The 72,089-nt window shown below is 40.5% G+C and overlaps 1 long non-coding RNA gene and 1 pseudogene across 2 annotated transcripts; both read right to left on the bottom strand.

Moving 5' to 3' along the window:
- Positions 1 to 21,666: 21,666 nt before the first annotated feature.
- LOC139193816 (uncharacterized) lies at positions 21,667 to 22,881 on the bottom strand. 2 transcript variants are annotated; one of them, XR_011578312.1, is made up of 4 exons: positions 22,609 to 22,881; positions 22,428 to 22,525; positions 22,247 to 22,344; positions 21,667 to 22,071 (listed from the first exon to the last, which is right to left on the bottom strand). It is a non-coding gene; the product is annotated as an uncharacterized lncRNA (long non-coding RNA). The 2 variants fall into 2 exon arrangements; XR_011578313.1 differs by having other exon boundaries at positions 22,428 to 22,520; positions 22,609 to 22,870.
- A 24,249-nt stretch (positions 22,882 to 47,130) lies between these two features.
- LOC103438789 (1-aminocyclopropane-1-carboxylate synthase 1-like) lies at positions 47,131 to 51,682 on the bottom strand (annotated as a pseudogene).
- Between the last annotated feature and the right edge of the window lie 20,407 nt (positions 51,683 to 72,089).

Consider the following 72,089-nt stretch of genomic DNA (forward strand, 5'->3'; position numbering starts at 1 on the left):
GAAGGCACATTTGTTGGGGTTTAACCTCATTCGATACCTCTTCAAAATAGTGAAAGTTTCAGATAGGTTGGTGATGTGTTGGTCAGCATGTTTGCTCTTGACTAACATATCATCAACGTAAACTTCCATGCTCTTCCCAATCTGCTCGGCGAACATTGAGTTAACTAGTCTCTGATAAGTCGCTCCTGCATTCTTTAGGCCGAAAGGCATGACTTTATAGCAGTATAGTCCTCTGTCGGTAGTGAAGGCTGTGTGTTCTTGATCCGAAGGGTTCATGAGGATTTGGTTGTATCCTGAGTAAGCATCCATGAAGCTCAGGAGTTCACACCCGGCCGTAGAGTCTATAAGTTTGTCAATAAGAGGAAGAGGGAAGCTATCTTTCGGACACCCTTTGTTTAGGTCGGTGTAGTCAACACACATTCTCCACAAGACCTTTTGAAGCAAAAGACTTTCTTTGGTCGGATTTTTCTTAACAAGGACCACATTTGCTACCCATGTCGGGTAATTGACTTCGCGGACAAAGCCTATGCCTTTGAGTTTTTCAACTTCTGCTTTCATTGCCTCGTATCGTTCAGCGTCATAAGATCTTCGCTTCTGTCTCACCGGCTTGATCTTGGGGTCAATACTCAAACGATGACAGATGACATCGGGAGAGATGCCTGGCATGTCCTCGTATGACCAGGCGAAGACTTCAGTGTTCTCTTTAAAAAAAGATATCAATGCTAACCGAAGGGGTGGTGACAATGTGGTGCCAATCTTCACCATGCGATCTGGATAATCTCTTGAGATAGGTACATTCTCCAACTCTTCAGCAGGTTGGGCTTGCTGGGTGAAAGAGTCATCTCGAGGATCATCGGGTTGATTGTTGCTATCAGGAAGATCCAAGTTCGCTTCATCTAGGCTGGTCTTTGTGACTTGGTCATGTACAGACAGGGTTTCCTTGGGTCCGGGCAAGTGTTGTTGCTTAACTGAAGTGTTGTAACATGATCGTGCAATAAGCTGATCTCCTCTGATGTAGCCGTTGCCATGGGGGGTTGGAAATTTCATCAACAGCATATGCGTGGATACCATAGCCTTGAGATCATTGATGCCTGTGCGCCCAAAGATGACATTGTATGCCGTTGGGCAGTCAACCACTAGGAAGTTAGTGGTAATGGTAGCCGTGTAAGGGCCTGTACCAATAGTAAAGGGTAAATGTATGCTCCCTAAGGGTTGCACGATATCACCGGAGAAGCTTATCAGAGGAGAAATCGAGCGATCGAGCAAGTGTTCAGCTACACTGAGTGCCCTGAAAGCTTCGGCAAACATGATATTGACCGAAGCCCCTGTGTCTACGAGGATTCGTCGAACATCAAAGTTGGCTATGTGAGCCTCCACGATCAATGGGTCGTTATGAGGGTAGATGATGCCTCTTTCTTCCTCAGGGTAGAAACATATCGGATCCCAGTTAGGTTTTTGATACTTCCCTCCCCTGATGTCTTCCACGTGAAACACTTGGTGACCAGGCCTCATACTTCGTTCACTGTTTTTCATGGCCCTATTGGAAGATTCAGATATGGGTGTGCCGCCGCTTATGGAATATATGACATTCACCTGGCGTTGGTTACGGTTATCCCTTTGAGGGTGAAGAAGGAATTGATCAATATTTCCTTCTCGTGCCAAAACTTCAATACGATCACGGAGGATGATACATTTCTCGCTATCATGGCCGTTATGCTCATGGTAGCAACAAAACATGCCCGCGTTATTCGGGGGCGTGTAATCTGGGTGCCTCGGCTTTGGCTTTGGTATCAGGTAAGCTATGCTGGGGTAAATGGCCGCGCATGTGGCATTCAAGGGCATGTATGTCTCATATCTTGGGGTAGGGGGTATCTTGACGCGGGTTTGACCCACTGCATTGACTGCCTGGGGGCGAGCGTTATTGTGGCGATACCCTTGGTTATCGGGATAGTGTCCCTTACTCTTTTTACTGAAATGAGAGTGGTGAGGATGGAAATCCTTCCTCTTGCCTTGAAATTGATATGTCTGTTGATTCGGCGAAGCATTATGCAAGGCATGGGGAGGTGCCACTGCTGTTTGGAAAGTCGAGGTCTTCTCATTTAGGTGAGTCTGGCTTCCATCTCCCACTTGTTGATAAAGGATGGTTGTAGGAGGTTTCTCCTGATATGTCTTTGCCTCGGCGGAGGCATGGTTATAGGCCTGCGCCATCACCTCAGAGTAAGTCTTCCAAGTATTGGCATTGATCATGTATTTAAAGAAACAATCACGTAGGCCTGCCGTGAAGGCTTTGAGGGCAGTCTTGTCGTCTGCCTCGGCACACCGGGAGTATTCATGGCTGAAGCGGCCAGCATACATACGTAATGACTCGTCTGGCTTCTGGCGGATAGTGTACAAGTCATCTGCAGAGTGCAAGCGATCGGTTTGGAAAATGTGTTGGGAAACAAATAGTTTCCTCAATTCCTCAAATGAGTCTACCGTCTCAGGTGTAAGACGACAATACCAATTTAGAGCTCCACCAGAGAGGGTGGAGGGGAAGAGAAGACATCGCTCTTCGTCGGTGTGCATCCGGTATGCCATGGTGGACTCAAAGAGGTTAAGGTGCTCAATCGGGTCCTCTTTTCCAGTATAAAGTTGCAAGCCAAGCTTTTGCTTTGTCTTTGCTTGAAGGGGGGTGTTGAGGATCCTCCTTGTAAGAGGGCCAGGCCTGGGTTGGTTCCAGTCAGGTATTTCAGCCTGACGTTCAGCCTTCAACTTGTTTACTTCCTCAAGAAGTTGTAGGACAAGGGGGTCCTGAGCGGAGTTATGTGTCACTGGAGCTTTTTTTCGTAAATCTCCATCTCCTATTGGAATTAGGAAGGTTTGATCAAGGGCATGTGATTTTTCCCTGGACTCGCTGTACTGGCTTCCAGGGTATGTCTATCGGAACACCTCTGAGTCCCCTGTACCCTCATGTCTCTCTAGGACTTGTTGCCCCTTCCCCAAATTGGTGGCCGGCTTGGGCCGTGGCAGGGGACCGAGTCTCTCAGAAATCCTTGGGTCATTAATCTTTGAGCTTATATGGATGGAATTCTCTCGACGTTGCTTCAGGAAATCCCGACAATCGCGAAAGACGGCTTTCGATCCTTCTGCCCCTTCAGCAAAGAGGTGTCTCCCTCCACTTCTCATGGTTCGGGTCGAAGCAACTGGGTTAAGAGAAGCCTCATGTTGATTATCAAGTCGAGGGGTAATCTGTTCCCTATCAGGGATATCTATGTCGAATGCATGTGACCCTCCATGTTGGAGGGCACCCAGTTGATGGTTGACTTCCACGGGGGCAACAAGCTCGCGTGTCTGAGCTTGCCTAGCTTCGTGGAGTGTCTCGAAGAGCTTCTCATATTGCTCCTGGAGGACCTCATTCCTCATTGCTATCTTGTTGTTCTGAGCTTCCAACTCATCGACTTTAGCTTGAAGAAGAACTCGTTTTCCTTCCTTCTTTCGTTGTTTCGCACTATGTGCAAGGGGGGTGTCATTCTGTGTGCTGTGGCTTCCTTCGCTTCCCATGTTGGAGAGGGATGCCTGATCAAAAGAAAGTGTACGAATGATAGAAACCAGCTTGACACAGCTGAAGAGAGTAGGAATAAGTGTCGTTTCCCACAGACGGCGCCAAATGTTGATGCACAAAATCAGCGAAGACTTTGGTACAACAGAAAGTATCAGGTTTTGTGACCTTCGCTTGGTTGCTTCGGTCACTAGTGAGGATAAGTACGTAAATGAATAGAGACAGAGAAGCAAACACATGATGTACGTGGTTCACCCAGATTGGCTACGTCCACGGAGTAGAGGAGTTCTTATTAGTAGTGAAGGGCTTACATAAGTACAAAGGATCAAGCTCTCAATTTAGTGAGTTCTTGTGAATGATTTAACACAAATGGCATTAGGCAATATTGTGGGGGAATGACCCCTATTTATAGAAAAACTTGTAGCTTTGTCACATTGACATGTGTCATGTTATGATTGGTTCTTGATGTCGACACGTGCTGCGCTCTGATTGGCTTCTAATCTTGACACGTGTCGAGTAGTGATTGGTCTCCTGGTCGGAGGGGAACTCTTCTGGGTCCTTGACAGTATAGCGTTGGCCGGTGCTCGGTAGTTTCGGGATTGGTCAAGTATGGTACAAACAACATTTATTTTAACCTTGCACATGAGAAATTTTTGAGATCCCTGTACATCAGCAAGTTCGATGGAAAGGTTCATATATACCGGCATATGAAGGAATTGATGTATGGAATGAAAACATACAGTGTAAAAGACATGAAGGCATTAATATATGGATGTGAAGGTTCATATATATACATTGGCATATGAAATCTTGGTATAACCCTTCCTTTTGGTCTTCTCATTTAATTAAGTGTTTTACAGTTCTTTTAACTAGCAGCAGATCGTTAAGTAACTTTGCTCCAAATGTTAAAGTTTTAGATGGGGGGGGCTCCTTGATGAATAGCCTAAATCTGTGGAAATTAGTGTGTTTGGGAAAAGTTGAATTTTTAAGGCATACCTAGAAGCATACATATAAATGTGCATATTGGCTGGCCTCATCAGCTATTTTGGGAAAAGTTGAATTTTTAAGGCTCACTTCTCAATACATAAGTGGTGGGTTAAGAGTCTCTCTCTAATAAAGGTGAGGGAGTCCCTTTTATAGAATAAGGGTTTGTTCCTCAGTACATAAATAATGGGCTAGAGTTGATGCTCGCGGTGAGGTGGTTGCTCAGCAGGCGGTAATGCTCTCTAATGATGGTGAGGGAGTCCCTTTTATAAAATAAGGGTTCGCTCATGGATAATGGGTGCTCTTTAATGAAAGTGAGGGAGTCCCTTTTATAGAATAAGGTTTCAGTCCTCAATACATAAATAATGGGCTAAGTCCTTCAAGTATTTTTCATAAGGCCCAGTTGCGGAAGCCCAATATATGGTACATAGTGTAGTCCCCCAAATCTTTAGTCAATAGAGTCTGTTGGCTGGAGACGTCAAATTTAATTCATGTATGGGTCAAAGTGGCGGTTGTTCGGAGGTGGTGTTTTGTATACCATGCACTGAAGCTTTGTAGGTGAAGCTTTGAAAGTGAAGCTTTGAAGCTGGAGCTTTTGTAAATGAAGCTTTGAAGTCGGAGCTTTGCAAATGAAGTTTTCGAAGCTGGAGCTTTTGTGAATAAAGCTTTCGAAGCTGGAGCTCTGTAAATGAAGCTTTTGAATCTAATTGACATGAGTGATGCTCATGAATGTTTATGTTGATTGACATGAGTGATGCTCACGGATGTTTATGTATGATTGACATGAGTGATGCTCCTTAGTGTTTATGTATGATTGACATGAGTGATGCTTATGTATGTTTTGGAGTACTGGACGTACTTTTGATCACCTAGTTGGTGATAATAGCGGCAGGATGCTGAATAATTTTGGAGTACTGGACGTACTTTTGATCACTTGGTTGGTGATAATAGCGGCAGACTGCCGAATAATTTATAGTACTGAGCGTACTTTTGATCACCTGGTTGGTGATAATAGCGGCAGACTGCCGAATAATTTTGGAGTACTGGACGTACTTTTGATCACCTCGTTGGTGATAATAGCGGCAGGCTGCCGAATAATTTTGGAGTACTGGGTGTACTTTTGATCACCTGGTTGGTGATAAGCAAGTGGGTGTCCGGTCAGACAAGAGATCACCATGAGCAGCTGGCTCATCAGCCTTTAAGTTGGTAGACTTATTTAATTAGTAACAATGTTGATCAGTGGATCTAGTTGCTCAATAATTCCTGACAATAAATGACAGTATAAGTATGACCGTATAATGAATAAATCAAGTTGGCAAAGTTTGTCGAGGCAAAAATATTGTAATGTGTCCCTTCTGTGAATAAATGATCTATTTTGTTGTGTGATAAATGACATATTGCATAAATCAACAATATATTAGGTATTGCCTAAATGTGTGTGTGTGTATATATATATATATAATCATGAATAAATGATTTATTCAGTTGTTTGATAAATTACATGTTGTATAAATCAATAACGTGGTAGTAATCATGTGATATCAGAAATAATAATTATATTATTTAATCATAAGTCATCATGACATAAAAATAATAAAATTATTATTTTATAATTAGTCATTATGACATAAATAAAATAATAAGATATTAAATAAACAATGATATTAAGAAAACATAATGATGTATGCTAAAAAGTAAAAGTAAAACTTTTTTTATTTTATTATATTTTATTTTTCTTTTGGCAGATGGCAGACAAAATGAATAATAATAAGATTGTTAATAGAAACTTATCTTTTGCTTTCCTCGTGGCTTTCTCAGAAAAGTAATTTCCCATGTTTTCGAGCTTCTCGAAAGCAAGCTCCGGATGCTCCTTTTGTTGCTGATTAAATTTCAGTTTTTTTTTTTTTTTTTTTGCTTTTGCTTCTTCTTTTCTCTTTTCCACTGCACCTATTTGTCTCTGCACTGATGTCATGCATGTGCACCCTGCACTAAAGTAGGTATTGGAAAAGAACACCAACATCCATGGGGAACGTCGGACTGAGACGCTGTTATCACGCTGTCACGCATGTCACGCTACTGTCATGCTTGGCGTGATTGGTGCCGGACTGAGACAAAGAGACGATGAGGTCGATCCCGGTGCTAGAAAAGAACACCGACATCCATGGGGAATGCCGACATCCAACCGTCTGCAACGATGTGAGTCACAGGAGCATCGCCATCCGTGTGGTTAAGTTTAGCTATGAGGTCGCGAAAAGGAGCCAAGAAATTCTTTCGGATGGCCTCAGCAAGCAACATGATGTCTTGTTGGGTGTCTTCATCTCAAGGAATGTGCCGGTAATTATGAGGACCCCGACCATGCAGACTGCAGAAACAAGGTTTTCAATTTGCCGATAGCTTGTGAAAACTGTGATCGGGTTAAACTTTATCATGGCCTGCTTCAAGTGCACTATAGACTGCGAAATAATTTGAAAACCAGGAAACTGTCCAGTGTAGTAAAAATATTGAAGACTCGGGGCATATACCGTCACAGTTTCAATGCTTGAGCCGCTGTTGGCAATCTTCAACACCTGAAATCTCTTTAGGTACGGTGTGCCACCACCAGATCTCGAAACCCTTCACACCATGTCATGTCCAGGGTTTCCGAGGAGGAGGCAGTGATTGAATATAGTTTGGAGGTATTGTTCAATGATTTAACTCTGGTGAGAATAAGAGTTGTGATAAGGGACAGACATTTGCCAAGATGTGGGAACGTGAAGACACAGAAAGTGAGCTTCAACACTTTGAGGGTCTTCACATCCAAAACCCTCGATGGGATGAAGTAATCAGGAAAACGTTCGATTGCGAAAACCTCCAAATCGAGCTCTTCAATGCCCTTCTCTTTGCACTTGGAAACCCATTTCTTCAAGGCGATTCGCACGACATAGTCATGGTCGGGATCGACGTAGATGTGGAAGCTCTGGATTTTGGGTCCCTTGTAGAACCTAAAAACATGGTCCGCTGTGTCGACAAACTCCATTGGTTCAAGTTTAAACTCCTTGACGAACTCCCTCCCGAAGTGTTCCGAGCAAAGCGCCATGAGTCTTTGAATCTCGTCGCCAAGCTTCGGGCCTTGATACACTTATCGATGGGGAAGAGAGTAAGAATGTGATGAACAATGTCGTGGTTCAGTTCTACAGAACCAACAAGCCCGACGGCATTTTTGTTGCTGCTAGAGCCAGAGTTGGAGAGGATTTGAGAGTAGGGTTTGTGGGTGATAGGTCAATTCCCATCTTAGAAAGCTTCTTTTTGAGCTTGGTGTTCCAGTAGTTTTTGACATCATTGTTTGTTCTTCCTGGTAGTCATTTTGCAATGAGAGACCACCTGCACTACATAAGCATGGAGTAAGAGAGAGAGAGAGAGAGAGGCTGTGATTGTGTTTCCATCGCTGCTGTCGTGACCAGGAGTTGGAGCGGGAAACATGGGTGTTGTAGTGACTGTGCAGATGTTTGGTTCTTCAGTTTCTGTAGATTCATGGTGGAGTGTGGTGAGATCTCACGGTGGTGAGGTAAAAAAATGAAAGAGAACCGACATAGCTTTTCGTGTCGATTCCCATAGACGGCACCAAATGTTGATGCACAAAATTGGATAGGTCTTGGTACAACGTAAATCCGACCGTGAATCTGCAAGAAAGTAAAGAACACAAGATGTATCGTGGTTCACCCCAATGTTTGGGCTACGTCAAAACTGATGTTGATATTGTTTCACTCTGAACGATGAATATACAAGAAGGCTAGATGCAGTGTGCTCTCTAATGAGGAGAGTGATGAGTCCTTTTATAGAATAAGGGCTTCTCACTTATTACATATTTACCCCTTCATTTATTACATAATTACATTTGAGTCCCCCGAGTATTTATACGAGGTCTAAATACGGAAGCCCTAAGTATGGTACAAACACCATGCACTGAAGCTTTGTAGGTGAAGCTTTGAAGTTGGAGCTTTGTAAATGAAGCTTTCGAAGCTAGAGCTTTTGTAAATAAAGCTTTTGAAGCTAGAGCTCTGTAAATGAAACTTTCGAAGCTAGAACTCTATAAATGAAGCTTTCGAAGCTATAGCGCTGTAAATGAAGCTTTCGAAGCTGATTGACATGAGTGATGCTCATGAATGTTTATGTTGATTGACATGGGTGATGCTCATGGATGTTGATATGAGTGATGCTTATGAATGTTGTGAAGAGGGATGCTCATGAATGTTTATGTATGATTGACATGAGTGATGCTCATGAATGTTTATGTATGATTAACATGAGTGATGCTCATGTATGATTTTTTGGAGTACTGGACGTACTTTTGATCACCTGGTTGGTGATAGTAGCAGTAGGCTGTCGAATAATTTTGGAGTACTGGACGTACTTTTGATCACCTGGTTGGTGATAATAGTGGCAAGCTGCCGAATAATTTTTTGAGTACTGGACGTACTTTTGATCACCTGGTTGGTGATAATAGAGGGTAAACTTAAGTGGAGGGATGGAGGTTGGAGTTTGAAGCCATAAGGCCTGGCTCTTTTGGGCATATGGGCATTCACCCTCCACATAACATTCTAGCCCATTATATTGGGCTTGTCGTTTTTTTTTTTGGCATGCTGCCTTCTTTCTTATTTATGATTACCCTTTGGTGGGGTTATACAGATGTCTCCAAAAGATAAGAAAAATAAATCACATCATTAAAAAAAAAAACTGCTGGGACTCGGCAACACCGAGACTTCTCCCTTCACATCAACCTCAACGGTCCATCTGTTGGAGGAAACCTTCACGTGGAGGCAGGTTTGGACTAGTGGATCCCTCTCTTCTGTTTTTCTTTTTCTTTTGGCAGATAGCAATTGAGAAAACTTATCTTCTTCTTCGTTGCTTTTCCTCTTCCGCTTGTTGGTTGTAAAGGTCAGTATACTCCAGTTGTAAAAAGGCAATATTCCTTTCTCTAAAGTGACAACTGCTTGGACAACCTTTCCGACACCACCCATTTTCTTTTCTTGTAGCTTTCTCAAAAAATGGGAACATGCATGATGAAAGTGTGGGCATCTTCTTTGGTGGTCGACAAAAGCAAAAGTAGCTTTAAGTGGTTGAACGGCAGCAGGAGCTTCATTGCAAGGTCCATGAGCTCCGTGGAAACAGTCTGACCAGCAGCAACCAAGCTATTAACCAACTCACCAGCAAAAAGTGCCTCTTTTTGTGTAATAAGAGTGTATGCAGTGCCATCCTTATCACCACTACGACCTGTTCTACCAATTCGATGGACATGCATGTCCATGTCTTTTGCAATATCAAAGTTCATAACTGACTTAATTGACTTGATGTCACGACCACGGGCAGCAACATCAATCGCAACAAGAACATGGTAAATGCCAGATCTAAATTTTTGCAAAATATCCATCCGAGATGCCTGGTCTTTCTCACCATGCAGAGCTCTGACTTTAAAATCTTTCTGAGCAAGTTGTGCCTCGATCTCATCTACTATAGCTTTTTTTGAAACTACCCTTCCTCCAGCTGAATAGCAACTTAAGGCAGTTGGACTTGTAAGGGTTTAGGTTAGCTGCAATTACCCTTACTTTCCGAAACTACCCTTTCTCCAGCTGAATTATTACCAGTACCGTCATTAACTCTCTGGCCGTGCTTTGACACCGACCTTCCACGCCTCTACGAGGCACTGCCAGTAGGAATAGCTTCAAAGCTCCGCGCAACCGAGTGGCTCCGGTCAGCAGAGGAGTCAAATAGATCAACAATGAGGTCGTCGAGGCTGATCTCTGGGAATCCCGAGCATCTAACCTTGTTGACGAACCTTCCTCTACTGGGAACCGGATTATCATCGTAATCGTCAGCCGTCAGCGTCCGTTCCGGCGACCCGCGAGAGAAGCAGCTCAGGTTGTGAGAGCATTGGTGAGACGACTTCTGATTAAACGTAGCCGAGTCTTCCGGCGGAGCCTTGGATGCTCCGATCGTCATCCGTTTCGTCGTTGATTTGAACGTCGAGGTCGCCATTCGAGGTAGCTGAGAAAGTGATAAGAACAGAGAGGAACGGAAGAGCACATGTGTTGGAATCAGATTAGTTGTGATTTTATCAGCTTCGCCGATCAACGAGACAAAGTGAAGAACTCGATTCGGTAATTGCAATTTGGATGTTGCTTTTGTCTCTGTCATTTTCTTTTTCTTCAAAACAGAGAGATGGGCTTTTCTGGGTATTTAGAGAGAGAATCTTAAGATTTTTTAGAGAGAGAGATTGGTGTTCTTGGTTTTTGTGATTTTTTGTAAGAGGATAACAGAGTGAGAGATATAGTATGATTCACGGTGGATGAGATGAAAAATTGAGAAAGAACCAACATAATTTTTCGTGACGATTCCCACAGACAGCGCCAAATGTTAATGCACAAAACCGGAGAGGTCTTGGAACAACGTAAATCCGACCGTGAATCTGCAAGAATTTAAAGAACACAAGATGTATCGTGGTTCACTCCAATGTTTGGGCTACGTCCACACTGATGTTGATATTGTTTCACTCTGAATGGTGAATATACAAGAAAGCTAGGGGCAGTGTGCTCTCTAGGCTATTTTCTCTCTTCCCATGGCCTGAATCTTCACCTCTTCTAATGAGGAGAGTGAGGAGTCCTTTTATAGAATAAGGGATCCTCACTTATTACATAATTACACTTGAGTCCCCTGAGTATTTATACGAGGTCTAAATACGGAGGCCTTAAGTATGGTACAAACAACCTCAAATCCTTATTGCCTCTTATTTCCATGGGTAAAATAAATTCATGCAAATCAATTTTTTTTTAATTAGTTGTCTTATATGATAATGTGTGGGACATATATATAGACTGAATTGAGTTGTCATGTCATTAGTTGCTGTGGGAAGTAATAAATATGGATTAAATTTTAAATTTGCAAACATGTAGTAAAATAGACTTATGGCGTGTTTTTATACTAGGATTGGGTGGTCATATGTTGCTTTAAGCTTGAGATGATACCATACAAAGACACAAATATATGTATGATCTGGCAGATAAGCAATAGTTATGTAGTACATTTGTTGCTTATGGTCATAGTGATATTAACTCGTAAGGAATATGCATGACTAATCAAATTAGCTTGTCTACAATTTTGCTTTCATATCTCGGTATGGTCAATTGTATATGACTAGTTAATTATGAAATTGATGCATTACTTGCGAATTGACTGAGAATGGCAGAAAGCATCCGGTGGCAAGAACAAGAACAATATACAAATAAAATGAGGTTTGTAGTAATTATGTGACAATTCTCATTTGTATTTTATCTATTTATATGAGAATCGTGGTTGGTCATGTGATTATATATATGTTTATAAAGAAGTGGTGAACATATGAAGGCATGAGGTATGTATTTCATTCAAAGTATGTGACTTAATTGATAAGCATAAGTTTAACTTGTATATAGTTTGTTAGTTTTTCCTATGTCTAAAGAATTTAAACAATGCTTTGATGAGTCAATTTTTATGTGCCATAAGGGGAGAAGAAAATAAATTATTCAAGGCTAATGTATGGCATGTATTGGAGATTTTTCTTTTGGAAGAAAAGAATTTTGGTTGTTCCTTTACTTAATTTAGTATTTACAAGGCTAATGCACATTTTTTATGCTAATGTTTTAGGAGCCTTGTACTACGGAAATAAAGGTATAAAAGGAAAGGAACCCTTTTGACTTAAAAGAGCATTTAGGTGATATCACAATTTAACTTTTGAATTAAAGCGACTGTATTGTTTAAAGTGTTTCCATTTTAAATCTATTAGCTCCATCATGTTCTTTCATACATATTGACATCCTTGTAGTGGAAGATTGATATTACAGTCTTATACAACTTGTGCTATATGTGATTAATCTCCTTCAAGTATGTTGTCAAGTTTTTTTAGATTAATTGGATATCAAAGGGAGTCATGAAGGAGATTATTAAATTGAGGCCATTTGGTTGGAAAGACTCAAAGCTTGAATCAGGTTATCATAACTTTGTCACTTACAGCTAATTAATCCGTGTGACGTTTGTATGGTTTCAGGCTGGAGTTGATCAATGTGTTGTCAACTAAGCAAGCCATAGCGGCTTAGTTGATTATGGGACTGTGGTTTTAAGTTACTTCGATCAACATTGCATCTTAATTAGAATAAAATGGATAATCTTCTTGCCCATATGTGTGGATCGTTTCCTTTGTTTTAATTAAGATGGCATAGTATGGGTTTTATTTCATAGGAGTTTGTGAAAGCTTCATCTTGCCCATAAGTGTTGAAGTTTTTTATGAAGGTAACTCTTGTGACATATAATCCAGTACTAGAAACTAATTAATATGCTTGCCCGTAGGTATAAATTAATCTAGTTTCATGAAGTACTTGGGATAAAGTTACATGCCATCAGTTTAAAATCCCACTATGAGCCCCATAATAGGTTGTGGTTTTAAGGCATGGAAATCGGTTGCATCATGACGTATTTTGTGTCTCTTCATGAGACTTGTTGATGCAAAGTATTGGACCCATGAAGGTTAATCAAGGATTGCTAAGGTACGCATTCTTGAAGTATTATGCTTGTAAATCTTTTCATTTTGAACTATGATGTCGGTTTAGATGATGAAATTTGACTTCTAGAGCTTCCTTTGGACATCGAAATTGAAATGAAATGAAATTGAATTTGTTTTGGGTGTATAAATTCATGATAAATGCACATAATTGTTTTTGGTAGATTGCACGTCTTGATTTAAATCGGGTGAATGACATGTCTAATGGTCATCAAATGACCTGAATTTTTGACATGTTCAATATATATATGTCTACTATGTGTTTGAAAATTTTCGTAAATTTTTGCCATGTAGTGTAAGTATGGTGAATCGTCTAGTAACCCATGCTTGTACAGACGGTTTTGCTGGCAAATTGTTTTTGTCTTTTGAGACATCACTTTAGACAATTATTTTGACCTAAAACGACTCTATATTTTTATTTTATGAAGATTAGTATGTCTATTTGATTTGTAAAATTTTGGTAGCAATTAAGCTTATCAATTAATTGTGATAAATTCTAAAGTAAGTGTAACTCATTGCTGAAATTATGTTTGATAACTTTATGTTGATTGTGATGTCTATTTAATTATGTCTAAAATATGAATCAATTTTGTTTAGAAAAACTACCAAGCCTACGTGGCGCGCAGTCCGAGTAATTAATAAGCTAACCATGTCCTTCGATTGTGTGTGGGGCGTGCCAACTCGTCGGCCAAGCTCGACCGGTGAGTAAAATTTGTTGATGTTGTATTGGGTGCGCTGCTAACTTCTGAATCTCGCGATTGCGGCCGAGGAAGAAACACATTTCGGCGTTTGGGTTTTAGAGCCTGAAGACAAAGCTGCTAGTTCTGCGAAGTTCAATATCAAATTTGGCTTTCCATGTGCCGAATGTAGTAACTTGTAACACCTCACTTCGTCGAGAAGGCTGATGAGATGACCTCTGCCAATAAGGATTTGAAAATCCTTCTCGATCGAGACTTGGATAGATAACCAGCCGGCCTCGATGCAGTGCTGTTTATCCAAACGGAATGTGCTCTGTTTGTACCATAATTGACCAATCCCGAAACTACCGAGCACCGGCCAACGCTATACTGTCAAGGACCCAGAAGAGTTCCCCTCCGACCAGGAGGCCAATCACTACTCGACACGTGTCAAGATTAGAAGCCAATCAGAGCGCAGCACGTGTCGACATCAAGAACCAATCATAACATGACACATGTCAATGTGACAAAGCTACAAGTTTTTCTATAAATAGGGGTCATTCCCCCACAATATGGCCTAATGCCATTTTGTGTTAAATCATTCACAAGAACTCACTAAATTGAGAGCTTGATCCTTTGTACTTGTGTAAGCCCTTCACTACTAATAAGAACTCCTCTACTCCGTGGACGTAGCCAATCTGGGTGAACCACGTACATCCTGTGTTTGCTTCTCTGTCTCTATTTATTTACGTACTTATCCTCACTAGTGACCGAAGCAACCAAGCGAAGGTCACAAAACCTGACACTTTCTGTTGTACCAAAGTCTTCGCTGATTTTGTGCATCAACATTTGGCGCCGTCTGTGGGAAACGACACTTATTCCTACTCTCTTCAGCTGTGTCAAGCTGGTTTCTATCATTCGTACACTTTCTTTTGACCAGGCATCCCTTTCCAACATGGGAAGCGAAGGAAGCCACAGCACACAGAATGACACCCCCCTTGCACATAGTGCGAAACAACGAAAGAAGGAAGGAAAACGAGTTCTTCTTCAAGCTAAAGTCGATGAGTTGGAAGCTCAGAACAACAAGATAGCAATGAGGAATGAGGTCCTCCAGGAGCAATATGAGAAGCTCTTCGAGACACTCCACGAAGCTAGGCAAGCTCAGACACGCGAGCTTGTTGCCCCCATGGAAGTCAACCATCAACTGGGTGCCCTCCAACATGGAGGGTCACATGCATTCGACATAGATATCCCTGATAGGGAACAGATTACCCCTCGACTTGATAATCAACATGAGGCTTCTCTTAACCCAGTTGCTTCGACCCGAACCATGAGAAGTGGAGGGAGACACCTCTTTGCTGAAGGGGCAGAAGGATCGAAAGCCGTCTTTCGCGATTGTCGGGATTTCCTGAAGCAACGTCGAGAGAATTCCATCCATATAAGCTCAAAGATTAATGACCCAAGGATTTCTGAGAGACTCGGTCCCCTGCCACGGCCCAAGCCGGCCACCAATTTGGGGAAGGGGCAACAAGTCCTAGAGAGACATGAGGGTATAGGGGACTCAGAGGTGTTCCGACAGACATACCCTGGAAGCCAGTACAGCGAGTCCAGGGAAAAATCACATGCCCTTGATCAAACCTTCCTAATTCCAAGAGGAGATGGAGATTTACGAAAGAAAGCTCCAGTGACACATAACTCCGCTCAGGACCCCCTTGTCCTAAAACTTCTTGAGGAAGTAAACAAGTTGAAGGCTGAACGTCAGGCTGAAATACCTGACTGGAACCAACCCAGGCCTGGCCCTCTTACAAGGAGGATCCTCAACACCCCCCTTCAAGCAAAGACAAAGCAAAAGCTTGGCTTGCAACTTTATACTGGAAAAGAGGACCCGATTGAGCACCTTAACCTCTTTGAGTCCACCATGGCATACCGGATGCACACCGACGAAGAGCGATGTCTTCTCTTCCCCTCCACCCTCTCTGGTGAAGCTCTAAATTGGTATTGTCGTCTTACACCTGAGACGGTAGACTCATTTGAGGAATTGAGGAAACTATTTATTTCCCAACACATTTTCCAAACTGATCGCTTGCACTCTGCAGATGACTTGTACACTATCCGCCAGAAGCCAGACGAGTCATTACGTATGTATGCTGGCCGCTTCAGCCATGAATACTCCCGGTGTGCCGAGGCAGACGACAAGACTGCCCTTAAAGCCTTCACGGCAGGCCTACGTGATTGTTTCTTTAAATACATGATCAATGCCAATACTTGGAAGACTTACTCTGAGGTGATGGCGCAGGCTTATAACCATGCCTCCGCCGAGGCAAAGACATATCAGGAGAAACCCCCTACAACCATCCTTTATCAACAAGTGGGAGGTGGAAGCCAGACTCACCTCAATGAGAAGACCTCGACTTTCCAAACAGCAGTGGCACCTCCCCATGCCTTGCATAATGCTTCACCGAATCAACAGACATATCAATTTCAAGGCAAGAGGAAGGATTTCCATCCTTACCACTATCCTTTCAGTAAAAAGAGTAAGGGACACTATCCCGATAACCAAGGGTATCGCCACAATAACGCTCGCCCCCAGGCAGTCAATGCAGTGGGTCAAACCCGCGTCAAGATACCCCCTACCCCAAGGTATGAGACATACACGCCCTTGAATGCCACATGCGCGGCCATTTACCCCAGCATAGCTCACCTGATACCAAAGCCAAAGCCGAGGCACCCAGATTACACGCCCCTGAATAACGCGGGCATGTTTTGTTGCTACCATGAGCATAACGGCCATGATAGCGAGAAATGTATCATCCTCCGTGATCGTATTGAAGCTTTGGCACGAGAAGGAAAAATTGATCAATTCCTTCTTCACCCTCAAAGGGATAACCGTAACCAACGCCAGGTGAATGTCATATATTCCATAAGCGGCGGCACACCCATATCTGAATCTTCCAATAGGGCCATGAAAAACAGTGAACGAAGTCTGAGGCCTGGTCACCAAGTGTTTCACGTGGAAGACATCAGGGGAGGGAAGTATCAAAAACCTAACTGGGATCCGATATGTTTCTACCCTGAGGAAGAAAGAGGCATCATCTACCCTCATAACGACCCATTGATCGTGGAGGCTCACATAGCCAACTTTGATGTTCGACGAATCCTCGTAGACACAGGGGCTTCGGTCAATATCATGTTTGCCGAAGCTTTCAGGGCACTCAGTGTAGCTGAACACTTGCTCGATCGCTCGATTTCTCCTCTGATAAGCTTCTCCGGTGATATCGTGCAACCCTTAGGGAGCATACATTTACCCTTTACTATTGGTACAGGCCCTTACACGGCTACCATTACCACTAACTTCCTAGTGGTTGACTGCCCAACGGCATACAATGTCATCTTTGGGCGCACAGGCATCAATGATCTCAAGGCTATGGTATCCACGCATATGCTGTTGATGAAATTTCCAACCCCTCATGGCAACGGCTACATCAGAGGAGATCAGCTTAGTGCACGATCATGTTACAACACTTCAGTTAAGCAACAACACTTGCCCGGACCCAAGGAAACCCTGTCTGTACATGACCAAGTCACAAAGACCAGCCTAGATGAAGCGACCTTGGATCTTCCTGATAGCAACAATCAACCCGATGATCCTCGAGATGACTCTTTCACCTAGCAAGCCCAACCTGCTGAAGAGTTGGAGAAGGTACCTATCTCAAGAGATCATCCAGACCGCATGGTGAATATTGGCACCACATTGTCACCACCCCTTCGGTTAGCATTGATATCTTTTTTGAAAGAGAACACTGAAGTCTTCGCCTGGTCATACGAGGACATGCCAGGCATCTCTCCCAATATCATCTGTCATCGTTTGAGTATTGACCCCAAGATCAAGCCGGTGAGACAGAAGCGAAGATCTTATGACGCTGAACGATACGAGGCAATGAAAGCAGAAGTTCAAAAACTCAAAGGCATAGGCTTTGTCCGCGAAGTCAATTACCCGACATGGGTAGCAAATGTGGTCCTTATTAGGAAAAATCCGACCAAAGAAAGTCTTTCGCTTCAAAAGGTCTTGTGGAGGATGTGTGTTGACTACACCGACCTAAACAAAGGGTGTCCGAAAGATAGTTTCCCTCTTCCTCTTATTGACAGGCTTATAGACTCTACGGCAGGGTGTGAGCTCTTGAGCTTTGTGGACGCTTATTCAGGATACAACCAAATCCTCATGAACCCCTCAGACCAAGAACACACGGCCTTCACTACTGACAGGGGACTATATTGCTATAAAGTCATGCCTTTCGGCCTAAAGAATGCAGGAGCAACTTATCAGAGACTGGTCAATTCAATGTTCGCCGAACAAATTGGGAAGAACATGAAAGTTTACGTTGATGATATGCTAGTCAAAAGCAAACATGCTGACCAACACATCACCGACCTATCTGAAACTTTCACCATTCTAAAGAGGTATCGAATGAAGTTGAACCCCAACAAATGTGCCTTCGGCGTGGGCTCTGGCAAATTCTTAGGCTTCATGATTAGCCAACGAGGCATTGAAGCTAACCCTGAAAAGATCAAAGCAATCCTCGACATGAAAGAGCCAATAACTTCAAAAGACATCCAAAGCCTTACTGGCAAGGTGGCAGCCTTAACCAGATTCATCTCTAAGGCCACAGACAGATGTGCTCCTTTCTTCAAAGCACTCAAGGGAAATAAGAAGTACATTACATGGACGGAGGAATGTGCCAAGGCATTCAGGAACCTCAAAGAGTACATGAGTAAAGCCCCTCTGCTCTCCAAACCAGAAGTTGGTGACACTCTCATCATCTATCTATCGGTTTCGGCTTCAGCAGTCAGTTCTGTTCTTATTCGAATGGACAGTGGTGTCGAACGGCCCGTCTACTACGCTAGCAAGGCCCTACAAGATGCGGAGACACGATACTCCAACATTGAGAAATTAGCTCTAGCATTGGTCATGTCTGCTCGGAAACTTCGCCCTTATTTCCAAGCACACGCCATCATCGTGCTTACCAATCACCCTCTTCGACAGATACTCCAGAGTCCTGACACGTCTGGGCGAATGATCAAATGGGCAATAGCATTGGGTGAGTTTGACATCTCCTACCAACCAAAACCAGCCGAAAAAGGTCAAGCAGTAGCAGATTTCATCGCCGACTTCACATATCCTGTTGACATTGCTTCTACACCTGAAGCAGTAGCTTCATTACCATCGGAAGCTCAGAAAGTAGAATCAACGACCTCAGCATGGAGTCTGTATGTTGATGGCTCATCCAACCAACAGGGCTGTGGAGCGGGACTAGTCTTGACTACGCCCGACAAAGTAGCAATGGAGTATGCTCTTCGTTTCAAATTCAAGACATCAAACAATGAGGCCGAGTATGAAGCCCTTCTAGCAGGATTACGTTTGGCCAAACACCTCGGGGTTAAACAAATTGATATTTTCAGTGACTCCCAATTAGTGGTCAACCAGGTTACCAACAACTTTGATGCTAAGGACAGCTCCATGGCAGCATATCTTGCGCAAACACAACTTTTGCTCAAGCACTTCCACTACCAGATCACCCAAGTTCCTCGAGCGGCAAACAGTCATGCAGACGCCCTGGCTCGCCTCGCCTCAGCTGTGGAAGACAAGATTGGAAGAAAAATTCATGTCGAACTGTTGGCAACACCAAGCACCATGGCCGCAGAAGTATGCAACTTACAACAGGGGGATAGTTGGATCACTCCGATCTATAATTTCCTTGCTCATGGCACCCTCCCAAATGATAAAGTCCAGGCTAAGCAAATTCGATACAAGTCTACCCGCTACCTGATCATCAATGATCAACTCTATAAGCGAGGTTTTAGCCTGCCATACTTAAGGTGTCTTACGCCTGCCGAGGCGGAAATCGTCCTTCGGGAAATACATGATGGAGTCTGTGGAGATCATGCTGGATCTCGGTCCCTAGCACACAAGACTTTTCGCCAAGGATATTACTGGCCAACACTCCACCAGGATGCCATCAAAGTATCCCGCTCATGTGACAAATGTCAACGATATGCAACTATTCCTCATTCCCCTCCAGAGCCTCTTACTCCTATGATCAGCCCTTGGCCCTTCGCCCAGTGGGGACTTGATTTGATCGGCCCAATGCCGGCAGGGAAGGGCAAAGTCTGTTACGCAGTCGTTGCAGTGGACTACTTCACAAAGTGGGCCGAAGTAGAACCCTTGGCAACCATTACTGAGGCAAAGATAGAAGACTTCGTGTGGAAGAACATCCTTTGTAGATTCGGCATTCCCAATGCGATAGTCACTGACAATGGGCGACAGTTCGACAACAAGAAGTTCAGGTTGTTCTGTTCTAAGTTCAACATCAACTTATGCTTTGCCTCTCCAGCTCATCCCCAGTCTAATGGACAAGTTGAGGCCATCAACAAAATAATCAAGCGCACTTTGAAAACCAGCTTGGACAAAGCTAAAGGCTGTTGGCCAGAATTTGTACCCCAAGTTCTTTGGTCATATCGCACTTCATATCGGACTTCAACAGGAGAAACTCCATTCTCACTTGCCTTTGGCACTGAGGCGGTTGTCCCTGTTGAGCTCGAGCAAGCAACATTCCGAGTCCAGAACTACATTCAAAGTGAAAATGACAAACAACTCACCCTCAACTTGGATTTAGTCGAGGAACACAGAAACCAAGCTCACTTGAGGAATGTCGCCTACAAGCAGCGCATCTCCAACTATTATGACTCTAGGGTCAAGCCTCGTTCTTTCAAAATAGGAGACTGGGTCTTAAAGAAAAGATTACTCTGCGACAGAGTCCCGAGTGAAGGCACACTTAGTCCAAACTGGGATGGACCGTATGAAGTCATTGGCATCAGTCGCCCTGGCTCTTACACACTTAGAAGCTCCGATGGCAAGACCCTTGGCCATCCATGGAACGCTGATCACTTGAAGTACTACTACAAATAGACTCACGATGTACAAGTGTTGAGCTATAGCCGTTCGGCATCCTATGTAATGAAGGCCATTTGGCAATGAATTCAATAAAGAGGTAATTTAGCCAACTCAGCCCTCACTCTTTTACATTCATAGCAAGCGATGCCGGAACCCTTCTCAATCAGAAAGCAATCCGTCTTCCACAGTCACTACAAAACAAGCAAATGAAGACCGTGTCAAGCGCCAAAAAAAAAAAAAAAAAAAAAACAGCTTCATCCAAAAAGCTTCACCCGAAAAGCTTCACCTCCAAAGCTTCACCCACAAAGCTTCACCTAAAAAGCTTCACCCGAAAAGCTTCACCTCCAAAGCTTCACCCACAAAGCTTCACCTAAAAAGCTTCACCCGAAAAGCTTCACCTCCAAAGCTTCACCCACAAAGCTTCACCTAAAAAGCTTCACCCACAAAGCTTCACCCAAAAAAAACTTCACTCGAAAAGCTTCACTTAAAAAAGCTTCACCTACAAAGCTTCACCTAAAAAGCTTCACCCAAAAAGCTTCACCCGAAAAGCTTCACCTCCAAAGCTTCACCCACAAAGCTTCACCTAAAAAGCTTCACCCACAAAGCTTCACCCAAAAAAAAACTTCACCCGAAAAGCTTCACTTAAAAAAGCTTCACCTACAAAGCTTCACCTAAAAAATCTTCACCTAGAAAGCTCCCTCTACATACTTTCATCTACAAAGCTTCACCATCAAAGCTTCACCCAGAAAGCTTCATCTACAAAGCTTCACCATCAAAGCTTCACCTCGAAAGCTTCATCTACAAAGCTTCAACACCAAAGCTTCACCTACAAAGCTTCAACACAAAACCTTGCTCCAAATAAACAAATTTTGTTCACAAAACCCAAGATGCCCTTGAACTTGTACAAAAACACTTGGGTAAACATAAACATTTTTTGTTTTACACCCACAAGGGCCCAAAATTTTCCTTCTTATTTATTCACTTATATATGTTCCCAAACATATTATAATAGATCCAACAACAAGCCAAAGTCCCAAGTTTCATAATGGACAAAAGTACAAGCAATTCATCAATAATGAAGGTGCTACAAAAATTGGAATCTGCCCCAAAATAGAAATCCAACCCAAGAGACTTTTTCTCTCTCTCCCTCTTCCGCCTCCTTTCATCTATCAAATTTCTGCAACCTCTGCTCTTCTCCAATGGAGCTGAATTTTGGACACCCTATAGTTCTTGAGCATATGAACAACTTTCAAGAAGGAACCATTTCTGTTTGAGCGACGGAAATTAAAGTGTTGAAGCTCCAAACATGACAGTCGGATTCTTGCAGATTTCGAAGCTGCTGTGATGTTTCGAAGATCTGGAAATATTTAACCATTAGTTCATTCTGAATTTTTGATATGTTATGAAAGAGACGATGAGGAACAACTTCAATGAAGAAAGCATGCTGATCTGAACAATAGAAAATGGAGTTTCGAAGCTCACAACAAATCTGACGGGTTGACAGAAAAATAATAACCAGTCATTCATCATACCTGGATTTCTGGAGTTATACTGCTCCGAGGGATCTCAAATTTGGATATGTTGTAGTTCACGAGCTGAGGAACAACTTCAATGAAGAAAGCATACCGATCTGAACAAGAGAAAATGGAGTTTCGAAGCTCACAACAAATCTGACGGGTTGACAGAAAAATAATAACCAGTCATTCATCATACCTGGATTTCTGGAGTTATACTGCTCCGAGGGATCTCAAATTTGGATATGTTGTAGTTCACAAGCGGAGGAACAACTTCAATGAAGAAAGCATGCTGATCTGAGCAAGAGAAAATAGAGTTTCAAAGCTCACAACAAATCTGACGGGTTGACAGACAAATGATAAACAGTCACTCATCATACCTGGATTTCTGGAGTTATACTGCTCCGAGGGACCTCAAATTTGGATATGTTGTAGTTCACAAGTTAAGGAACAACTTCGATGAAGAAAGTATGTTGATCTGAACAAGAGAAAATGGAGTTTCGAAGCTCACAACAAGTCTGACGGATTAACAGAACATTGATGAACAGTTACTCATCATACTTGAATTTCTGAAGTTGTACTACTCCGATGGATCTCAAATTTGGATATGTTGTAGTTCACAAGATAAGGAAAAACTTTCATGAAGACGACTTTGAAATCTGAGCTATAGAGAAAGGTGTTATCTTGCATCCACTCAGGCTGATTAGTGGAAACAAAAAGCAATTCCACCAAAGAAAAGATGAAAAAGAGAGAAAAGCTACTAATTGCACTTGATCTTGTCTAGTCAATAGCATGCAGCATCAAACACACAAAAGTTGGAAATATTTTTAGATAAAGCATATACGAATGTGTGACATCGAAACAAGGATTCGTTACTTTGACAAATTAGTAACACGCGAGACACCTCATTCGGCAACTCTCTTCGCCTGAAGACTTGGGGGACTCCCACCATATGCTACTGCACCTTGATACTCGGCAGTCTCACAACCACTCAGTGACTTGGATTTTTCAAGTCTCTAACCGAGAAGTTTTCCTCACTCGGGAAATTAAGGGAACACTACCTCAAACTACATGCTTCACTTACAAAGCTTCAACAATACAGGTTTCAACAAAAGCAAAAATTCAAAGAACTTTATGAAGAAGGCTTTGGTGTATTTAACACAATATGTTGAAATGAAGCAAAGCTTATTTATTAATATTTTCGATAAGCCACAAATATGTACATATACATGAGGCAAAATAAACAAACAAAAGGGAGCCTTCACAAAGGTTGCTTAGGGGAAGTCTCAGCAGTCGGTAGAGCCCCAGAAAGAGAAAGCACCGGAGGGTGGTTATCCGGAGCCTCAGTACTTGACAAAACCCCAGAAGGAGGAGGCATTGGAGGTTCATCATTTGAAGCTTCATTACCAGGTACAACCCTAGAGGACGAAGGCAATAAATGCCTTTGGAACAAACCCACAAACCGCTGATGATCAAGTAAAACCTTACCATCAGATTCCTTCATCTGGTCAAGCTTCCTCTTCATGTTTGTAGCATAGTCATGGGCGAGCCGGTGCAACTGCTTATTCTCATGCTTGAGCCCTCTAATCTCCTGTTTGAGACTCATCACTTCAGCAGCCAATGATTCAACTTGGCGGGTTCTAGCAAATAGGCGTTGGGCCATATTAGACACAGAACCTGCACACTGAACACTAAGAGCCAAAGAGTCCTTAACAGCCAACTCATCAGACCGTTTGGAAAGTAGTCTGTTATCTTTGGGAGTGAGAAGGTTCCTGGCCACCACAGCAGCGGTCATATCATTCTTCATCACAGAATCCCCAACGGTAAGAGGACCGGTAGGGGATATGAAGGATGGGCGCCATATGTTGTCTGGAGAAGGCGTGGCTGTCTCTTCTCCAAGGTTCAAGTCAAAACGACGGTCGGAGGGTCCAAACATTTTCAAATGTGTTGAAGAGGGAAGAGGTCAGACAAATCAAGATCTTAGAAGTGCAAGAAATGAGCTTCTACTGGTAGAGATTCAAGTGTGCTGTGGAACTTAATGCCAGCCTCTATAAAAATCTGCACTCGACGGAGCTTCAGAAATCGAAGAGGCGTTTGCTTTCTCAAAAGCTGGGCTGCTCAGAGACCACAAGGGCCGATCTCAGAAATCGAAGAAGCACCTGCTTTTTCAGCCTCGTCAGCACCTGTCACATGCACACTCAGCTTTGCAGAAATTACGGGCAATCTGTCGAAGATTTCTGGTGAAGTAGAAAGCACGTGAATCTTACTGTTCAATCACCGCTCTCCATATGCACCATCAACTCCTCGGGTACCACATATAACTTTGTCAAAGATCTCTGACAAAGTTTAGGCACGAGAATTTCGAAGTTCCAGCTACCCTACTATTACCCATAAGGGTAAAGGAACAGCACCACTGCTTGACAACTGGAAAGTCCCTATGTGTGTCGACCTCCGTGTTTTGCGGCAAGACAGGTTGGCAAGAACGTCCAACCTTTACTCACATTCGAGAAAAGACTCCCAACATAATTACTTTCTAAAAAACCGGAGTAGCACCGCTTTCCGAATCTCGAGAGTCAGATCCTCGACGGGATTGCTTGTTCGAAAACCGAAGAGGCACAACTCTCAGAACTTCGAGAGCCAGATTTCCTTAGATAAAGCTTGTCTGTAATCTTCACACGTAACATCAGCTTTCCAGATACCACATACCACTTTTTCAAAGTGCTCTGACAAAATTAAAACACGTGAAGCTGACAGCTCCCACTACATTGCTGTGACCAAGAAGGGTAAAGGAATAGCATTACTACTTGTTATTGGGAAATCCCTATATACATTGACCTCCCTCCTCAACGGACAGGCAAACCTGCAAAAATGCTCAACCCTTTCTCGCATTCGAAAAGGCACCCTCAACATAACCTCTCGAAATACTCAGCTTTATTTCCCCCCGATAATACCTCAGCAAATAAGCCACACCAAGAACAAGAGTATCTCATATCATCAGGATCGAAAGCAAGAGTATCCCATATCATGCTTTCTCCCTGTCTTTGTCTTTGTCTTTGTCCACACCTGCAGGACAAGGAGAAAGAGAGCAGTCAGTCGGAACCTGAAATCAAACCTCCAATTTGGAACTGACTGCCTGGAGCCTTTGCCTGGTTGCTTACTTAGCATTGCTCTCGAGTACTCATCCTCAACTGCTGTCAAGGTCACGAATTCCACCGGCAAATACCTCATGACAGTTGATCAGATATTGGCTCTTTACACTGAAGCTGCCAAGCGTGGATGAGTCACTATGAAGGAATGTTCTGAAGGACCATTTAAATACAAAGGTTGCACACCACTTCTGCCATGCAAAAGATTGAAGCAGAAGGTTCAAACGGTGAGCTGAAACAGATCACTACAGCACGACACCTTTCCATACCGCATTCATTATTCCGTCAACAGCAAAAGTATCCCATATCATCAAGGTCGAACGTACTCTAGATTTGATGGACTTGTTTTGACCCTCAAATTTTTGAGTCGGCCTTATACTCTGAAGGGCACCAGAAAACCCTCCAGCACAGTTCAAGAATAAGCCTGTGGAAAGTTACTTCTTCAAAAGCAAAAGTATCTCATATCATCTCTTATCCATTTGCTTCTCCTTATCCTGGCAGTTGAATGAGAGACAAGGAGAATGAGAACAATCAACCGGAAGCCGAAGTCAAACCTCTGATCCTGGGTTGCTTACTTGGAAGTTTGACTGCTTACCTTGTCTGTCACCTCTTTCGGCAGATCTCCTAGCTCGGCGACTTGGGGGACTCCTACTATAGGGTTTGTATCACACTTGACTAAGCCCGAAACTACAACTAAGCTTTAAGTGAAATTGATACATTACCTTGTGCGTCAACATCAGCTAAGTACACCATTCCCGGATGGAGGAAAGGTACTTCCAGAGAAGGGCAGATGAAGATCAGACCACACTTCGGTACTTAGAAGTTTCGTGATTACTCAAGGGATTGGATCTTGCAAGTCCCCAACCGAGGAGTTTCCCTCACTCGGGAACTTAGGGGAGCACTGTTTGTACCATACTTGACCAATCCCGAAACTACCGAGCACCGGCCAACGCTATACTGTCAAGGACCCAGAAGAGTTCCCCTCCGACCAGGAGGCCAATCACTACTCGACACGTGTCAAGATTAGAAGCCAATCAGAGCGCAGCACGTGTCGACATCAAGAACCAATCATAACATGACATATGTCAATGTGACAAAGCTACAAGTTTTTCTATAAATAGGGGTCATTCCCCCACAATATGGCCTAATGCCATTTTGTGTTAAATCATTCACAAGAACTCACTAAATTGAGAGCTTGATCCTTTGTACTTGTGTAAGCCCTTCACTACTAATAAGAACTCCTCTACTCCGTGGACGTAGCCAATCTGGGTGAACCACGTACATCCTGTGTTTGCTTCTCTGTCTCTATTTATTTATGTACTTATCCTCACTAGTGACCGAAGCAACCAAGCGAAGGTCACAAAACCTGACACTTTCTGTTGTACCAAAGTCTTCGCTGATTTTGTGCATCAACATGCTCCATGGTCGGCTGATTCTACAGTAACAATGTTGTTTATCCAAACTGAATATGTTCACTGGTTGCCTTCACAGTGCTGTTTATCTAAACTGAAGATGTGTTAGCGGAAAAGAAAATAAAAATCTCAAGGTGTTTGAGAGGTTTTTCATAGAGCGAGAATTTGCGCAGGGCAGTTTGTGTGTTGAATTGGAGGTGCTCTCGAATGGTGCACGCCGCCTTGTATTTATAGTACTGCTATATTGGATTTGGTGGCTGACACTTGTTGGACACTTGTTGCAGAATCCAATCTTTTTCCAAACTCATAAAACAATTTACGTTACGCAGGCCAAAGCTCATGCTTTAGTCGTGCCATCTCATGTAAACTAAAGCCACGTGTTCATTTGTAACAACCTGATATACTGCGATTTTATCTCCAAGTCTTACAGGTGTTGCCATCTGACTAAAATTCTTAGCATCCTGCCAAGGCTAGTCGGTCCCACCATCATAATCTTTTATCTCTTCATGCATGGTAAACCTCATGTTGCATCACGTCACTATTTCCATGTTCATCTAAAATTTGAAACCTTTCATATGTGACTGGCTTTCCAAACAAGATAAAAGCTCATCTTGACTTTTCAAACTCATAATCAAAAGTCTAGCCTATCTAGGCTTCTTACCTCATCATAACTCCATCACCATCAAATCCTAGGCTTATCACATCACCACCAAAAGCCAAGCCTATCTAAGCTTCTTCATGATCTTACCATGCATGCACTCATCCAATTGATGTCGTGCATATCCTAATATTCCATGTGTTCAAATTAATTGGGATTTAGACAAATATTAGGTATTAGGTTTAAATAATTTAACATACTACTACGAGATAATATCATGATTAAAATCACAACATTATTTCAATAATAATTGAAAATCATTTCAACCACTTTGTCATTCAACGGTCTAAATTTTTGTTCATTCAACGGCCTCGATTACTCGGGCCGATAGTGTAATTTTGGGTCCAAACATTGCCCCCCAGTTTCCTTGAGCTTCGGTCCGAAAGCCGAATGGTTAAGGAAATTAATTGTTCATAGCCAGCAAAATCCTGTATTGCAGAAAAAACTTTGTTTCTCGGCAACAACATCTCTGTATGTGTGTGTGTATATATATATATATATGGCAGGCCGAATGACCCCATGGTCGAGAACCAGCACTCCAGGCCGAATGGCCATAGAATTTATATTATATATATATATACACACACACACACACACGGCAGGCCGAATGACCCGATGGTCGAGCACCAGCACTCCAGGCCGAATGGCCATAGAATTTATATTATATATATACATGGTAGGCCGAATGACCTCATGGTCAATACCACATTTTTGTGACTAAAAAGGTCAAAAGTCTTAATGTTGGCACTCTCCTCGATTTCCATCATTGTCTCCAGAATGACTATTGACAAATTAGGTCCACAATTTGAATGACCTCAACAGTTGGCTATATATATATATATATATATATATATATCACACACCTGCCCATAAAGCTGCAAGCATTAAATGGCTTGGCCCGATAATCTTTTGGCCGAGACTTCAATATCGATTTTTTTTTTGTTTATAAAAAACCTGGGCCAAAACCAATATTGCTGAACTCGGTAAGAGACCTTGCATCTTCCTGATCCTCAGCCTCGCCCTAGACAGCCGAGAGTTATATATATATATACACACACACATATATATAAGGTCAGGTGTATGTCTCTGTTGCCCCCTATTTTCTTATGCATCATCAGCTCAAACAGTAAGAGTATATAAAAAGAAAACTGAAATCTAAAATATTGGAATAAAAGTGGCCGATCTATGAGAATGAGGAGGCCAACGATGCTTTATTCCAAGTCGAGATCTAGTAATAACAAAATCTTCAAATTGATTTTGCTCTAGGCCGAATAAAGAATTTTCTCCAAATATTTTTTACTTGGCGAAATATTTTCCACTTTCGGCTGCCGAATGTGTTGAACAATTATTATGCCCCCCCCCAGGCATAATAATTTCGTCAATTTTGGCTTTTAACTCGAACAACTTATCCGAATGAGGTTTCTCTATATCGGCTTTATCCCCAATAATTATATCGATTAGCGTGGTTTGTTTGGCTAGGCCTATGTCTCAGCCTTGTCCGTCATTGGAGCACTCATCTGACAAATCATTTTCTAAGTCGATTTGTGGCTCAGAAACTTGAACTTTTGCTTCTAGGCCTACCATAATTTTAGTCTCGACTGAAAAAATAGGTGGCCTAGGTTCTTCTTCGGCCGTATCGACAATCTTCTTATGCCAAATTTTGATTGTGGCCAGAGTGAAAAATTGCCCCCCAGCCTCTAGCCCTTTTTTAAGAACTCCAGTACTCCTCAAGGAGTTTTGTTTGCTCCTCGACATTTTCCTTTAATAAGCGCCAAATATAACCCTCACTGAGATCATGATGTATCATATGAACTCCGTAGTTTTAGCACTGGGTCTCATCGGGAGTGCCAAAATGTTGACCCTAAAAACTACCAAGCCTATGTAATTAATAAGCTAACTAAGTCATTCGGTTGTTTGCGGGGCATGCTAACTAGTCGGCCAAGCTCGGCCAATGAGTAAAATTTGTTGATGTTGCATTGGGCGCTTTGCTGACTTCTGAATCTCGCAACTGCTGTCGAGGAAGGAACACATCTCGGCCTTCGGGTTCTAGAACCTGAAGACAAGGCTGCTAGTTCTGCAAAGTTCAATATCAAATTTGGCTTTCAATAGGCTGAATGTAGTAACTTGTAACACCTCACTTCGCCGCAAAGGTTGATGAGATGACATATGCTAATAAGGATTCGAAAATCCTTCTCGATCGAGACTTGGATAGATAACCAGTCGGCCTCGACGCAGTGCTGTTTATCCAAACGGAAGGTGCTTCGCGGTCAGCTGATTCTACGACAACAGTGTTGTTTATCCAAACTGAAGATGTTCATCGGTTGCCTTCACAGTACTGTTTATCCAAACTAAATATGTGTTGGCGGAAAAGAAAATAAAAATCTCAAGGTGTTTGAGAGGTTTCTCGTAGAGCGAGAATTTATGCAGGGCAGTTTGTGTGTTGAATTGGAGGTGCTTTTGAATGGTGCACGCCACCTTGTATTTATAGTACTGCTATACTGGCTTTGGCGGCTGACACTTGTTGCAGAAACCAATCTTTTTCCAAACTCATAAAACAATTTACGTTACGTAGGCCAAAGCTTATGCTTTAGTCGTACCATCTCATGCAAAGTAAAGCCACGTGTTCATTTGTAGCAACCTAATATACTACGATTTTATCTCTAAGTCTTGCAGTTGTTGCCATTTGACTAAAATTCTTGGCGTCCTGCCAAGGATATCTGGTCCCACCATCATAATCTTTTATATCTTCATGCATGGTAAACACCCTGCTGCATCACGTCACTATTTCCATGTTCATCTAAAATCTAAAACCTTTCATATGTGACTGGCTTTCCAAAGAAGATAAAAGCTCATCTTGACTTTTCAAACTCAGAATCAAAAGTCTAGCCTATCTAGGCTTCTTACTCATCATAACTTCATCACCATCAAATCCTAGGCTTATCACATCACCACCAAAAGCTAAGCCTATCTAGGCTTCTTCATGATCTAACCATGCATGCGCTCATCCAATTGATGCCGTGCATATCCCAATATTCCATGTGTTCATATTAATTAGGATTTAGACATGTTTGTACCATACTTAGGGTCTCCGTATTTAGATCTCGTATAAATACTCAGGGGACTTAAATGTAATTATGTAATAAAGGAAGTGGCAAATATGTAATAAATGAGGAGCCTTTATTCTATAAAAGGACCCTCAATCTCACAATTAAGGAAAGCCTTCTCACTTCCAGAGGCCAACTCTTAGGCCTTAAGCTCCCTTATCCTCTCAAAGCTCTCACTCTCATATTCAGTGCTCTCTCTCATTCATAAATACAATCAGTGTGGACGTAGCCCAAACCTTGGGGTGAACCACGATACATCTTGTGTTATTTACATTTCTTGCAGATTCATGGTCGGATTTACATTGTTCCAAAACCCCTCCAGTTTTGTGGATCAACATTTGGCGCCGTCTGTGGGAATCGACACGAAAAGTTATGTCGATTCTCTCTCAATTTCTCACATCCACAGTGAATCTGCAAAAACCCAAGAACCCAAAGCTTTCCCAGAAAACCCACGGAGCCACCTCATCTCTCACTCAGTCTCTATCTCTCTACAAACTGCAAACAAAATCCTAGCAATCCAAGTAGTAATCCTACCGCTTGCAGTCTTGTTTATTTGACAGCATGCTTTCTCTATGTCTTCACTTCCAGGACCCAGCAAACCAAAGGAAGGCCATTTGTCAACTCCACTACTCAGATCGAGGTTTATGCATGATTTTGCGGAGACTTTTAGCAGTTTCGTTTGTCTCCCTTGGAGGCGCAGATTGGCGTTGAGGTTTAAGATCCATGTCGCCTAACAAAGAAAGACCACCTGCATGCATGTGGGAAAGCAAAACCAGTTGCAAAACCCGCACTGCTCTTTGCCGCTGCAAGATCACAGTGATGTCAGAGTTAACCAGCGAGGATGGCCCGCAGCTCAATCGGCGGACACTGTGATGTCACAGACGGCGCCACCGTCGCATTCGGACCCCAACCACCCACAGCAACATCCGTCACTGCCGCATCAAGCCATGCGGTAGTGGAGAGCATTCCGGCCATGCTCGGCCACGACGATCGATTCATTCAGTACAACATCTTTGGCAACATCTTCGAGGTCTCTGCCAAGTACAAGCCCCCATCATGCCCAGCCTGACAATTAAAACAAGTTTGATCCCAGTCCTCATGATTCTCAGGGCACTAATGAATCATTATCTCAATTTACTGGAAGTGGGACCTTATTTGGAAAAGAATTCAGTGAGTCTATTATCTGTCAACCTGAGTTAGTAGGGACCAAGTCTCGTGAAGAAGAAAAAGGAAAAGGAAAGTGAAAAGAGAAAGCAAAAGGGAAGCACATGGGGACACTGCAAAAGCAAGGAATAAACACCGCACCAGAAAGATATGATTTACTTTTCTTATTTTTTGAATGATGTAATTTATTTTTCGTATCTTTCAGAGATATCTATATAAACCCCATCAGTGGGTATTAAAAAAATTAAAAAAAAACGAAAAAGCCCAAAATAAATAGGCTGGAATGTTGTGTGGAGGGAGAAGGCCCATAAGTCCAAAATAGTACCAACCAGGTGACCAAAAGTACGCCCAGTACTACAAAAAAAATTATTCGGCACCCGACCGCTATTATCGCCAACCAGGTGATCAAAAGTACGCCCAATACACCAAATTATTCGGCAGTCTGCCGCTATTATTACTAACCAGGTGATCAAAAGTACGCCCAGTACTCCAAATTTTTCGACAGCCTGCCGTTATTATCACCAACCAGGTGATCAAAAGTACCCCCAGCACTTCAAATTATACATGAGCATTACTCATATCAATCATATATAAACATTCATAAGCATCACTCATGTCAACATTCATGAGCATCACTCATGTCAACATCCATGAACATCACTCATATCAATCAACATAAACATTCATGAGCATTGTTGATGCACAAAACCAGAGGTCTTGGAACAACGTAAATCCGACCGTGAATCTACATGAAATGTAAATAACACAAGATGTATCATGGTTCACCCCAAGGTTTGGGCTACGTCCACACTGATTATGTATTTCTGAGAGTATTGAGGATGAGAGAGTTTCTAAGGGTGAGAGGGCCTAGGAATTGGCCTCTCCCTATTATGAGGATGAGGAGTCATTTTATAGAATAAGGGCTCCTCACTTATTACATATTTGCCCATTCCTTTATTACATAATTACATTTAAGTCCCTTGCGTATTTGTACGAGATCTAAACATAGAGGCCCTAAATATGGTATAAATAATAGTCCCTCAAGTCTTCAGTCAAGAGAGTCTTTTGGCTGGAGACTTGCAATTCAGTCCATATGTGGGCCGAAGTAACTAGATGTTGTCTTGAACTTATGCTTGATATGAGGCGGTGCTCAATCTGAAATGATGCTCAACTAGAAGTAGCACATGCTGCGAGGTTGCTCGGCTCATGGCTTATGTTGCCTTGGTTGGCTCGGCTTGTGGCGTCGAAGGTGAGGGAGTCCCTTTTATAGAATAAGGGCTCACTCATCAATACATAAATGATGGGCTAGAGTTGATGCTCGCGGCGAGGTGATTGCTCAGTAGGCGGCGATACTCTCTAATGGTGGTGAGGAAGTCCCTTTTATAGAATAAGAGCTCACTCATCAATACATAAATGATGGGCTAGAGTTGATGCTCGCGGCGAGGCGATTGCTCAGTAGGCGGTGATACTCTCTAATGGTAGAATAAGGGTTCGCTCCTCAATACATAAGTGATGGGTTAAGCGTGATGCTCGCGGCGAGGCGGTTGCTCAGCTGGCGGCAATACTCTCTTATGATGGTGAGGGAGTCCCTTTTATAGAATAAAGGCTCGCTCCTCAATACATAAGTGATAGGCTAGGAGTAATGCTCGCGGCGAGGCGGTTGCTCAGCTAGCGGTATTGCTCTCTAATGAAGGTGATAGAGTCCCTTTTATAAAATAAGAGCTCACTCCTCAGTACATAATTGATGGGCTAGGAGTGATGCTCACGGTGAGGCGGTTGCTCAGCTGGCGGCGTTGCTCTCTAATAAAGGTGAGGGAGTCATTTTTATAAAATAAGGGCTCGCTCCTCAATACATAAATAATGGGTGCTCTTTAATGAAAGTGAGGGAGTCCCTTTTATAGAATAAGGGCTTGCTCCTTAATACATAAATAATGGGCTAAGTCCCCTAAGTATTTTTCATGAGGCCCACTTGAGGCTCAATATATGGTACATAATGTAGTTCCCCAAGTCTTCGATCAATAGACTCTGTTGGTTGGAGACTTCAAATTGAATCCATGTATGGGCCGAAGTGGCGGTTGTTCGAATGTTGTATTTGTATACCCTGCACTAAAGCTTTGTAGGTGAAGCTTTGCAAGTGAAGCTTTGAAGCTAGAGCTCTGTAAATGACTCTTTTGAAGCTAGAGCTCTGTAAATGAAGCTTTTGAAGCTGATTGACATGAGTGATGCTCATGAATGTTTATGTTGATTGACATGAGTGATGCTTATGGATGTTGTCATGAGTGATGCTCATAGATGTTGTCATGAGTGATGCTCATGAATGTTAACATGAGTGATGCTCATGAATATTAACATGAATGATGGTCATGAATGTTTATGTATGATTGTCATGAGTGATACTCATGAATGTTTATGTATGAATGACATGAGTAATGCTCATGTATAATTTGGAGTAGTGGGCGTACTTTTCATCACCTGGTTGATGGCATGAAGGAGAGTACGGGTTGTCCATTTTATCACCTGGTTGGTGGCATGAATGGCTAGTTGCCAAATGATATTAGAGTATGGGTTGTACATTTCATCACTTGGTTGGTGGTAATAACAACAGGTTGCCGAATAATTGTGGAATACTGGGCGTACTTTTGATCACCTGGTTGGTGGTAATAGCAACGGGTTGTCGAATAATTGTGAAGTATTGGGCGTACTTTTGATCACCTGATTGGTGGTAATTGCGGCAGGTTGCCGAATAATTGTGAAGTACTAGACGTACTTTTGATCACCTGGTTAGAGTTATTTTGGGCTTATGGGCTTTCGCCCTCTACACAACATTCCAGCCCATTTATTTTGGGCTTTGTCGTTTTTTTTTTTTTTTTACCCTCTGATGGGATTTATACAGATGTCTCCGAAAGCTAAGAAAAATAAATTACATCATTCAAAAACAAGAAAAATAAATCACATCATTCTGATGGGGTGTTTATTCCTTGCTTTTACTTTTCTCTTTTTGCTTTTGCTTTCTGCTTTTGCTTTATCTTTTGCTTTCTCTTTTGCTTTCTCTTTTCCTATTTTCCACCGCACCTCTCTGTCTCTTATCTTCACCTGGTGGACAAAATGAATCATAATAATAGGCTTATCTTTTGCTTTCTTCTTTTCTCTTTTCTTTTCTGCTTTTGTTTCTCCCACTCCATTTCTTCGACATCTTTTGCTTTCTGCTTTTGTTGCCCACCCCCTCTGAGTTGGGTTTGACTGGTTACTGCCGTTGAAGCTGAATCTGTGACTTCTTTTTCTAAAGTGGCATTGGATTCGCCAACTTTAGCATCCTCGTGACTCTCGGGGTTTTCAAAAGTAAAGCCTCCATTTAGTTAGTGCAGAACAAACGCCACTGTTGACTGTGATCATTCCTAAAAATGATTGAAAACTCCGAGGGTACGCACACTGAACTTTGAGTCATTGCAGAACAAACGCTACTGTTGATTGTGAACAAACGCCACTGTTGAAAACTCCGACCGTGAAGCTCATTGTTGGTGCGGCCTATAGCGGCGATGTGGGAGTGGACAGCCTCGAAGAGGCGAATGGTGAGAGGTAGGGGACAGTGGTATGGAGAAAGAGAGATAGAGATCTCAATCTTAATGAATGTTGAGAGACCTCGCCCTTTTAGGCTATGTGTTGCTCCAAACCTTTTGTATGAATTCCTCGTCGACGACGACGGAGATGTCAAGCAGTGGGTTGCCTGTCCCCAACAGAATCCCTCGGACACCATCACAGCGAGAGAGAGCTAAAACTTTTCTTTGACTTGTCTTCATGATCTCCATCATACCCTAATTTTGGCTGTTTATCTTTCTTTCTCTTATGATCTAAATCTTCATCTAAAACTTGATCATCACCAGCAGCACCAGCAGCTTCATTGTATGAAAAAGATATTAGGGAATAATTTGGTGTGGAAGGGTTTTTAGTGGTACTAGTAGTCCCCACTGAGTGATCTCGTACACCTGCTGCCGCCGGCTGCTTGTTTGAGTTGTTATCATGATCCAACGGTAGAAAAATGACTTCGGATGAAAAACAAGACATGTCAAAGGCTTTCAAGAGGGTGTTGTAGTCCAATGATCCGTGTAGGCAGTCGGTGAAGCTCATGAACGGATTAGGATGATCAGATTCAAACCCATTTAGGGTTTGTGGGTCATCTGGTTGGTTTTGGTATATGGAGGAATTGTCATAGTTGAAGAATGGAAAGCTTGAGTTGTTGATCTTATGGTGGTTGTAGTCGAAATGATCGTACTGGTAAGGATTTTTCCTCTCATTTGACATGGTAGATGAAGAAGCTTTTGAGAGATAGAGATCTCGATCTTGACGAATGCTCAGCGCCGATTTGTTGAGGAGTTCGACGAAGACTGGGTGGTTCAGGAGCTCAGTGCTGACCATGAACTGCTCCATCTCCTTACCGACGTAGACCGGGACGTGGCCCTCGGGGACCATCGGTTCTCCAACGAGGGATCTTCGGCGCCGGAGCTTCACACCGTATTTGGCCCAATTGGCAGGTGAAAGCAGGGCAGCCTCTCGTCGCTGACAACCTCTCAGCTGAGTCCACAAATGAGGATGATGAATCCTCTAGTGTTTTGGGAAGATGTAAACACAGATTCAGCCCCAATGCAAGCTTTGCTTTCCTCCATTTGCTCCCTATTTTTTTTAAAATCCCAGATCTCAAAGTGCTTAAATTAAGCTGTTTTTTTTTTCTTCTCTCCAGCTGGGAGAAAGTTCTTGGAATGAGAGAAAGATAGTGGGCTTTAACAAAAGTTGAAATGGAACACGAAAATCGAAGGAGAGAAAGAGAGATGTGTTTAATGGAGGTGTTTAGATGGAAAACTAGAAGAAAATGGGGTTGAATTGTATTTGATCGTACTGGAAGTTGTTTGTAGATTCATGATGGAGGTGAAAAATGAAAGAGAACCGACACAATTTTTCGTATCGTTTCCCACAGACGGCGCCAAATGTTGATGCACAAAACCCTAGGTTTTGGAACAACGTAAATCCGACCATGAATCTGCATGAAATGTAAAGAACACAAGATGTATCGTGGTTCACCCCAAGGTTTGGGCTACGTCCACACTGATTATGTATTTCTGAGAGTATTGAGGATGAAAGAGTTTTTGAGGGTGAGAGGGCCTAGGAATTGGCCTCTCCCTATTATGAGGGTGATGAGTCCTTTTATAGAATAAGGGCTCCTCACTTATTACATATTTGCCCATTCCTTTATTACATAATTACATTTAAGTCCCCTGCGTATTTGTACGAGATCTCAATACGGATGCCCTAAATATGGTATAAACAAGCATCACTCATGTCAATCAGCTTCAAAAGCTTCATTTACAAAAGCTCTAGCTTCAAAAGCTTCATTTACAGAGCTCCAGCTTCAAAAGCTTCATTTACAAAAGCTCTAGCTTCAAAAGCTTCATTTACAAAGCTCGAGCTTCAAAAGCTTCATTTACAAAAGCTTTAGCTTCAAAAGCTTCATTTACAAAGCTCCAGCTTCAAAGTTTCACTTGCAAAGCTTCACCTACAAAGCTTCAGTGCAGGGTATACAAATACCACCTCCGAACAACCGTCACTTCGGGCCATACATGGATTCAATTTGAAGTATCCAGCCAATAGACTCTATTGACCGAAGACTTGGGGGACTACACTATACACCATATATTGGGCATCAACTGGGCCTCATGAAAAATACTTGGGGGACCTAGCCCATTATTTATGTATTGAAGAACGAGCCCTTATTCTATAAAAGGGACTCCCTCACTTTCATTAGAGAGCACCCATTATTCATGTTCTGAGGAGCGAGCCTTTATTTTATAAAAAGGACTCCCTCACCATCATTAAAGAGCATCACCGCCAGCTGAGCAACCGCCTCGCCGCGAGCACCAACTTTAACCCATCATTTTTGTAATGAGGAGCGAGCCCTTATTCTATAAAATGGACTCCCCTTCAACGCCACAAGTCGAGCCAACGAAGGCAACACAAGCAGAGCAGTCTCGCAACATGCACTACTTCTAGTTGAACATCATTTCAGATTGAGCACCGCCTCGTATCGAGTATCAGTTTTAGACGACATCTAGTTACTTCGACCCGCACATGGACTGAATTTCAAGTCTCCAGCCAAAAGACGCTCTTGACTGAAGACTTGGGGGACTACTGTTTGTACCATACTTAGGGCCTCCGTATTTAAATCTCGTATAAATACTCAGGGGACTTAAATGTAATTATGTAATAAAGGAAGGGGCAAATATGTAATAAGTGAAGAGCTCTTATTCTATAAAAGGACCCCTTACCTTCACAATTAAGGAGAGCCTCCTCACTTCCAAAGGCCAACTCTTAGGCCTTAAGCTCCCTCATCCTCTCAAAGCTCTCACTCTCATATTCAGAGCTCTCTCTCCCTTAGAAATACGTCAGTGTGGACGTAGCCCAAACCTTAGGTTGAACCATGATACATCTTGTGTTATTTACATTTCTTGCAGATTCACGGTCAGATTTACGTTCTTCCAAGACCCCTCCGGTTTTGTGCATCAACAAGACAAATATTAGGTATTAGGTTTAAATAATTTAACATACTACTACAAGATAATATCATGATTAAAACCACAACATTATTTCAATAATAATTGAAAATCATTTCAACCACACAGTCTAAAATTTTTGTCATTCAACAGTCTAAAATTTTTGTCATTCAACGGCCTAGATTACTCGGGCCGATAACGTAATTTTGGGTCCAAACAGGTACATCCTTGAAATAATATATGAATGAGTGTTTACCCAAGTGGGAGAATTAGTGAAAGAAAATTGGACTTCACACTCATTAACTTATTTGCAATAAGTGTATAAACTCTATAAGTTTAGTGGGAGTTGTTCTAAAGTTTTGAGCATTAAGCGGACTTGCATAAATCTATTAAAGTGTTATTCTATCTTCCATGAATATGTGTTTTGGTTGATGAAATTAGAATTATGCCATGACTCGAATGACAATAATATGTTTAAGTTGCATAATGAGTACTTGGTGTATGTGTATATTTTTACTTACAATCATTTGGATGCCTTGATTCATTATTTGTTAATATTTAGAAAGAATTTGAGGCTCATGGGGACTTAGCACAAATATGGAATTATTAATGCAAATAAGACGGTTGTGGGATGCATGATTTTGTATAAACAGCGGTGAATGTCTTAGTTTTACCTTTCATTGAGATTATGCTATTTAAGGTGTGAAGGAAAGGTTAAAGAATTACAATTTTGTAGTGGTATGCATTCATTGACTAAGTAAGGGTGTTCCCACAAGCATATTTCAAAAAGTATGATTTAAGTATGGATTTGCAAATTAAGTGACAATGTTGCAGATCAGTGGGAGCTTGAGTTTCATGTTAGTAATGCTTACATTTGCAAATGACCTATAAGGTATGTATGGTTTTTTGAATCCATGTATTCAATTTAATCTTTGGTTAGATTCATTGAATCACATGTTTATGTGTTGGTCAATTATCAAATGACGATATATCTGATATCCAGTTAAGCAAATTGCATTTTAAATCATAAAGGAATGGTTAATCTTCTTACTTGTAAGTGTGGATTAATTCTTTTGGTTTGACTTAAAATGGCATGACATGATTTATACGTTGTATTAGTTGTGAGGGTTTTTTTTCATCTTGCTCATAAGTGTTAAAAAATTTCTCACGAAAGTAATTGATATGATATATGAACCAGTGTCAAAAACATGTTAATTCATCTTGCTCGTAGGTGTTGAATTAATTATGTTTTATGAAGTTTTGTTTGCAACTGCAGTAGAAGTTTGCATTAAAGAGGACATGAGATGATAAAAGTTGAGAAACATTTAGGTAATTAAAGTTCATCTCTGCAATCATAATTTGACAGTGTTTCATGTGAATGAGGATTTTAGCATGTGTGATTATGAAGGTTTTGGGTTGTGTCATCCTTACAACCTTGTTAGTTCCATGTTGAAAGACTTATTTGACAGAAATTTGTATCAAGAATAGGATGTTATCACAACTACATGGCCATTAAAGTGACATTAATTTCCAATTTTAAGTATAAACATAAATATTATATGTGTAGACCAGTGGGAGAATGTTGGATTTATTCATATGTAAATCAACCTTAAATGGTCTACAACATATAATAGGAATATAATATTGGATATTAATGTAGATATTGTGATTTGATTTCCTAAAGATATCAATCTTATATTAGGTCTCTTATAATACAAGTAAGATTGATGGAATCCTTGATTTTATGTGATTATGATACTTAACTGATAGGCTAAAAAAGTGGGATTTGGGATTCCTTTATGGACGGAACCTTAATACCTTAGCCAATATAAATACTAAGGTCCCTACAAACACTAGATACACAACAAACAAACGCTTCTCATAAAGTAGTTGTATCCAGCTAGGTGCTTTGTAGAAGACTTTGGTGTTGCCGCATCCTATATCATCATTCCACTTGGTATCCAATGCCTATTGCTTCACGATCAGGTCAGCCAACTCCTTGTTTGTGTTTATATAACCACATAAAGTTTACAAAAGGGTGTGGTATGGGCTACTGGGGAGAAGATGGGAGGTTTGATTTGCTTCGTTCAAGATCGCAGCTGCAACTTAGTTACCTAGATAGAGGAAATTTAATTCTCTTACTGTTTTTTACCCCATTTTTTTTTCTTTTGGATTTGTGGGAAATTTATTGGGATGTGTGAATTTTGAGAAATTGTTTGGTTTGATTTTAATTGGGTATGTAAATCTTGGTAATGTGTGGATTCTAAGAAATTATTTATTGTGATTGCTCAAATATGGTCTTGTTTGGGCTCAAATTTACACCATCGGCTTGTGCAATCGAGGCCGTTGAGTGAGCATACCTCCCAACCGTTGGATGGAAAAGTAAAGATAATGTTGTTATTATTAAAAGATAATATTATGATTTTTATCATAATAATTATTTTTATATTTATCTTGGAGTAGAACATCACAGTACGAGTTAGGACTTATCGCGTGGCATGGCTGGTAAATGGTCATGATGGGCGTCATCTTACAGATGAGATAAGGAATGGCAGAGGGTTGGTTTGCATGCATGAATCTTGCCAAGAATCTAATTGCATCAACGTGGGATTTGATAATCACCTAAAAGAAAAATAAGAGTTTTTGGATATTGGTGAATAAAAAATAAAAATAAAACCTAAGTAGGTTAGGTTGTTTGATGAGTTGTCAGACGGATAGGCTTTTTTTGGATGGGTGATGGCTTAGGTTTTTTTTAAAGATTTGAAAAGTCAACCTTTTGAAGATAGGCATGAAGCCAATGCTGCAGATCAGTTTAAGTTATAGTTGGACTCTGCAGGTGCCATAAGGCCGTGCCAAGCAGATATCCAACGCTATAAATACATGAGGATGTGCAACGTTGAGGGGACCTCGAATTCAACACACAAAATTGCCCTGCGCAAACCCTCTCAACAACTTTGAGATTTTTTATTTTCTCTTTTCGCTGACACATCTTCCGTTGGCATCAACAGCACTGTGAAAGCAACCGGTGATATCTTAAGTCGGCATAGATAGCTCTGTCACCGTAGAATCAGCCGGTCTCGCAGCATCTTCCGTTGGCATCATCAGCACTACGGCGAGGACGGTTGGTTATCTATCTAAGTCTCGGTCGAGAAGGATTGCCAAATCCTTATTGGTCGAGATCATCTCATCAGCCTTCTAGGCAAAGTGAGGTGTTACGAGTTACTACATTCGGCACATTGAAAGCCGAATTTGATATTGAACTTCGCTAAGTTAGCAGCCTTGTCTTCAGGCTCTAGAACCCGAAGGCCGAGAGTGTTCCTTCCTCGGTTGCAGTTGCGAGATTCAGAAGTCAGCAGCGCACCCAACGCAACATCAACAAATTTTACTCCTCGGCCGACGAGTTGGCACGCCCCGCATTCACCGAATGACGTAGTTAGCTTATAGATTACTCGGCCTGCGCGCCACGTAGGCTGGGTAGTTTTTAGGGTCAATAGGTCTATTTTGTATTGTTTTCATTAATCCTATTTTTTAGTCCAACTGCAACAAACGTTTTACTAAATTAATCTAGTTTAGTTTATTTTAAGTCAGTTCAACTTAATCTATAATAGGCCAATTCAGCTTAATTCTTAAAACTAGTTTGCTTCGAGATAATTCAGTACAACAAATGTACCCTTAAATTTGGGTTTGTGGAGGTGACGGGCTAAAGCAAATTAAGTATTAGTAGGCCACAAAGGATTTTTTTTTTTTTTTTTTTTTTTTTTTAAGATTTAAATAACTTCAAAAATAAAAATGAAAACTTACAAAACACGGTGCGCCCTACTCCCTACCATTTATACCCATCCATCATCACCCTCATTTGCCCCTCTGTCACTCTCCCACCAGCCACCGCCATCATCACCCTTCTTCCTACACGTCGTCGAAGAACGCCTTGATGTTAATCTGGTACAGATTTGCACCATACAGGTCGTCGTCTCCGACGAGCAGATTTTGGGGCTCGTTGGTGAGAGCCGAATAAACAGAGGAACAATAGAAACCCACATCGAAAAGAGAATCAATTCCGGATTAGGAAGCTAGACTGGAGTAGAGGAGTGAATAAAAGTTAGGATTTTGCAGGAATTTGGAAAGCGAAATTCAAGAGAGAATGGCAAAATCTGCAAGCATCGAAGATAAAGACGGAGATTTCGAGATTTCGGCGAGTCGGCTTAGCAGAGGTGTAAATCGAAGCCAGGTCCGTCAAATATTTCGCAGAGTTCCTGATGCAGGATGTGAAATAAAAAAAGATCCATCTGGCATAAAGCACAATATATTATCAGAAGATAAATTACATGTAGTAATAAAGAGGTGTACTACACAAAATGTAGTTTACCATATACCAAGTCCCCCTCAAAAGGAGCTGAAACGTAGCTTTCTTCTCAATTCCGTCTAAAAGATTTATCGTTCAATACCTAATTCCTTATTTCCAACTTCCGATCTGGACAAGGAAAAGACGACTACTAGGCAAAAGACCTCTTTTTTCTCATTACTAGTGCTAGATTGAGCGTAGTTCTGTTTTATTTCGCCTATTGAGAGAGAGACCAATAAAGAGCATTTTTCTTGGGTCAAACGAACAAAAAATGAACTCTCTCTACCATTCATGGTGACTAACTCTTGAAATCATACAAAGGCTGGGGAAGAGGTTGGTCTAGAAGCTTCATCTACGACATGTGCTATCCATTCTAGTGTGCCTAGGACTGTGTTGATTGAAGCTTTCAAACTCCTAGTGAGTGGAGAAGGAAGACATGGGCTATTTTTAATATATTTATGGTGCTGGCTGATTATATTACTTGTATTATCTAATTAATCATGTATTTTTTAGTTCTCTAGAATATTTTCTTATATATGTCTTTTCACATTTCTCACTTGAAGTTGTAAGCCTATAAATATGTATTTGTAAGGTAAAAAGGGAGATAAAAGTTGTTTGAATTATCATATAGAAATTTGAGTTGTAAACTCATTGTTAAGTGCCTTACTCTTGTTTCAAAGTTTATTGATTTGTACGTTCTTCTAGTTGTCTAGGTTGGTAGTAGAAGTGAAGTTCTTAGGATTTTCAGGTCTTTAAGAATTATAGATTTGTTGACTAACTTGATTGTCGTAGTAGGAAATCGAACTGACGTCGTTATCTTTGATATAGCATTACCCTTGGATCAAGTTAATGCTCTGATACCAACTGATACAAGAAGGCAACGTGGTTGGAAATAAAAATGAAGATATATGATAGATAAGTAGTGTCCACTATCTTCTAGTGTGAGGAGAGACCTAAAAGCCCTAATTAAAAATTCACTTCTAGTAACAACCTATGACGTATATACAACTAAAGAACAAAGTAACAAACTCTTAAACAAGAGAAAGACACTTAAAAACGAGTTTACAACTTAAATTTCATCGTGATAATTCAAATAACTTCTACCTTCTTTTCTTCCTTACAAATATATATTTATAGACTTACAACTTCAAGTGAGAAATATGAAAAGACATACGAAATAAAGGCTTAAAAGAAAATATTCTAGAAAACTAAAAGTAGATAACTAATTAGATGCTAGCCAAACTCATAGTGTTTCGGGGAAGCTTCATTCGTAGAAACATAAACACCACATCCAGCCAAAAATAAAATGAAAACAAAAGCATATACCTAATTAACAGGAAAATGTAAAACAACTTTCTAGATGGATTTAGCAAACCACCAAATGATATGTTTGTATACGCATCAATATTGTAATTCATTGTAAACAAATGAAGTCGAAATTAAGCTCTAATTTAAATAAATGATATCATTTCAATCGTCTTATATTATGTGCATAATATCATAAAATATATCAAATTATTAAAAAAAAAACTATTAATTTGACCGTCACACCTCCAACTATAAGAACCATTAAGAGGTACACTGCCGGTATGAAAAGACATAAGAAATAAAGGCTTATAACTTAGAAAATATTCTAGAAAACTAAAAGTACATAACTAATTAGATAGTGCTAGCCAAACTCATAGTGTTTCGGGGAAGGTTCATTCCTAGAAACATAAACACCACATCCGCCAAAAATAAAATGAAAACAAAAGCAAATACCTAATTAACAGGAAAATGAAAAACAACTTTCTAGATGGATTTAAAAAACTACCAAATGATGTGTTTGTATACACGTCAGTATTATATTTCATTATAAACAAATAAAGTCGAGATTGAGCTCTAATTTAAATAAACGATATCATGTAAACCGTCTTATATTGTGTGTGATGATAATATCATACAATATATCAATTATAAGAAAACTATTAGTATGACCGTCACACCACCAACTATAAGAACCACCAAGAGGTACACTGCCGGTGTACACCTGGTTGTGCAGGTTTTTACATGCTTGATGGCTGGGTATCATGTACAACATGGAATCGATTACAACACAATGACCAAAACTACCACAATTAAATCTGTTACTTCCAGTCTTAGGGGTCAGTTTTTCCACATTTGAAAGATGGACTTTTCCCTCAAATTTTGCTTCCTGTGCTGCTTGCCAATCAATCTTCCACGCCTATAAATTCCACAACTGCCTTACCCTTTGCTTCAACTTCATTGCTTGAAAAAAAAATCACTATTGTCGTTCCAGACTTCCAATAATAGTATTATCATTCCCCCTCCAGCTATATAGCTTGTGTGTTTGTTCTTTGGAACCAAGAAAATGGCCTCATCTGCAAGTGAATATCGCTTAGTGTTATCCAAGATTGCAACCAAGGAAGAAAATATCGGTAATATCGGAAATATCGGTAATCCGAAAACACGGAAATATCGATGGAAATATCGGTAAAATATCGATATCGATAAAAATTACATGGAAACCACGGAAATTGTAAGAAAAACTTGGAAATTTTTAATGAAACTTTGTAGGATGTTTATTTAGTCAATTATCTATTAGTTTATCACAAAAAATTGGAAGGAAATGCATTGCATGATGGATTTAACTGATTTAAGTTGATTATATAGCGAGCTGGCAAACATTGTGAGTGTAGAAAATATGTAGTAATTAATGAAAGAAGTTTAAACACACCATAATCATTTATATATAATTAATTAGTACAATATTTGGAGGTTTTATTTAGGATATTAAAAAAAAAAGGGAAGTGAATAAAATGACGAAGAATAATGTGCCGAATTTGACACTTTAAATTTCTTACACATAAGAATAAGACTAAACTTTAATTTGGATGCCGATTATGTTTTTTCAAGTTTATATAAAGTAAAAGAATTGAATTTTGGAAACCAGGAGTGTGTCAATTGAATTTTGGCCGGCGTGCAAGGTATCAATCTCTTCGTCTCGTCGAGTAGTACAACTTTCCTTTTTGTTTCACTCAATTTCGTTGAGTATTGAAAAAGTTATACTCATTTGAATCTTACCCAGTTTCCGGCGACCTCAGTGGCTTTCGAGGCAATTTCCGGCCAAAGCACAATGAGTCAGACGTCGTGTAAGGTACCATTCTCTTCGTCTCTTCGAGGGCTACAACTTTCCTTTTCGTTTCACTCAATTTCGTTGCGTATTGAAAAAGTTATACTCATTTGAATCTTACCCAGTTTCCGGCGACCTCAGTGGCTTTCGAGGCAATTTCCGGCCAAAGCACAATGAGTCAGACGTCGTGTAAGGTACCATTCTCTTCGTCTCTTCGAGGGCTACAACTTTCCTTTTCGTTTCACTCAATTTCGTTGCGTATTGAAAAAGTTATACTCATTTGAATCTTACCCAATTTTCGGCGACCTCAGTGGCTTTCGAGGCAATTTCCGGCCAAACCACGGCGAGTTGGCCGGCGTGCAAGGTATCAATCTCTTCGTCTCGTCGAGTAGTACAACTTTTCTTTTTGTTTCACTCAATTTCGTTGAGTATTAAAAAAGTTATACTCATTTGAATCTTACCCAGTTTCCGGCGATCTCAGTGACTTTCGAGGCATTTTCCGGCCAAACCACGACGATTCAGACGTCTTGTGAGGTACCATTCTCTTCGTCTCTTCGAGGACTGCAACTTTCGTTTTTGTCTTGCTTGATTTCGTTGAGTTTTGACAAAGTTATGGCCGTTTAAAGTGGGTGTAAATTTTCGGCCGAAATTCTGATTTTCTTCCTTGAGTGACTGAGTCCCACATCGCCCAGCGAGGGCAGTGAGCAAGCCAAAATTGCCTATAAAAGGCACATTCACCTCCTCAGAAAGCTTGTCTTCATGTCTTGGTTGGCCCTTTGGGCTTTGATCAAGTGTAGTATGTTGAGATTTCTCAACATATTAAGTATTTTTGAATATTTTATTACGATATTTTCGATAATTTTAAAAATATCGCGATATTATCGATAATATCGCGATATTTTGACGAAAATTATTTGGGTAGTTAAAAAAATATCGGATCTTAAAAAAAACGATAATATCGGCGAAATATCGCCGATATTATCGATTTTTTATTCCTTGATTGCAACCAATGAAAAGCATGGTGAGAACTCTCCGTACTACGACAGATGGAAAGCGTACAATCAAAACCCTTTTCACCCCAACAGGATCCTCTCTGGATCCTTTTGGTGAGGATTCTGGAGAACTGTGAATCGTATCTGTTCATCATATATCATGCGGTTAGTTTTTATCAAGTACTATTTATGTTCATTTTTAAATAAAAATATTTAAAATAATTTCTAACTTCACGATATACGATTAACAGACACGATTCACGAATCTCCAGGATCCTCACAAAGAGAATTCTGCGAAAAACCGAACTCCTTTTCACCCAACTGAAAGCGTTGATCATAACAAAGCCATCGAATCCATTAAATCCATTAGGCACAACCCTTGACAAAGACACACTTGAAAGCCTTGTCACTTTCATAAGCCACAGTGAATGTTCATTTGGCTTATGAATGTGACAAGGCTTTCAAGTGTGTCTTCGTCAAGAGTTGTGCCTAATGGATTTGATGCTTCTGTTATGATCAAGCCCTTCACATTGTTGTTGTTTTTTGGGCATTTTCATAAGCTGCTTCCAGTGCTTCTTTGGTTATTTTGAAATTGTTGGAGCTATCACAATCGAGGGGGACAATTTGGACTCCAGTTCTCCATCCAAGGTCTCGTTAAAATCTGCAGTTAGATATATGAAATCTTAATTAATTTACGAGTAAAATTAGTTAAGCTTCTAATTTAGCTTGGTGACTTGTAATCAAGGTCTAAAATATCGATATTATTCCGACATTTCCATCGAAATTTCCGTGTTTTTGGACAACCGATATTTCCGATATCATCGATATTTTAGACCTTGATAGGAACTCTATGTGGTACTAAGTCACTCATGTATCTTACCATACAATGTATAAAGTGTAAAATATTGTACTAATTCATTATATATAAATGAATATGATGTGTTTAAATTTCTTTCATTAATTACTACATATTTTCTACACTCACAATGTTTGCCAACTCGTTATATAATCAACTTAAATCAGTTAAATCCATCATGCAATGCATTTCCTTCCAATTTTTTTTTGTGATAAACTAATAGATAATTGATTAAATAAACATCCTGTAAAGTTTTAATAAAAAATTCCAAGTTTTTCTTACAATTTCCGTGGTTTTTATTCAATTTTTATCGATATCAATAATATCCCGATATTTCCATCGAAATTTCCATGTTTTTGAACTATCGATATTTTCGATATCATCGATATTTTATACCTTGCTTGTAATTAGCAATTTCTTCATGCTTGTACATATGGATATAAGAAAATGAGAGGTACACTGAGCATATCAAGTTTGGTGAGAAATATATGAGAACGGAAATTGAAGCTAATTGGGAAATTTAACATTACGGTATAAATATTAAGACGTTAAACAAATTAACGAAGTTGAAGTTTTGCCTAAACATCCAGCTGTAAACAACACAGACTAATCTGATTTGAATTATCATCCAATGTGAATATGTATGGTTGAGTATTGATGCGTATGGCTTTGATCTTATAGTAAATTTCTAACTGTGGAGTCAAAAAGTCTTAACTAGTTCTTAAAATCTACATTAATGATGCTGTAAGTTTGATAAAATAACTACGAGTTGGTGGTCCAGTGGTAAATGACGGATTGCGAGGCTTCATTCAAATTAAAAACTGGAGGTCTTGGGTTCGAAACCCGTTGCTAGTTGGAAGCCAGACTTGTGGTCATGCGGAGGCTAAAATACCTCTGTGAGTCTTCCTCGCCTCCGAAAGGGATGGATAATTGTGGCTTGCTACCAATTATCCTCCTTTTTTTAAAAAAAAAAAATCATACCAATTAAAATACGTGATCATTAGAATTAAATATAGAATAATGAGTAAAATTAGGTAAGATTCTGAATTTTTGAACCTTCCCACATACATATAAAAACAAAAAAAGCATGTGATCGTCCACCGAATTTATTGAACTATAATCCTTATTTATATTTCATTATGACCCTAAACACACATAGGTGCGTACCAGATATGAAAATTCCAACTCTCTCTATCTGAGTTTGACCAAATCTGGTGACCTTCATAAAAACCCAAATATGTGCTAAATTTAAGGATTTCAAAACCATCTGGACAAGCCCATGACTTGGACTCCACAAAATTCTTAAACCTACTAGTAGATTGTGTGTACAAATTAAAGCACACATAGTCAACCAAACGAATGATAAAAAAAAAAAAAAAAAATGGTGGCTATGGTGGCTCTTGAGGAATTAAGCACTCAACTATTCAGCACGGAATATAACTAGCAAAGTACCTACGTAAACTAAAACAATTTTCACACAATATTTGAAATGAAAGATAGAAAGAATGAATAATTATGGCTTGTCATCAGTTGTTCCTTTTTAAAAAAAAAATCATACCAATTAAAATATGTGATCACTAGAATTAAGTATAGAATAATGAGTAAGATTAGGAAAGATTCAGAATTTTGAACCTTCACACATACATATAAAAAAATAAAAATTAAAAAAAAGCATGTGATCGTCCACCTAATTTATTGAACTATAATCCTTATTTATATTTCATTATGACCCCGAGGTATAAAATATCGATGATATCGGAAATATCAGTAGTTCAAAAACATAGAAATTTCGATAGAAATATCGGGATATTATCGATATCGATAAAAATTGAATAAAAACCACGGAAATTGTAAGAAAAATTTGGAAATTTTTATTGAAATTTTACAGGATATTTATTTAATCAATTATTTATTAGTTTATCACAAAAAAAATTGGAAGGAAATGCATTGCATGATGGATTTAACTGATTTAAGTTGATTATATACCGAGCTAGCAAACATTGTGAGTATAGAAAGTATGTAGTAATCAATGAAAGAAGTTTAAACACACTATAATCATTTATATATAATGAATTAGTACAATATTTTACACTTTATACATTGCATGGTAAGATACATGAGTGACTTAGTACCACATGGAGTTCCTATTAAGGTCTAAAATATCGATGATATCGGAAATATCGGTAGTCCAAAAATACGAAAATTTCGATAAAAATATCGGGATAATATCGATATTTTAGACCTTGCCCTAAACACACGTAGGTGCGTACCAGATATGAAAATTCCAACCCTCCCTATCTGAGTTGGACCAAATCTGGTGACCTTCATAAAAACCCAAATATGTGTTAAATTTAAGGATTTCAAACCCTTCTGGACAAGCCCATGACTTGGACTCCACAAGTTTCTTCTACCAAAAATTCTTAAACCTATGACTAGATTGTGTGTACAAATTAAAGCACACATAGTCAACCAAACAAATGATAAAAAATAAAAAATAAATAAAAAAAAGTTTTAACGAAAAGTCCGCGGTACTGTTCACTTTAACGAAAAACCACATTTTTACACTAAAATGTCAAACCTGGTACTATTCACTTTACCCTTTATTTTGTCCTTATCGTTAAAACTCAAAGTTTTCAAGCTATTTTCATTAGTTTTCCTTAAAAAAAATGATGGTTATGGTGGCTCTTGAGGAATTAAGCACTCAGTTATTCAGCATGGAATATAATTAGCAAAGTACCTACGTAAACTAAAACAATTTTAGCACAATATTTGAAATGAAAGATATAGAAGAAGCACAACGTACGCTGGATGGTACGGTGAGGGGATAAGGAAAGCATCGCCGGGGTCGGCTAAACAGAACATGACCAGCTCGTTTGCTCCGGTGGCTTCGCCTCGGTGAGGATCAGATATGACTCAACCACCTCATGCTTTCGACATGAACGTAGCAATGGCCTGAAAATTAATTAATATCATGCAAGTTAAGTATAAAGCGCCAATTACTAAATAAAGGAGTTCCGTGGACCATGCCATGCAAGCATATGTGTGTATGTATACCTGTCTGAACTTTGGGAAGCCATGGTAGTCTTGGAAATTGGCCACGCTTCTGAACTTCTCAACTCCTTCAGCAGTGCAAATAGAGGCCTTGGGATATCTCCTAATCCACTCTTCCACCAAATCAAAGGGAAGCTGGAAACAAATGAAAGTTAAACCATGCATTTTGGTAGATTAATTACTTCTTAACTATAATGTAATAACTTATGCATTTTGTGTTTGGTAGAAAAACAAGGGATTCCTCATGAATAAGGAAAAGAGGCTTGTGAGAATGTGAAAGTAAAACAGTTCCACCATAGTGAAAGGAAACCTTGCAAGAGCTTATAAGAGGTTGGATTACTCTCCATATTGCTAATTGGTTTTATGGTGGAACTTCAACTTTCTTCATGGTATCAGAATAGTATCAGAACAGGTTGTTTCATATGTGAAGCCCAACGGCCACATGTGCTTCACGTCAACCTATTTATGTTGTACATGTGTTAGGCTTGAAAATTTACCACATGTGAGGGAGCAAATTGAGAGTGAATCCTAAAAAATGAACTTTGCATATGCTTATAAGTAATTGAGCTACTCTCACTGTAACCAATTGATTTTATGGTGAAACTTCTAAGTGCATATTTTTAGGGGTGTGATATCCTCACACTCTTTTTTACTTCTCACACACCCCCATAATTTTCGGGCATTGGATCGGATGAATTGAAGAAGATCAACGAACAGAAATTAACAAAGGATGTGTGAGAAGTAAAATGGGGTGTGTGGATAGCACATCCCTATTTTTAGTGGGACTCCAAGGCAAGAGTTTGAATCCCCCACCCCGACCCTTTAACCTCCTTATAACTGAAAAAACTAAATGCGAAGAAGAGAAACAACGGAGCACAGTGCAAACCTGAGTTTCTGCAAACCCCATCTGGATTACACCCTCAGGATTTTTAGTTGGGAGAAAATGGTTTTGATCGTACACTTACCATCTGTCGAAGTACGGAGAGTTCTCACCATGTTTTCCATTGGTTACAATCTTGGATAACACTAAGCGATTTTCACTTGCAGATGAGGCCATTTTCTTAGTTCCAAAGAACAAACACACGTGCTACAAAGCTTGTGGGGGAAATGATAATACTATTACTGGAAGTCTGGAAATACAAGAGTGATAGATTTTTCAAGCAATGAAGTGGAAATACAAGAGTGATTGTATATATATATATATATAAATTCTACGGCCATTCGGCCTAGAGTGTTAGTGCTAGACCATAGGGTCATTCGGCCTGCCATGTATATATATATAATATAAATTCTACGGCCATTCGGCCTGGAGTGTTGGTGCTAGACCATAGGGTCATTTGGCCTGCCATGTATATATATATAATATAAATTCTATGGTCATTCGGCCTGGAGTGCTTGTGCTTAACCATGGGGTCACTATATATATTCTATGGCCATTCGGCTTGGAGTACTGGTGCTCGACCATGGGGTCATTCGGCCTACCATATTATTGACCCTAAAAACTACCAAGCCTACGTGGCGCGCAGGCCGAGTAATCTATAAGCTAACTACGTCTTTCGGTTAAATGCGGGGCATGCCAACTCGTCAGCCGAGTATGCTGATGTTGTGATAAGTGCGCGGCCGACTTCTGCGTCTTGCGATTGCGACCAAGGAAGGAACACGTCTTGGCCTCTTGGGTTCTTGAACCTGAAGACAAGGCTATTATTCTTATGAAGCTCACAAATCGTCGTCGTCAGATTCGGTCACAGTGATGGTATTCGTCAGAGTAAACTCACGTCGAATCGACACCAAAGTGTAAGGGCACAAATACTCAAAGTGAATATATGTCTTAACAATAAACGTGGTTCGGCCGTTGGAATGCCAAACTCTAAATCCCACTTGAGAGTATCCAATCATAAACTAACTCAGCGTGCAATGTGCCGAGCCTAATAAACTATAACACCTCACTTCGTCGAGAAGGCTAATGAGATGACCTCGACCAATAAGGATTCGGGAATCCTTTTCGACCGAGACTTGGATAGATAACCAGTCACCCTCGACGCAGTGCTATCTATGCCGACTGAAGATGTTGTGAGATCGGCTGGTTCTACGGTAACAGTGTTATCTATGCCGAATGAAGATATCACCAGTTGCCTTCACAGTGTTGTTTATCTAAACTGAAGGTGTGTCAGCGAAAAAAGAAAAGGAAAAAGTCTCAAGGTTGTTGAGAGAATTTGCGCAGGGCAGTTGTGTGTTGAATTGAAAGGGGCCTTGAATGATGCACATCCTCATCTATTTATAGCATCTGGTTTTCTCTAAATCGAGTTATATCCCTACTCAGCTTAGGACTCCTTATTCTAACCAAACACTATCTCAACCAATCCTATTTTCACTATGACTATGAACCCGGTCCTTTATCAAACCGCGTTCACTTCCGGGTTATCAATATATATATCTTGCTGAGACTCCTTATTCTGCCAGGATTCAATTACTCGTTTTGCAGCACGACTCGGCTGACCTAGGTTAAGAAGCCCATGAACTAAACGATCCATGATAACTTTTCATAAGACCTTCCAGACCGAGAATAGAACTCAGCCCAAACCATTATTTTGGGCCCAAACATTGCCCTCTCGCTTCTGAGGCTTTTCTCGGCCTGACATCCCTGGCCAAGCCCTAACCTTGAAGAAGCGACACCAGACTTCATCTCCCAAGGTGTATTTATGAAACACGATTGCACGATCTTGATCTCATCAGATATCTCGCCACGTGTCCCCTTCTCAGCCTGAATTGAAATGTCTTTTCATCATTACCCCCTTGATCCGCGAGATTTTTGAATTCCTCAAGACGTGCAGACATCCAAACGTCTACAAATCATTATACATGTCATCGCATGCCGTCGTGCAATCTCGATTTACGAATCTTTCGGTACCCTCAAGATCGTGCGGACACTAAAACATCATTTCTTCATAAAAGGACGCCATCACGATATCATCATGGACCTTCAATTTGCGAGCTTTTGGTTCTTTCTCCTGTGTCTGTTAATATTCTTCATCACTCCTTAATTATTAACGATATTCCCGATCACTCTCCCCGTTTGATCTTTCCTTCCACGAGTCTATAAATAACCGACCTTTTATTGTTCATTCTTTACGTTTTCAAATTCGCTAAACTCTCTTTTGTTCAGAGATTAAAAGAAAAAACCCCTTGACTTTCTCCCAGAAAACCATCAAACCATTTCCAATGGCCTCATTCATCTATAAGCTTTCTAAGGAATGGGACAAATGCTGGACCATCATCGATCAACGCTCAATCAAGACTCTATGCTTTGAGAGCGACATGAGTACCCCCCACCAAATCCTTGGTCCACTTTTTAAGGACGCAGTACCACCAGCCATCACCCAACTCTTTAAGGAGCAATGCCTAACACCCCTACTGCAAGGGTTTGAATGGTCGAGGTGAGATTTAGCAAAACCCCAAGGCTCCTGGCCCTCGACCACTGTGACCTGGGCAACCTGGGTTGCATGGATGGAAAAGATCTTCTCCAAGTAATGGAAAGATCTTGGCATTTACGATGCCATTCGTCTTTCGTCTATGGAACTTGTCATGGACAAGGAGCTTCTTATGGTAGCCTCAAGCTTCTGGTGCTCAGCTACCAACACTATGGTCTTTCCCCTCGGCCCCATTGGCCCCACTATCCTAGATATTACCGCGATCCTAGGGACTTCCTTTTTCGGCATCCCAGTTGACGCTACCCTCTCCGGGTACCCATCGACCATCGACCTGAAGGCACTTTTCAACAATCAGACCCTAAAAACTACTAAGCCTACGTGGCGCGTAGGCCGAGTAATCTATAAGCTAACTATGTCATTCGGTTGAATGCGGGGTATGCCAACTCGTCGGTTGAGCTCGGCTGAGGAGTAAAATATGCTGATGTTGTGATGAGTGCGCAACCGACTTCTGCGTCTTGCGATTACAACCGAGGAAGAAACACGTCTCGACCTCTTCGGTTATCGAACCTGAAGACAAGGCTATTATTCTTACGAAACCCACAAATCATCGTCGTTGGATTCAGTCACAGTGATGGTATTCGTCAGAGTAAACTCACGCCGAATCGACACCAAAGTGTAAGGGCACAAATACTCAAAGCGAATATATGTCTTAACAATAAATGTGGTTCGACCGTCGGAATGCCGAACTCTAAATCCCACTTAAGAGTATCCAATCATAAACTAACTCGGCGTGCAATGTGCCGAGCCTAATAAACTGTAACACCTCACTTCGTTAAGAAGGCTAATGAGATGACCTCGACCAATATGGATTCGAGAATCCTTTTCGACCGAGACTTGGATAGATAACCAATCACCTCGACGCAGTGCTATCTATGCCAATTGAAGATGTTGCGAGGCCGGCTGATTCTACGATGACAGTGTTATCTATGCCGATTGAAGATATCACCGGTTGCCTTCACAGTGCTGTTTATCTAAACTGAAAGTGTGTCAGCGAAAAAAGAAAAGGAAAAAATCTCAAGGTTGTTGAGAGAATTTGCACAGGGCAGTTATGTGTTGAATTGAAGAGGGCATTGAATGATGCACAACCTCCTATATTTATAGCATCAGGTCTTTTCTAAATCGAGTTATATCCCTACTCGGATTAGGACTCATTATTCTAACCAAGCACTATCTCGACCAATCATATTTTCACTATGACTATGAACCCGATCCTTTATCAAGCCGAGTTCACTTCCGGGTTATCAATATCTATATCTTGCCGAGACTTCTTATTGTGCCAGGATTCAATTACTCGTCTTGCAGCACGACTTGGTCGACCTAGGTTAGGAAGCCCATGAACTAAACGATCCATGATAACTTTTCGTAAGACCTTCCGGGCTGAGAATAGAACTCGGCCCAAACCATTATTTTGGGCCCAAACACATATATATATACACACGCACACACACACACATACAGAGATGTTGTTGCCAAGGAATAAAGTTTTTTCAGCAATACGAGATTTTGTTGGCTACAAACAATTAATTTCCTTAACCATTCGGCTTTCGGGCCGAAGCTCAAGGAAATTAGGGGGAAATGTTTGGACCCAAAATTACGCTATCAGCCTGAGTAATCGAGGTCGTTGAATGACAAAAATTTTAGACTGTTGAATGACAAAGTAGTTGAAATGATTTTCAATTATTATTGAAATAATGTTGTGATTTTAATCATGATATTATTTTGTAGTAATATGTTAAATTATTTAAACCTAATACCTAATATTTGTCTAAATCCCAATTAATTTGAACACATGGAATATTGGGATATGCACGGCATCAATTAGATGAGTGCATGCATGGTTAGATCATGGAGATGCCTAGATAGGCTTGGCTTTTGGTGGTGATGTGATAAGCCTAGGATTTGATGGTGATGGAGTTATGATAAGGTAAGAAGCCTAGATAGGCTAGACTTTTGATTATGAGTTTGAAAAGTCAAGATGAGCTTTTATCTTATTTGGAAAGCTAGTCACATATGAAAGGTTTCAGATTTTAGATGAACTGGAAATAGTGATGTGATGCAGCAGGAGGTTTACCATGCATGAAGAGATAAAAGATTATGATGATGGGACCAAATATCCTTGGCAATATGCCAAGAATTTTAGTCAGATGGCAACGCCGGCAAGACTTGGAGATAAAATCACAGTATATCAGGTTGGTACAAATGAACACGTGGCTTTAGTTTGCATGAGATGGTACGACCAAAGCATGGGCTTTGGCCTACGTAACGTAAATTATTTTATGAGTTTGAAAAAAAGGTTGGATTCTGCAACAAGTGTCCAACAAGTGTCAGCCGCCAAAGCCAGTATAGCAGTACTATAAGTACAAGGTGGCGTGCACCATTCGAGGGGATCTCCAACTCAACACACAAACTACTCTGCACAAACCCTCGCTCTACGCGAAACCTCTTAACAACCTTGAGATTTTTATTTTCCTTTTTCGCCAACACATCTTCAGTTTGGATAAACAGCACTGTAAAGGCAACCGGCGAACATCTTCAGTTTGGATAAACAACACTGTTACCGTAGAATCAGCCGACCGTGAAGCACCTTTAGTTTGGATAAGCAGCACTGCGACAGGGCCGACTGGTTATTTATCCAAGTCTTGATCGAGAAGGATTTTCAAATCCTTATTGGCAGAGGTCATCTCATTAGCATTCTCGGTGAAGTAAGGTGTTATTAGTTACTACATTCAGCACATTGAAAGTCGAATTTGATATTGAACTTCGCAGAACTAGTAGCCTTGTTTTCAGGCTTTAGAACCCGAAGGCCAAGACGTGTTCCTTCCTCGGCCGCAGTCGCAAGATTCAGAAGTTAGCAACGCACCCAACGCAACATCAATATATTTTACTCCTCAGTCGAGCTCGGCCGACGAGTTGGTACGCCCCGTACACAACCGAATGACGTAGTTAGCTTATTAATTACTCAGCCTGCACGCCACGTAGGCTTGGTAGTTTTTAGGGTCAACAATGGTACACCACATCTTTTTATATAAGTGGTGGGAAATTTTATTTTTAAGTTATTAATTTTTTAACATATATACCCCATCATTTGTATAGTGACACGTGGTGTATCATCCCGTGTTCCAATCACACTGAAAATTTTCTCGCTTTAGGGGCTATTCTTCCAAGCATTTATCTGTAATCAACCAGCAATATATTGTTTTACAACACCCTTTTTATTCCAGTATATAAATTCATCTTCCGATAATTTATTGTGCGATATACCAAATGTATGTTTTTATTTCACGTTCTGCATTAATTCCCTTAACGGCTCTGATGAGTGATGCGTGTCTAAAGTCATCACAAATCATGTGGATCAAATTCGTGACACGTATCATTTCTTCCTTTGCTGGTGTCAAAGATGGAAGACGTGACAGCAATGGTAGTTGAAGCATGGTCATCCGGTAGAATTGATTAGACTCTATATATTGCCCTAGAATAAAGTGATGGTGGACCGTTACTCCGTCTATCCAGCTCCGCTCAAATCTAGTGTGTCCATGACTAGACTCCTAAGATAACTGTATTCGAAGCAGCCTTACTCGGTTCTGGAAAATCATGGTCTCGCAATTGCCCTTAACTATGCCTTTGAAAGGTAACCTGTTCCCTTAGGGTGCGTTTGGTACGCAGATGGAACGGAACGGAACGGGACGGGACGGGACGGAACGGGATGGGACGGGACGGAACGAAGGTGTAATTTTTGAAAAAGACATGGGGTATATTTGTCTTAAAATGGTAAAACATTGCGTTCCACAAATGTGGAACAAACCCGTTCCAGGGGGGGAGGTGGAACGCAAAAACACTCAAAATCTGTCCCGTGGAACAGCCCATTCCACCCATTTTTGGCGCACCAAACGCGGGACGGAACGCCTCGTCCCGTTCCGTCCCGTCCCGTCCCACGTACCAAACGCACCCTTAAGGATGGATTGTTATCCAAAAACCATGCATTTCGGAATAAGCTGGAATACGTATCGTTTAGTCTTCAATCTTTATGTATGTTTGATCCAACTCTTAGAGTTGAAGTAGAGCCATTTCGGATTCATGACATGTGCCTTTAAACATCGTGCCCTAAAGCTTGTAATGATGAGACTTTGCACTTGTGGTGTGTACACGAAAAACAAGAAATCTTCTCCTATATTCTTCATTAATTCCATATGTCAGATTGACTAATCCCAAAGCGAGTCGATCCAAATTTGACGGCTAGATGGTTCTGTCAAATGAAGCCTATAATACAGAAATTTTTCGATCACAAACTTTTTGAAACTAGGCACTTAAGACTTATATTTTTTGTCCAAAACTCCCACAATTCCTTAGCCGTCTTATATGAAGGTGAGTCATCTAAAGTATTCAAAATGTAGTTCCTACATAGAAATTCACTATAAGTCCTGTCTGTCATAGCTTGCAAAATTTCAACATTGATATCTCCCTATTATGCTGCTTTAAGGGCTTCAGTTATAATGATATGACTCAAGTTCAGAGTTGTCAAGTAAAACAAAATCTTATGTTGCCAACATTTGAAATCAACTCCCTTGAATTTCTCAGGTTTCTCAATGTGTTGCTTAATGACACAAACATTTGATTTATCCATATTTTTGTCTTAGATTGTTAAAACCAATCAAATACAGATTATATAATATATGTAATAATTAAAAAGCATGCTTTCATTTAATCCTACAACCATATATATAATGGCTTAATCCCAACGTTTGCAATTGTTGGATGCAATTACTGTCACGTCCAGATCCCGAGATACACCCAGAATCGACGCACGACCAAGGATTGTAGCGGTACAATATAAAATATATAAAGTCACCGAAACTTGTACATATAACAAAGGGTGGCAATCCTATTCTCGAGTGCACTGCCCACAATAGCTACACCACCTGCAATCTTCTCCTCTAACCGCTACTCGTTACTCTGCAAAATAACCCTACGCCGTAGGAATGACGGACCAAGCAAAGCAAAACCCCGATAAGCTACGAAGCTCGTGTGAGTGACAATAATACAACATATGTGAAAATAAATAGCATCAAATGATTAAATGTCAAAGTAATGCTACGTCCACACAGGACATTTCTTCTGTATGACGTATCAACCGTCAATATCATCACTGTCAATATTATTCTGTCATTCCCTTTAGATTGTGACTCACCACTCGCCTTTCATCATTTTCGAGTAATCACAAAGGTCCAATTGCCACATATTTCATAATTTAATCATCATACACCTCATTATTACGTATAAGAATGGTTATTCAATTCTAAATCTCACCACGTCTATTGAGATAACATTCAGTCATCACACAACCCCAAAGTTGTGTAGGAATGACACACCATCATAAATACATTTACGTGTAGGAATGAGATTGATATCTTTTCCTCATTGCATTTCTTCGTTACAAGTAGGAATGAGTCACATTTGAATCCGTTATCTTTTAGGTAACACCATCATGTAAACTAATTGGTTAAATCGTCATTTTTTAGATTGAGTCATACAAGCCTTCAACCTCAACTTTCATATATGTAACAAACAACAGTCTATGGCTATAGAGAGACAATTTGGCTGAAGCCTACATTAGACAACCGATCAGGATGTGGTCCCCCATTGCGGATTAGCCAAGCAAAACCACTCCTGAAAACATCATGTAGGTAGTGACTCCCATAGTGGATTAACCAAGCAGAGTCACTCCTATGAATACTATAGGTAGTGATCACCCATCAGGGATTTACCAAGCATGATCACTCATAAATATGTATGTATAGCCATACCTAGGTAATAAAGATCGCCCATCGCAGATTAACCAAGCACGATCCTAATGTAGTATGGTCCCCCATTGCGGACTAACCAAGTAGGACCATCCATGTACCACTGCTACATAGTGCAGATTCTGATTAAATCCCACATTACCCCATATACTAGGTTAACGATCATTTATTAGCCCTGACATATTACAATAATTTCAAGCATACATATATATATATATATATATATTTCGATAGCACCATTAAGTAAACATAGTATGGTAGCACACATTTCCATAAAATCATTTGCAAATCCATGTTATATCCACAAAGTATATAATAAGGAATTTCATAGGTAATAACCATATTACATAATATTAATTGCACTCACCTGAGTTATTTACAACTTCTAGATTCACCAACTCTGCCTCCAGGAATCTAATACAACACACAAAACCCCACTTAGGAACCTTAATAACACTAACACGTAAAACAAGGCCAAGTGCCACTTGCACATAAATCAAGACACACATCAACCATAAATGACATGTCATCGTGATGAGCCAACTAAGCTCTATCAAGTGTCAACAACATTCTAAAAATTACAACACACTAAAATAGGGTACATTGACTAAAAAGCCAAAAGTCGATCAAAGGTCATTTAAGGTCAACAAACCTAGGTTATTCAATTTAGAAGATCCGCTCATCGAATTCTCAATCCGTAAGTTCTCAAAGGTCCAACAACTGATAAATAGGGTGCTCACAAAATTTCACAACGATCCAACGATCGGATTGTTGTCAATTACAAAAATCATACAGCAGTACAATTATCCTAAAACTTGAATAATCGAAACATTGTATCGAATTTCAACGAACGGTCTTTGGATATGCACTCAGGACATCGAGAATGTCTCACTTTCCAAAATCCATGAAAACAGAATATCCCCCACGCGCTGCCGCGCATGGTGGTTTCCGGCTACACGAAACCCACTTTTTTTACTAACTCTAAATTCTACCAAAATTTATAGAGAGATATAGCTCAACAAGGGAAACATATTTTATACCTGCCACGAAGTCCAAAAGTGCACGGAAGATGGTCAATTTTAACGATAAAGCCGGCGGGAGGCTAAAGTTTCTCGGTGTCGATTCGTCGTCTACGGTGGTCCAACGGGGTCAAGGCTGGTCGAAATTTACTCTTGGGATGATGAGATATAAGTTACAAGTGGTGGCATTGACCATCACTTTGCCAATTCACCGGAAAAATGAAAATGGTGGCCAAAGCACTTTTGATTTTTGTCGATTTAAGGCCTTGCACCGCCACATACAGTGGTTAATCAAGGTGGTTCTTGAGTGGGTTTTGTAGAGGGACGTGAGATATTCAAGATGGTGGTGGTGGCGTCCAAAAATACTGTCGGAGTTAACCGAAATTGGCTTCGGAAGTTCATGGGTCGCGAGGGTTAATTGGGTGGGTTTTCTGGGTTAGTTTATGGTTTTGGGTTCAGTTTCCAAAAATAGAAACTTACCCCTTTTTGGGTTTCCACAAATAGTCCTTACTAATTATAGTATGTCCACATGTCTAAAAGGTCTCATTACTTTCAAGGCTCGTAACTTCTTCATTTTAACTCGAAATTAAGATCTTCTTGCGCACTGATAGAATCAAGCTCTACCTAAATAACACAAGAGTTGACCGAAAAGGTTGGGTAAATTTTGAAATGGCAGAAATACCCTTCACTTCACTTTTCTCGAAATCGGAGAATTAACAAACTAATTTCAATTCCGTAATATGTCAAAAATAAAATAAAATACTAATTTTGGGGACGGGATATCACAATTATAACCTTTTGAAATCAGTCTTATCCTTTCGGAATTGTTGTAAATGTTGACTAAAACAATTTTATCCTTTCGAAAAAATTGAATCAAAAAACAAAAATGCGAACCCAATACTTAAATCATCTGATGAGGCCCAAGACCCAAAGCCCATCTTTAATGTATTAATATTAGTATATACCCAAGCCCAAACCCAAACTCAAGATCACAAGGTCCATGGGTAGGCTTAATTCATTTTAATTATAAGGAGCCCTCACTTATATTGCCTCATTGACTTAAGGTTTTGGTTGATGTAGGACTTGCCATCCCTCATAATCCCAATTGAGTAAACACAACTAAATTCTCTAATTAATCAAAAATAAAATTATTTCAAAAAATAATATAAATGAAGAAAGTTGAAGTTCGACTATAAAATTAATTGACGATAAGCAATCCAACTCCATATAAGCATATGGAAGATTCTTTTACGGAAATGGATTCTCTCTCAACAATAAAACATGAACACAATTGATTACGTGTCAGGACATATCAATCATCATATAAGGTGGTATCCAATTGTGGTATTAAAATGTGAACATTGTTGGTAATAGGTTAAAAGCCTACGATTTTGGGAACTTTCATGAAAAGGGCTTGAGCTAAGCTTATTTTAACAAAAAACCATGCTTAAATTTAATAAAAAAAAACTCTTAAATTTTAATAAAAATGATAAAAGAACTTAAATTTTAATGAAAAAGACATAATTTTAATATTAAAAATATTATATAAAAAAAAAAAACTGAAGCTCGGGACTCGCGTGTCCTCACATATACTGTTTATGAAACTTACTACATTGTTTATGAAACTAAATGGTACTACAATGTTTATGAACCTTAACGGTATTACACTGTTTATGAAACTTAACAGTACTATACTGTGTATATACGTATTGTTGATGCACAAAATCAGTGAGGACTTTGGTACAACAGAAAATATTAAGTTTGTGACCTTCGCTAGATTAGTGTGGATAAGTATGTAAATGGATAGAGACAGGGAAGCAAACACAAAATCTACGTGGTTCACCCAGATTGGCTACGTCCATGGAGTAGAGGAGTTCTCATTAATTGTGAAAGGTTTACACAAGTACATAGGTTCAAACTCTCCTTTAGTGAGTACAAGTGAATGATTTACTACAAATGACATTAGGAAATATTGTGAGAGAATGATCTCTATTTATAGAAGAGAGTTTCTAGTTTCATTCTGACATTGACAAGTGTTGTGTTGTGATTGGCTTCTGATGTTGACATATGTCGCGCTATGATTGGCTTCTGATGTCGACACGTGTCGCGCTGTGATTGGCCTCCTGGTTTGAGGGAAACTCTTCTGGGTCATTGACGGTATAACGTTGATCGGTGCTCAGTAGTTTCGGAATTGGTTAAGAATGATACAAACGGTGCTCCCCTAAGTTCCCAAGTGAGGGAAGCTCCTCGGTTGGGGACTTGCAAGATCCAAGCTATTAAGTAATCACGAAACTTCTAAGTACCGAAGTGTGGTATCATTTTCACTTGCCTTATCTGTCTCATGTGTAGATGTGACATCTTCTCTGGAAGTACTTTTCCTCCATCCAGGGGTGGTATCTTTAACCGATGAAGATGCACAAGGTAATGTATCAATTTCACTTGAAGCTTACTTATAGTTTCGGGCTTGGTCAAGTGTGATACAAACCCTATAGTAGGAGTCCCCAAGTCGCCGAGCTAGGAGATTTGCCGAATGAGGTAACAGACAAGGTAAGCAATCAGACTTCCAAGCAAGCAACCTGGATCGGAGGTTCAACTTCGGCTTCCGGTTGATTGTTCTCATTCTCCTTGTGTCATAAACAACAACAAGGATAAGGAGAACCAAATGGAGAAGAGATGATATGAGATACTTTTGCTTTTGAAGAAGTAACTTTCTACAAGCTTATTCTTGAACTGGGCTGGAGGGTTTTCTGGTTTCCTATAAAGTATAAGGCCGACTCAAGAATTTGAGGGTCAACAAGTCCATCAAATCTAGAGTACGTTCGACCTTGATGATATGGGATACTTTTGCTGTTGACAAAGTAGTGGATGTATCGGCACGCGTTTTGTTACGTTTGTCTCCACATGCTTCCTTGTATCCTTCTCACTTGCCCTATCTGTTCCTCAGGCAGATGTGGTATCTTCTCTGGAAGCATAAGATGTTGAAGATAAGTACTCGAGAGCAATGCCAGGTAAGTAATCAAGCAAAGGGTTCCAGGCAGTCAGTTCCTGACTGGAAGCTTGATTCCAAGTACTGACTGATTGCTCTCTTTCTCCTTGTCTTGCAGGTAAGAACAAGACCAAATGAACTGACATGGACAAAGCATGATATCGGAAACTCTTGCTTATAACCCTGATGATATGAGATACTCTTGCTCTGGTGTAGCTTATTTACAGAGGTTTTATCGGGAGGAAAAGAAGCTGAGTATTTCGAGAGACTGCTGAGAGTGCCTTCTCGGATGTGAAGAAAAGTTGAGCATTTTTTTTTATTTGTAGGTCTGCCTGGCTGTGGAGGATAGAGGTCGACATATATAGGAGTCTCCTTAACAACAAGTAGTAGTGTTATTCTTTTACCCTTCTTGGTCATAGCAATGTAGTGGGAACTACAAACTTCACGTGTTTTAACTTTGTCAGAGCACTTTGAAAAAGTTGTCTGTGGTATCTGGAAAGCTGATGTTGCGTGTGAAGATTGCAGACAAGCTTTATCCAAGGAAATCTGGCTCTTGAAGTTCAGAGAGCGATGCCTCTTCGATTTTCGAACAAGCAATCATGTCGGGGATCTGGCTCTCGAGATTTAAAGAACGGTGCCTCTTCGATTTTTGAGAAATCAATCATGTTAGGAGTCTGACTCTAGAGATTCGAAGAGCAGTGTCTCTTCGATTTTTGAGAAAGTAATCCTATTAGGAGTCTGGCTCTCGAGATTCGAAAGGCGGTGACTCTTCGATTTTTGAGCATGTAATCCTGTTGGGAGTCTAGCTCTCAAGATTCAGAGAGGGGTGTCTCTTCGATTTTTGAAAAAGCAATCCTATTGGGAGTTTGACTCCTGAGATTCGAATAACAGTGTTTCTTCGATTTTTGATAAAGTAATCATGTTGGGAGTCTGGCTCTTGAGATTCGAAGAGCTGTGCCTTTTCGATTTTTGAGCAAGCAATCTTGTTGGGAATGTTTTCTCCAATGTGAGTAAAGGTTGGGCATTTTTGCCAGTCTGCCTTGCCACGGAGCACGGAGGTTAACACACATTGGGACTTTCTAGTTATCAAGCAGTGGTGTTGTTCCTTTACCCTTATGGGTAATAGTAGGGTAGCTGGACCTTCAAAATTTATGTGTCTAAACTTTGTCAGAGATCTTTGGCAAAGTTATATGTGGTGCCCGAGGAGCTGATGTTGCATGTGGAAATTGGTGCCTCTTCAGAATCCGGAGAGTAGTGCCTATTCGATTTTTGAACCAACGGCCATGTTGGCCTTTCTTTTATAAGGGCACTAATTGTGTGCAATGAGTACATTTAGAGAGTTATTGCTGGTAGGAATTTTCCCTTACTTTAGAGATTTATTGCACCTCATTTCTCCTTCATCATTTCTGAGAATGTCTAGCCCATCCGACCGTTCTTTTGACTTGAACTTTGGTGAAGAGGCAGCTATGCCTTCTCAAGACAACATATGGCGCCCATCCTTCTTATCCCCTACTGGTCCATTACCGTTGGGGACTCTGTGATGAAGAATGATATGACCACTGCGGTGGTGGCCAGGAACCTTTTCACTCCCAAAGATAACAGACTAATTTCCAAACGGTCTGATAAGTTGGCTGTTAAGGATTCTCTGGCTCTTAGTGTTCAGTATGCAGGTTCTGTGTCTAATATGGCCCAACGCCTATTTGCTCGAACCCGCTAAGTTGAATCATTGGCGACTGAAGTGATAAGTTTCAAATAAGAGATCAAAAAGCTCAAGCATGAGAATAAACAGTTGCATAGGCTCGCATATGACTATGCTACAAACATGAAGAGGAAGCTCGACCAGCTGCAGGAATCTGATGGTCAGATTTTACTTGATCATCAAAGGTTTGTTGGTTTGTTCCAAAGGCATTTATTGCCTTCGTCTTTTGTACCGCGTAATGAAGCTCCAAATGATCAACCTTCGGTGCCTCCTCTTTCTAGGGTTTTGCCTAATACTGAGGCTCCGAATAATCACCCTCTGGTGCCTCCTCTTTCTGGGGCTCTGCCGACTGCTGAGACTTCTCCTGAGCAACCTTTGTGAAGGCTCCCTTTTGTTTGTTTATTTTGATTCATGTATATGTACATATTTGTAACTTATCAGAGATATCAATAAACAAGTTTTGCTTCATTTCAATGTATTGTGTTAAATACACCAAGGCCTTCTTCACTAAGTTCTTTGAATTTTTCCTTTTGTTGAAGCTTGTATGTTGAAGCTTTATGAGTGAAGCATGTAGGTTGAGGTAGTGCTCCCTTAATTTCCCGAGTGAGGAAAACTTCTCGTTTGGAGACTTGAAAAATCCAAGTCACTGAGTGGTCATGAAACTTCCGAGTATCAGGGTGCAGTAGCATATGGTAGGAGTCCCCCAAGTCTCCGGTCGAGGGAGTTGACGAATGAGGCATTTTCTTTTTAAGCGGTAGCCCAAAACTCCTTCTTCATATATATTTGTTATGAAAGTTGTTAGGTCCAAAGAAGAAGAGGCCTAGGCAATTTTTTTTTTTTTCAATTTTTTTTTTTTCGAATTTTTGAATTTTCGAGTTTCCAAATTTTTTAATTTTCGAATTTCAGGAAAAAATATATAAATATATATATATATATATATATATATATTTTAAAGCTTTGTAGGCGAAGCTTTGTTGGGCACCATGAATTGATTTTGCTTCACACTATCTTGATCAAGATAATGTGAAGCTTTTGTAGGTGAAGCTTTTATGTTGAAGCTTCGTAGGTGAAGCTTTTGTGGGTGAAGCTTTTATGGGTCAAGCTTTTATAGGTCAAGCTTTTATAGGTCAAGCTTTTGTAGGTGAAGCTGTTGTGGATCAAGCTTTTGTGGATCAAGCTTTTGTAGGTGAAGATTTTGTGGGTCAAGCTTTTGTGGGTCAAGCTTTTGTAGGTGAAGCTTTTGTGTGTCAAGCTTTTGTGGGTCAAGCTTTTGTGGGTCAAGCTTTTGTGTTGAAGCTTTTGTTAGGTACCATGAATTGATTTTGCTTCACACTATCTTGATCAAGATAGTGTGAAGCTTTTGAGAGTTTGTAGTTGTCCTCCATTGATGAAGCTTTTGTTAGTGAAGCTTTTATGTTGAAGTTTTGGTTGGTGAAGCTTTTATGGGTGAAACTTTTGTTGGGTACCATGAATTGATTTTGCTTCACACTATCTTGATCAAGATAGTGTGAAGCTTTTGAGAATTTGTAGTTGTCCTCCATTTATGTTGAAGCTTTGGTTGGTGAAACTTTTACAGGTGAAGCTTTTGTTGGGTACCATGAATTGATTTTGTTTCACACTATCTTGATCAAGATAGTGTGAAGCTTTTGAGAATTTGTAGTTGTCCTCCATTGATGAAGCTTTTGTTGGATTTCCCAATTTTTTTTTTTTTTTTTTTTGGGAAACTAGAAATTTGAAAATGTGGGAGAGACAACATATACAAATTTTGCTTCCACACTGTTGAGCAAGAGATTGTGATGCAAGCCACACCTTGTACTTGTCAAAGGTTTGGATGAACCATATAAAGTGAATTTGCTTCAAACAGTCTTGAATTTGCTTCGAAGGTTTAAGATTGTAGTTGCCTTCTATTGATGAAGCTCTTGTTGGCACCATAAATTGATTTTGCTTCACACTATCTTGATCAAGAGTGTGTGAAGTTTTAGAGAATTGTGGTTGAACTCTTTGATGAAGCTCTTGTTGGCACTATAAATTGGTTTTGCTTCACACTGTCTTGATCAAGAGTGTGTGAAGCTTTTGAGAATTGTGGTTGCCCTCCATTGATGAAGCTCTTGTTGGCACCATAAATTAGTTTTACTTCACACTGTCTTAATCAAGAATGTGTAAAGCTTTTGAGAATTATGATTGAACTCCTTTGATGAAGCTCTTGTTGGCACCATAAATTGGTTTTGCTTCACACTGTCTTGATCAAGAGTGTATGAAGCTTTTGAGAATTGTGGTTGTCCTCCATTGATAAAGCTCTTGTTGGCACCATAAATTGGTTTTGCTTCACACTATCTTGATCAAGAGTGTGTGAAGCTTTTGAGAATTGTGGTTGAACTCCTTTGATGAAACTCTTGTTGGCACCATAAATTGGTTTTGCTTCACACTATCTTGATCAAAAGTGTGTGAAGCTTTTGAGAATTGTGGTTACCCTCCATTAATGAAGCTCTTGTTGGCACCATAAATTAGTTTTGCTTCACACTATCTTGATCAAGAGTGTGTGAAGCTTTCTACAAGTTGTAGTGTTTGCATTGTTACAGAGGGGAAATATTTGAAGCAGATGCAAGAGGGCTGAATAGCTTGATCTTCGTATGCCCTGCACTAAAGTTATTGTTGGCTTGCAATAAGACTTTGTTGGTGACTATAACTCTTGTTGGGCATAAGATCTCCCCTAGTTGAGTTGTAAAACTTGAGGGTTTTTTATTATTTATGAATGCTAGGAGTTCACATGTACAAGTTGTACCACTCGTTTTCTGGTTGGTAGAATGAATGGTGAGTTGCTTTCATCACTTGGTTGGTGGTACAAAGGTGAGTTCCTTCATCACCTTTCATCACATTTCATCACCTGGTTGGTGGCACGAAGATGAGTTCCTTCTTCACCTGGTTGGTGGCATGAGTGGCAAGTTGCCAAATGATATTAAAGTACAGGTTGTACATTTCATCACCTAGTTGATAGCATGAATGAGAGTACGGGTTGTACATTTCATTACCTAGTTGGTGGCACGAAGATGAGTTCATTCTTCACCTGGTTGGTGGCATGAGCGGCAAGTTGCCAAATGATATTAGAGTACGGGTTGTACATTTCATCACCTGGTTGGTGGCATGAAGGAGAGTACGGGTTGTACATTTCATCACCTGGTTGGTGGCATGAAGATGAGTTCCTTCTTCACCTGGTTGGTGGCATAAGTGGCAAGTTGCCAAATGATATTAGAGTACGGGTTGTACATTTCATCACCTGGTTAATGGCATGAAGAAGAGTACGGGTTATACATTTCATCACCTGGTTGGTGGCATGAGTGGCAAGTTGCCAAATGATATTAAAGTACGGGTTGTACATTTCATCACCTGGTTGGTGGCATGAAGAAGAATACGGGTTATACATTTCATCACCTGGTTGCTGGCATGAAAATGAGTTCCTTCTTCACACTTCATCATCTGGTTGGTGAGAATAAGGGCAAGGTGTCGAGGCACATTGTAGCAAGTGTCAAAGACACAAAGTATGTTGAACCCTTTCGAAGCACAGTTGGCTTATGTATGAATGTGTTGGAATGTATGATGTTTATATATGAATGTGTTGGAATGTATGATGTTTATGTATAAATGTATTGGAATGTATGATGTTTATGTTGATTGATATGAGTTATGCTTATGAATGTTTTGTTATACATGAAGGGATCCATGCTTTTGATATATGAACCATGTTGGTTGTAATACTTAGTATCACATACTTTGTGTCAAAGTACGCATGTTGAAGCTCTGAGTTGGAGTATAAGGGTAGGTCAGCGTAGACCAAGTATTCCAGTGCTAGGAACGCAAAAGACTCAAAAGAAGTTGTATGAATTCCCTCTTCTTTAAATATTTGCCGAATGACTTGTGTGACAAAAGATCTCAAGCGGTTGAAAGTCAAAACATTTGTAATGTGTATGCCTTCTTATAATAGTATTTCCTTCAGTACCTAGTCCTCCACTTTGAAAGAGTGAGGCTTTGCCCCATAGTCATAATAGTCGATGGTACGTTCACCCCTGGTTGTCTTGATACGAACTTTTATCCCTCTTGTTGTAATGGGCTTGTTGAGAGTAAAAATCATTCCTCTTACCAAGAGACAAATACGTTTGGTGACTTAGCGAATAGCTAAATTAGGCAGGAGATGATGCAATGGGTGTCTGAATGGCCAAGATCTCCTCACTTGGTAAAACTTGACTTCCACTTCCCACTTATTGATAGGGGTTAACCATATGGAGGTTCCCTTGGTATGTCTTTGTTTCGGCGGAGGCGTGGTTGTAAGCTTGTGCCATCACCTCAGAGTAAGTCTTCCAAGTTTTGGCATTGGTCATGTACTTGAAAAAACAATCACGTAGGCCTACCGTGAAGGCCTTAAAGGCGGTCTTGTCATCTGCCTCAGCGCATCGAGAATACTCATGGCTAAAGCGACCGATATACTCTCGTAGTGACTCGTCCAGCTTTTGGTGAATAGTACCAGTCATCTGTAGAATGCAAGCGATCGGTCTGGAAGATGTGTTAAGAGATAAACAGTTTCCTCAGTTCCTCAAATGAGTCTACTGTCTCAGGTGGAAGACAGCAATACCAGTTTAGAGCTCCGCCAGAGAGGGTGGAGGGGAAAAGAAGACATCGTTCTTCATCGATGTTCATCTGATATGCCATGGTGGACTCAAAGAGGTTAAGGTGTTCAATTAGGTCTTCCCTTCCAGTATAGAGTTGTAAACCAAGCTTTTGTTTTCTCTTCGCTTGAAAGGGGTGTCGAGGATCCTCCTTATGAGAAAGTCAGGCCTGGGTTGATTCCAGTCAGGTATCTCAGCCTGGAGTTCAGCCTTCAACTTGTTTACTTTTTCAAGGAGCTACAGGACAACGGGGTCCTAAGTGGAGTCATGTACCACTGGAATTTTTTTTCGTAAGTCTTTATCGCCTCTTAGAAGTAGGAAAGTTTGAGTAAGGGCGTGCGGTTTTTTCTTGGATTTGCCGTACTAACTTATAGGCGAGTCTATCAGAATACCTCAAAGTCCCATGTACCTTCATATTCCTCTAGGACCTATTGTTCCTTCCCTAGATTGGCAACTGACCTAGGTCGTGGGAGGGGACCGAGTCTTTCAGAAATCCTTGGGTCATTGATTTTCGAGCATATGTAGAAGGGATTCTCTCGACGTTGCTTTAGGAAGTCTCGGCAATCACGATAAACGGTTTTCGATCATTCCCATCCTTCTGCAATGAGGTGTCTTCCTCTACTTCTTCTGCTTCAGGTCAAAGCATCTGGGTTGAGAGAAGTCTCATGTTGATCAATGTTTTGATGATTAGCTCGCTCCTCATCAGGGATACCCATGTCGAAAGGAGGTGACCCTCCGTGTTGGGGGTACCCAAATGATGGTTGATGTCCACAGGGGCAACGAGCTCGGGTGTTTGAATATGCCTAGTTTCGTGGAGCGTCTCAAAGAGCTTCTCATACTGCTCCTAGAGGACCTCATTCTTCATTGCTATCTTGTTGTTCTGAGCTTCTAGCTCATCGACTTTAGTTTGAAGAGCAACCATTTTTCCTTCCTTCTTTCGTTGCTTCACACTAGGTGCAAGAAGGGTGTCATTCTGTGTGTTGTGGCTTCATTCACTCCCCATGTTGGAGAGGGATGCCTGGTCAAAAGAGAGTGTACGAATGGTGGAAACCAGCTTGGCAAAGCTAAAGAGAGTGGGAATCAGTGTTGTTCCCACAGACAGCGCCAAATGTTGATGCACAAAATCAATGAGGACTTTGGTACAACAAAAAATGTTAAGTTTGTGACCTTCGCTAGATTGCTCCGGTCACTAGTGTGGATAAGTATGTAAATGGATAAAGACAGGGAAGCAAACACAAAATGTACATGGTTCACCCAGATTGGCTACGTCCACGGAGTAGATGAGTTCTCATTAATTGTGAAGGGTTTATACAAGTACATAGGTTCAAGCTCTCCTTTAGTGAGTACAAGTGAATGATTTACTACAAATGACATTAGGAAATATTGTGAGAGAATGATCTTTATTTATAGAAGAGAGTTTCTAGTTTCATTCTGACATTGACACGTGTTGTGTTGTGATTGGCTTCTGATGTTGACACGTGTCGCGCTATGATTGGCTTCTGATGTCGACACATGTCGCGCTGTGATTGGCCTCCTGGTTGGAGGGAAACTCTTCTGGGTCCTTAACGGTATAACGTTGACCGGTACTCAGTAGTTTCGGGATTGGTCAAATATGGTACAAACACGTATATTATTTATTTTGCCTTAAGTAGGTACGAGTGAAATCTACATATATCACTTATATATATATATATATATATATATATATATATATATATATATATAATTTATTATACACATGAAAATACACTTTACGAGATTATAGTAATAGACGTGTGTTTGTGTTATCTTGATTTGTTTATGAATGGAAGTGACA

The sequence above is a fragment of the Malus domestica genome, chromosome 17 (assembly GCF_042453785.1).
Source record: "Malus domestica chromosome 17, GDT2T_hap1".
In the NCBI taxonomy this organism is placed as follows: Eukaryota; Viridiplantae; Streptophyta; class Magnoliopsida; order Rosales; family Rosaceae; genus Malus; species Malus domestica.